At 38.1% G+C, this 64,550-nt stretch overlaps 2 protein-coding genes and 2 long non-coding RNA genes across 9 annotated transcripts; 2 read left to right on the top strand and 2 right to left on the bottom strand.

Moving 5' to 3' along the window:
- Positions 1–4,008: 4,008 nt before the first annotated feature.
- LOC113355827 lies at positions 4,009–4,970 on the bottom strand. Its single transcript, XM_026598782.1, has 3 exons — positions 4,726–4,970; positions 4,402–4,624; positions 4,009–4,230 (listed from the first exon to the last, which is right to left on the bottom strand). The coding sequence occupies exons 1-3, from the start codon at positions 4,968–4,970 to the stop codon at positions 4,009–4,011; spliced, it is 690 nt and encodes a 229-aa protein (XP_026454567.1).
- Positions 4,971–25,738: 20,768 nt separating this feature from the next.
- On the top strand, positions 25,739–29,350 carry LOC113334559. 2 transcript variants are annotated; one of them, XM_026580790.1, is made up of 4 exons: positions 25,739–26,153; positions 26,264–26,347; positions 27,031–27,175; positions 28,747–29,350. In XM_026580790.1, exons 3-4 carry the CDS (start codon positions 27,115–27,117, stop codon positions 29,007–29,009), a joined length of 324 nt encoding a protein of 107 aa, XP_026436575.1. In that variant the 5' UTR covers positions 25,739–26,153; positions 26,264–26,347; positions 27,031–27,114; the 3' UTR covers positions 29,010–29,350. The 2 variants fall into 2 exon arrangements, 1 of the variants encoding a protein (XP_026436575.1); XR_003352868.1 differs by having other exon boundaries at positions 26,264–27,175; positions 27,270–29,350.
- A 100-nt stretch (positions 29,351–29,450) lies between these two features.
- Positions 29,451–31,597, bottom strand: LOC113334551. 2 transcript variants are annotated; one of them, XR_003352866.1, is made up of 4 exons: positions 31,344–31,597; positions 31,190–31,257; positions 30,615–30,951; positions 29,451–30,518 (listed from the first exon to the last, which is right to left on the bottom strand). It is a non-coding gene; the product is annotated as an uncharacterized LOC113334551 (long non-coding RNA). The 2 variants fall into 2 exon arrangements; XR_003352867.1 differs by having other exon boundaries at positions 31,190–31,238.
- A 24,880-nt stretch (positions 31,598–56,477) lies between these two features.
- Positions 56,478–60,571, top strand: LOC113310032. Of its 4 annotated transcripts, XR_003340884.1 has the most exons (11): positions 56,478–56,697; positions 56,776–56,905; positions 56,991–57,084; positions 57,200–57,423; positions 57,519–57,595; positions 57,886–58,002; positions 58,289–58,856; positions 58,973–59,029; positions 59,580–59,685; positions 59,792–59,872; positions 60,082–60,571. It is a non-coding gene; the product is annotated as an uncharacterized LOC113310032 (long non-coding RNA). The 4 variants fall into 4 exon arrangements; XR_003340882.1 differs by lacking the exon at positions 57,519–57,595; XR_003340881.1 differs by lacking the exons at positions 57,200–57,423; positions 57,519–57,595 and having other exon boundaries at positions 56,478–56,672.
- Positions 60,572–64,550: the final 3,979 nt, after the last annotated feature.

Below are 64,550 nucleotides of genomic sequence, written 5' to 3'. Positions count from 1 at the left end.
CAAGAACTTCCGACAGTTCGCGGACTGAGTTCGCAAACTGGGTTCGCGGACTTGGCAAAGCCAATTCCTCCGGTTTCTCTCAATGAACAAAGTTCGGAAACTTCGGATTAAGGAATACATGGTTATGTAATCTAAACTCTCATTCCAATCATTGAGACATTCTCAGAGGACGTTATATAGCCGTTATTCACAGACCGTTTCACGTCAGAGCAATTCTCAAAGTAATTGAAACTTTTCATGACTTCCGTCACTAGGTGAAGATAAACTTGATCAAAGCAAAACGCTTTACCAACACACGATTTCGAGAAAAAGATAAGTAGTGAATACTCAGCTCGAAATGTCAAATGTTTATGATCCAGTCTATATAGCATACGACTTTTTGTCTCATAAGAAGTAGGAGATAGAATAGATAGACTTTTGAGTGATAGATAAGTTCAAGTCTCCACATACCTTTTTGTTGATGAAGTTCCAAGGTTCCTTGAGTATATCCTCGTCGTTGTATGATGAATCGCCATGAAGTCCTTGAGCTCAACTACACTTTTGTATCCTAGTCCGAGACTTAGCTATAATAGTCTAGAAATCAAGATTCATAATTTTGATCGCTAACATTGACAAACATGCTTTATATAGCAACGCATGCGAGGTCGACCGAGCTATGCTCTAACAAGCAGCAACAGATTATTTCCTCCTGATTTTCTTGTCAACAGCATCAACAATTTCTCAATCCCCAATTTCTTCCGATTCTATGTATACAACCATGAATGAACAACAGTACAACTCAACTTCATACAACACTAACCCATTTCTTCTCAACAAACCCATTTACATATTCCACCAGTTCACTTTAGCTGCAATTCTGCATTTCATGTTCTCAACTGCATACAACTCAACTTAAACAACAGCTGCAACATCATTCACTTAATTCTTGGCTCAACACAGCAGCCACTTCTATCCCAGGTACTCAAATGCGGCTGCAATACATTGAGCATCACTGCCTATTCCCTATAAAACTCATTGCCGCATCACCTGCAATTTCTCAATTCCAGCACAAAAAACCCATTTTTATCTCTGCATTACATTCAACATTTCTTCTCTACCATTAGCAGCATTGTAGGATCAGAATCTCGCAGCAATAATGCCTCAGCGAAATTATTAACAACACAACACAACAGTGTCACAGAATAACTTCAGAAACGAAATAATAAACGACGTCAGCTAAATCATGAGAAAAATGTGATGGTCCTGCGAAAATTAGAGAATTTACGAGATTAACATTTGTAAGGATGCGAGAATGTCGCAAGTCATATCCGAAAATAAAGGACAGATTAGCTGTCATCCACTATGTAATTCCCTATAAATAGCTGCTCAATTGTAAAGGAAAAGGAGAGATCTTTTCTGATTGAGAAGCAAGTAAATAGGAGAGAGAAAATCTAGAGCAGTGGTTATTCTTGATTCCTTTATCTTTTCTTGTAAGATTGTTCAAAGATTCATCAATAAAATTAAGACTGTTAATCTAAAATGAGTTGAATGTTAATGAAATCTTGTGAGGGGTGTAGTGTAGGATTTCCTGCAACTACATAATAACGCTAGAAACAGGGAACATTGAAGATTATTCTAGAAAAAATTGAAGATTAATATTGAGATTTGTGAAGATTTGGAGTAATTGGTTAAGAATTTTACATAATCTCTTGTAATTCGTTAACATTGAAGAAATGGCTAGAAGAAGAAATACATCAGAACAACCAACTACTGTTAGAAGAAGCAAGAGAATTGCTGGAAGGGAAAGAAGTGAAATGGGAGAATCTACTAGAATGAGAAATAATGGAGAAAATCAAATTCAACCACCAGTTCAACAAACACTAATACAAGGAAGGAATACAGATTATGATAAGTTGAGTATACACACTTGGCAATCAAATTCAGCAGAAGAAGTAGAAGAAGAGCAGCAAACCGGAAACCATAGACAGGAAGAGAGAAATCAAGAAGCAGATGAAGGAACAATTCATGGAGATGAGGAAATTGGAGCGTTAGAAACGTTGAGACGAAGAATACATGAAGAAAGAAGAGATGAGGCAGAAGAGCGTGCAAATCTAACAAGGCAAAATCACGAATTGAGGATGGAAAATATGAGACTACAGAGTAGAAGATCGAGAAGTATTACAAAATCATATTCAAGATCGACTAGAAGAGAGATGAAGCGAAAATCACCCACAATTAATGCCGGAAATAATATTCAAAAAGAAATATCAAATCCTAATGAAGAACATCGGGAAAATAGAGAAATGACTGATGATCCTACCACTTTCCTTGGGAGTCAACCTATTAGCTGCTAGATATGTGCGTGTATCTCCGTCCAAAAAATTAAGTGCCTCGATATTAATCTCATTAACATCATCATTGCGTGCCGTGAGAATCATTCCGTTAGTTAGTTCCTCCTCCGAAACTTGTTCGTAACGCTCCTCATCCCCTCTCCAGATTTGTGTTTTTGTGAGGCAGGGATAAATCTTTGTTTTTAGCTCTCTTCTGTTTTACATACGTTCACAGCTGATGGCAGATCAACTTTGTCGACTAGTTCGGAACCGACCTGCAGAACATAAAATAAGATAAGAAGTTTAATCAGTTGTGTTAATATAAGCTCCAACTATAATCTATCATGGTTACCTGAGGTACTATCACCAATTAACCGAATCTAAGATGTACGGAGAGACAACAAAGATAATTACCTTGAGTAGGAAATCCGCGTACGCTCGATTTTCCGGTTCTTGCATATCTAGCCGCATATTCTTGGTGAGTGTCAAAACCTTTATGTTATCCCATAAATAAGATCTCCGGGTGCACACCCCCACTATTTCTGCCTGGCCTCCATTCGGCATCACTGGGAAAGTCTGCCTGAAGTCTCCTCCCATAACGAAAGTCACACCTCCGAAGTCATCTTTCTTATTTTCATGAATATCCTGGAGCAACTTGTTTACCGCCTCAATACAATTCCTATGTTGCATCGACTCCTCATCCCATATAATCAAAGTCGCATGTTTTATAAATTTAGCTTCTTCCTTTTGTTTAGCTATTGAACAAACGTTGGTGCTTGTTATATCTATAGGAATTCTGAATGTTGAATGCGCAGTACAGCCTCCCTCCAAAAGCAAGGAAGCTATTCCTGGTATATGTAAATAAATGCAATTTAATAATCAAAATTAGATCAATATAATAAATGATTTATAAACATAGAATATTAAGCAATGGGATATATTTACCGGACGATGCAACAGTCAAAACAATATCTCCCTTCAAACAGCAGCTCGCAGCAATGGCGTTGTAGACAAATGTCTTTCTTGTCCCTGCACTACCATTCAGAAAGAATTTAGACCCGTCTCTTCGCTCCACGGATTCTGTGACTGCTTTGAAAGCCACAAGCTGCTCCTCATTCAATTTATCTATATTCTGCTTAAGTTGATCCGCGTCTATTTTTGCCTTCATTTGCATATGCAAGCGTATGTAACGGTTTTCATAAAGATTATCCAAATCAATCTCAGACTTAGGCATCGAGCATAAATGTGCCATCTCCTTCCCTCCCTCACGCAACAATTTATCAATCAGGTAAAGTCCGTAGTCTTCAATCTGGTCATCTGTTGGTTCTAGGATGCCATACTTTCTTTTAATAACATGATGTAAATCATCGCAGATATGCATCTTGAATTCTCTCCATAAAAATTCTGGTTCAACTGGATTGCCATCCGACAGAATCATCTTAAAGAGGTTTCTCATCTGGCTTCCTGTCTGAACAGTTTCCCTCAGGAAATTTAAAAATTCACCGTCACTCTCTAATAAACCAAGCTCAACGTAGGCTTTTTTATAGGTTGGATGTAGCACGCCATTCACAGTCCTCAGATGCTCGAACGACCTAGCGCCCGCCACAACAGTCAATAGCAATCTCAAGTAGAACAATTCACCAGCATTCAGAGAGACAAAGTACATCCTAGCTATCACAAACTGTTTTTTCCTGACTTCTCATTTAGATATATCTTTTTTCCACACCATATGCTGCAGAAAATCTTGATACGTGTATGCAGGGGCATCAGGATTCTCATCATAGTACTCAAAGTATGCCATCAGTTTAGATTTATAATTCTCAGCTATCTGTGTCACTCCTTCGGTCGATGCTTCGGATTCATATACAATTCTCTGCATACCTTTAAGGTGTATTGCCAACCTTTCCATGTGGGGAATTTCCTTGTGCATACGGTACCCAAACAGATGTCAAACAGCTTCTGGGGGACCTATGTACCTTGCGTCAATGTATATTTGTATCTCATCAGCCGATCCAACTACAAATGTTATTTTGTCATACCCCTTGTATATATACTTGTTGATGTACATGACCGCCCTTATCCCAGCTCATACCTCGACGTTTATATGGCAATTAAACATCCGCAGCAAATGCGGGTTGTAAGGTACAATGTCAATGTTGGTTGCCTTATGCCCACCGTGAACATCCACCTCCACGCCATTATTCCTTCGACGATAAACCGAATACCCACCTCCGTCCAAGCAAGTTGTATCGTTATAGCTCTTTGGATAATGTTTGGTGCAGTTTTCTTTTTTCATGCAAGGAGAATCTTTATTCCTGTCACCACAGGGTCCGTGGACCATGCATTTTCTAACCGTATCAAACAGGACCGGGTCACTCTGCTCGTCGGGAAATTCGGCTGACACGTATCTATCTACCTGGTCAACTGTATCTGCGACTTCTCAAGATATATAAGTGCATGCATATGAGGCGATCCACGCTTCTGAAACTCAATGGTATACACGTACCCGACCACATCCCCAAACACCTTCTTTTCAACTATCTCATCCATCAACGCTTTTCTTTTCATCTCAAATACTCGCGCAACTAAATCTGGACGGTCAGTTGCAGTTTGATGAGGATAAAGTGCTTCTTGTACCTCTGTCCAGTTTGGATTCTCCATCATGGTAAGAAAGATATCCGGATGATGATTATAGCACGTTATTACCATGGAGTCCTGATAGATTTCATGCATCTGCCTTGGTCCTCCGGCATGCGTAGACGGAAAAACACACGGTGTACCCCCCTGATCCGGTGATATCCCATTCTCCTTCATCTTGATTATCGAACTGTAATTATCCGTACGCAGCTTATCCTGATTGAACCTTATCCATCCTAAACGGTTCTGTTCGGTCGAAGCCCAAGCATCCACCACGAATTCCTGGAAAAGTTTACACCCCCTAAGAATAGTTGAGTATTCCAGCACACGAGGAAATATATAATAAATATAAAAATCCATCACGGTTAGACTACTATTTCCAAAATCTTTAATGCTTTCCTCCCAGAGTCTTAATTCGCAGCTCCAACCCATCTCACCATAAGGAAATGAAAGAATTAGTATAATTACATATCATCATCGTTTTCTTGGGAGTCCTTCTTTTTTGAACCCACGTGTATATTCACAGCTTCATCTTCCATACCCAACTGCATAAGAAATTAATCGTCGGAACAAATAATGTAGGATCAGATTCTCGCAACAATTGTGTCTCAGCGAAATTATCAATGGAATTGCACAATAGCGTCGCAGAACAGTTTCAGAAAACAACGTCAGCAAATATCATGGGAAAGATGTGATAGTCTTGCGAAAATAAGAAAGCTTGCGAAGTCAACATTTGTAAGGTTGCGAGAATGTCGCAAACCATATCCGAAAATAAAGGATAGATTAGCTGTCATCCATTATGTATTTTCCTTATAAATAGTCATTCGAATTGTAAAGGAGAGAGATATCTTTTTTTGAGTGAGAGATAAGTAAATAGGAGAGAGAAAGTTGAGAGCAGAGATCATTCTTGGTTTCTTTATTTTCCTTGTAAGCGTATTCAGAAATTAATCAATAAAATTAATATTGTAAACCTAAAAATAGGCTGATCAACGATAAAATCATACGAGGGGTGTATTGTAGGATTTCCTGCAACTACATAATGGCGCTAGAAACAGGGACGATTGAAGATTGAAGATTGAAGACTATTCTAGAAAAAATCGAAGATTAACATTGAGATTTGTGAGAATTTAAAGCAGTTGATTAAGAATTTTTCATAATTTCTTGAAACACTGTTAGCATTGAAGAAATGGCTAGAATAAGAAATACATCCGAACAACCAACTACTATTAGAAGAAGCAAAAGAATTGCTGGAAGAGAAAGAAGTGAAGTGGGAGAATCTACTAGAAGGATAAATAATAGAGAAAATATAATTCAATCACCAATTCAACAAACACTAGTTCAAGAGAGGAACACAGATTATGACAGAGTGAGCGTACACACTTGGCGATCAAATTCAGCAGAAGAAATAAAAGAAGAGCAAAAAAATAGAAATTACAGACAGGAAGAGAGAAATCAAGAAGCAGATGAAATAATAATTCATGGAGGTGAAAAAATTGGAGCGTTAGAAACATTTAGACGAAGAATACATGAGGAAAGAAGAGCTGAGGCGGAAGAGCGTGCAAATTTAACAAGACAAATTCACGAATTAAGAATGGAGAATATCAGATTGCAGAATAGAAGGTCGAGAAGTATTACAAAATCATATTCCAGATCAACTAGAAGAGAAATGAGGCAAAATTCACCTACAATCGATGTTGGAAACAATATTCAGGAAGAAATGTCAAATCCTAATGAAGAATATCGCGAAAATAGAGAAAGAATTGATGATCGTTACATTCCACAAAATGAAACTTTTAATGATAGGCAAATTAGAGGAAATCAAGAGAACAGGCAAATTCAGAGGCAAAGTAACCAAGATGGCGAAGGAAATCAAGAGGAGGGAAGAAGAATTTTACACGTGAGAGAAAATCAAAGAAATCAACAGACAATTGAAGAAGAAATTGAAAGACATAATGCTGAACAAACACGTTTAATCTGCGAACGTGAAAAGTTGAGAGCGGAAATGGAAAAGCAAGAGCTTCAGGAGACAATTCGCCAAAACAATCATGACAACCGAGAAACAAGGCGTATACAAAACTAGAATAATGATAATCTCAATGAGGAGTATGATAGAGTGAAGAGAATGGCTGAAAGGCAGCGAATTGAGTTGATAAGAAATGAACAAAATTATGGAGGGGAAAATGAACGACATCATCACTTGCGAATTCAAGATAGGGATGAGGAAGAGAATCGCAGAAGAAGACGAGATGAGGATAATGAAGAAGAGATACAAAATTTCGCAAGAGAAGATAAACGTGAACGCAGAAGAAGAGAAGCAAAATTAAAGAGACCAATGGGTCAAGATTCAGGAGTAAATCAACAAATCTTGAAAGAATTAGAAGAAATGAGAGGAATGCTAAATAACATAGGAGAAGTAGGTAGAAGACAATTGGATGAAGCAATAGAAGAAGCTGCGAAAAATCCATTTACCAGAGAAGTACAATTAGGAGGAATACCACCGAAATGCAATTTGCCCGCAATAACCAGCATTTTCGATGGAACAACTTGTGCAATTCAACACATTAAAGCTTATGTGAGGTGCATGTTACAATGGGAAAATCATGATGCGGTATTGTGCAAATATTTCGCTTCCAGCTTAACAGGAGAGGCGTTAAAATGGTTTGAAGGTATACCAAAGAACACAATAACCTCCTTCAATCATTTGCAGACCACATTCTTGGGAGCATATATAAGTAATAATTCCTCACGACCTGGTATACAAGATGTGTTTGGATTAAAACAAAGGATTGGTGAAAGCTTGAAACACTTGACTAAAAGATGGAGAACCATGTGTAGCGAAATGGCTGGCCGTGTAGATGAGAGATATCTCATATTATCATTTATCAATGCTATGTTTGCAACAAACCTGTTGTATGTCCAAATTTTCAGAGTCAAGAATACAATTACAATGACTGAATTGCGAGAACTTCAAGAAGAATACATTGCTTTGGAGGAAAGACAAAATGAAATGGAATTATATCCAGTTGCGAATACCATCTCACAAGAAGCGAATGCAAGCTTATTACCCAAGCTAATAAATACAGTGGCGAATACTTCGCAAGTACAACAAGAAAAGGTGACAGGTAACAATCAGCAGAAGTTGGTAGCTATGGGAAGTCGAGATAAAGAAGAGATGAAAGAGAAAGAAATTTCTACATTCATGGAGGAAATAACAAGATTCAAAGACTCGATCAACTGCAAGAAACTTATGGAGGTCAAAGACCAAACTTTAATAGAGGACAAGGAGGTCATAAGGTAGTATGGGAAGAAATCAAGATGCCACCTCTAAATGCAAGTGTGGAGAAGATATGGGAAGATATAATCTTGATGGAAAATATACCAACACCGTTGAACATGGGAACGAAAGCACCTCCAAATCACATAAGTCATGAATTTTGTTCTTATCATCATTTTCATGGGCATACCACAAACGATTGCAGAAATATAAAGAGGATTATTTTGAGAATGATAGATCAAGGGAAATTAAACGACTTTCTGGTAGGGCATCCACAACCTCAACCATTACCACCACCACCAGAACATCACAAAGTGAATACAATGAAAAAGAAAGAAACATTCTTCATAGAAGTGGGTGCAAAAGCAAAAAATCTATTCTGACACTCTATTGTACATTCATACAAGATAATTGAAGACTTTCATGATAATGTTTTAAGTCGAGTGTTCGCAAGAGATAATAATGGAAAAGAAATTATGAATATTGCGAAAATTTCGCAACTAGAGGAATGGCAGAAACAGATAATTTCCTTTACCGCAGAAGAAGTTCCCGAAGGAGAAGAGATGCATGACAATCCATTGGTAATAAAATTAGAGATTAATTCAAAACCAAAAGAAGATGAGGATGATGAAACTGAAGATTCATGGGCAATCAATAGAATCCTAGTCGATACAGGAAGCTCTGTGAACATCTTATTTTATCATACTTATAAAACCATGGGTGGAAGAGATGATGATCTTATACCATCAACATATAAGATATATGGTTTTAATGGTACTGCAAAAAAGCCTAATGGGGAGGTTAATATGCAAATTCCATTGAAGGGAATATCTTCAGAAATCTCATTATGTGTTGTTGATGTAAAATCACCATATAATGCATTAATTGGTCGACCTTGGCTACATGGGATTCTGGGTGTAGCTTCAACTTTCCATCAATGCATCAAATTCCCTCACCCCAATGGTGTAGGAATCATAAAGGGAGATTGGGTTGAAGGAAAGAAATGTTACGAAACTGAGATAGAATCTTGTGAAGGAAGAGCAAATAAGAAGCAAAACTGGCAACATAAAGTCAAGGATGTACAAAAAAGTGAGAAGTTGATGGTGGATACAATCGAAAAGAAAGGAGAAGAAATGTTACAAAATCAATGCTAGCTCAGGGTAAAAAGGATGAACATACCATCACCAAGGAAGCAGTAGCAGAAAATCATAAAGAAGCAGAGGAGGGCAAAAGTAATAAAAGCAAGAAATGTATGAATGATTAAGTTGTTGCGATAATCTCGCAATAAGTAAAATTCTCAAAAATACATTTGATTGAACAACAAAATTGAGATTGCGAAATTCAGATACAATGTTATGAATTGCGAGACTCTCGCAGAGATAATGAATTTTACAGAAAATAATCAAAAAAGAATGACAAAAGAGAAAGAGGCGAACCTTTATGGCGTACACCCTAGTTCGCGAATAAAATTTCGCAAGAGGAAAATGTAAGACCTAAAGTACGTCATATTAGGGGGTACCTGTTGCATGACTCATGGAAAGGCTACACCGCCACCGGGACCTGAGTCATGGAGATTTGGGGTCAATAAAGCCCATCCGGGAGAGGCACCTTGGATTCTCAACTTAAGCATATGACTTAGGTTGGGCGACTAAGGTAATAAGAACTCTCCGAAGGAGTGCAGATCTGATCAAGGCGCTGAGGTACACGGTTGAGTCAAGAGTTCCGAGGGCATTTGAAGCGTCTTTGCCATTCTTGACAAGTCTTGGCTTATAATGCACTCGGCCCGAAGAAAACCCCACTTAGGGTGCAGTCTCGTAACCATAAGCCCTATAGGTAAAAGGGATAAGAGGCTGCGAAAATAACTGGTTGTTGTTAAGACTGGATGGGAGGAGCTAACCTTGTATGGTAGAAGTACGCCTCCTTGAAGGGGAAACCAGGGGGAAGATAAGGGCGGCACCCTCCATTACGGAGTTGATAAGTGTCTTAAGACGCAAATGTCATGAGGATTATTATTTGCAAGGATAATTAAGGCTTGTCATATTTGTGCAACATTCCTGAAGAGGCAATAATACAAAAGAAAAAGTTAATATGAGATCAATGGGTTTTCGCATGAAAGTGCGAAGACGTCCTGCGATTTCATCGCAAGACGGCAATGTCATGGGGCTTTATTTTCGCAAGAATATTTAGGCATGTCATATTGTCGCAATATTCCTGAAGAGGCCATAATACAGAAGAAAAAGTTAAGGCAAGATCAATGGGTTATTGCATGAAAGTGCAAGGACGTCCTGCGATTTTGTCGCAATGACAAGAGGTGGCATAATAAGACCTTTAATTAAGAAGGCAAAATAAGACCACACAGGAATGAGATTTTGAAAATAAACAAAATTCACTTCGCAAGAACTTGCGAAATTGTACAATAAGAAAAAGTTTATGAATTCTCATTTGGATTCAAATAACAGAGGCAAGTATGGGAATGTATGAAATTAGAAAATGTTATTTGTCTCCATATAAGAGATTTACTCAAAAAATTCAAGAATTAATGATTATATTGATTAACTGTATTGCAAAGAAGAATTGTTTTAATTTACGCAGGCCAAAATGAAAGAAACACAAATATACAGAAAGAAGAAATAAATATACAAGTGCTACAAAGAATCAAAGAAGAAATAAAGACTATTTCTTGGTTAATCCTTCATTATCTTCATCAGACTTATTTCCTTCGTCATCTGCGTCAGAATCCTCATCACCATCAGAACTTCCATCACTATCAGATTCTTCATCGTCAGCATCACTATCAGAGATAATCAAATTGGGAGTATTCTGTGGGATTTCCTCTAAAAGACAAGGGTAATCAGAATGTGGGATATTATGATCATCACAAACCATCTGGATGGTTTGATTGCGAAAATGCTTAGCATCATTCTTAAAATTTTCAATGGTGATTTTGATTTGATCCTTCAATCTAGAATACTTGTCGTTGCGAGAAGAAAGATTCTTTGCGAGTTCCTCCTTTTCATCTTCAAGTTCTTCAATCTTTTCACGATATTGATAGACACATTTTTGTGTCTAATTTGTCCTCAATGTCCGTATTGTTGGCACTCGATTTTGTACTAATTTTGTTATTTTATGTATTTGTAGGTATTTTTTGGAAATAAATATTTTAAGAAAATTCGGCTCGAAAAGTTGATTTTGGCACCCGGAGGACAAGTGTTATTCGGACTCTCGCTTTTGGATAAGGGGCGACCACTGGATAAGGGGCGACCTTCTTTCAAAATTCAAAATTTGTTTTGACGGGAAAATTCTTTCCTTTACTGGCAGATTTTCAATTCGACATTTGAAGGTGTTTTAACGAGATTAAAGAGCTGAGACTTAATGGGTATATGTGATATGAGTATATGAAGATATTATGGTGGTTGGGATCGATCAAATTTGTCCAGAAAATCAATTCCCAATCAAAACAGAGAAAAGAATATCGTCTCATTTTTGGAAAGAAAATCACGTAAAAGATGTTGCATGTTTGTGTAGTTAAGCCCAGATATTCTCCTAGGATGCGTATCAATCAGTTTATGAATATTTCCAAGAAAATTAACGTACACAGAGGAAGAAATAAGAAATTATTCTCAAAAATATTTTTCTTCATTGTGAAGATTTTTGAGGAGTTATGGAGAGATTCAATGAGGCTTAGGTGTATAAATAGGTTGCTACTATCACAGGGAAGGGCTGTCGAGAGTTGGGAGTCGAAAGGAGGGCCAGAGGAGCAGAAATCAGAGTTTTCAGAACTCTGTTGCTGCTGCTGCTGCTGCCCGTGAAGAACAAGGAATCGGCCACGGTTCCTTCATCCATTTGCAACTGTTTCTTCAACTGCTCTGCAACGTTTATCTTCATCGCAACAGTTTCTTCATCATATTTTGCAACAGAGAAGTAAACCACAGCATTTAATTTTCCGTCACCATTTGTTTCTCTGTAACAGTCCAACATCGTCTTCGCAACAGGAACTGCTGTTGCGATTTCTCTGTTGCATTGTTTACTCAATTGTAATCAACTTTGGAGCAATAATAAAACATTTTGAGATTATGATTAATATGAGGAGCTAAACCCAACATTGGGACGACGGAGGGAGTCTATTTTCGTCATTGTGGTAAATTTAATTTATTCTTTTGATGACTTTTGCACTGATTAAAAATTGAAAAATGATTTTAATTAATTAGTTATCATTTTATTTGATGCGGCATGCTTGCTTAAATGTTTGATGTCCCATGCTTACGATTTATAACTAATATTCTGAGAATCTATTTTGGCAAAATAAGAGTTCATATATTTGTTTTGAGCAGTAATTGTTAAGAATAAATAAAATATACCACATGCATGAAGAATTGGCCAAGTCCTTAGTCCCAATACCTCTCGAACATCTTGTGACAAATTTGTACATATATTTCGTTTTAAAATCTATTCAAGTCCGAGCAACGAACTTTTACTTACCTCTTGAAAAATACTATAACAAAATGGCGCCGCCGACGGGGACTTGTATATAGATTGATTTATTTTTTTTAGGTTTATTATTATTTTTTTTTAGATTGTTTGTTCCCTTTTACGTTTCTTTTTGTCTTTATTTTGCAGGTTCAAAGTGAAAACTAAGGACTTGGAGAGGAAAAATCTAAAGCGAAAAGCGAAAAGAGAAAAAAAAAAGACAATTTTAGGATTTAATTTTTAATTTTTTTTTTTAGAGTGTGTGAGGAAAACTGTAATTTTTTTTCTTTATTTATTATTTGGACTTTGGACTGGACTCTTGGACTTTGTTATTATTTTTTTTTAACCCTACGGAAGGGTATTATTATTAAAAAAAAAAAATTATATAAACTGTGTGCAGGGAAGGACGACGATTACTATATCGTCTCGCCCCTCGGGTTCGTACACGGCATAGGAGTCGTGGCCCGAGTCGACGACAACGGTTCATCGCCCGTCTGGTACGGGAGGTAAGTCCAATCGAAACACCCGCGAATCTTCTGCAAGCGGGTTACTGTCTGCCTTAAGGTGATAATGTTTGAGGACGAACCGGACTGTCTTTATTTTCCTAGTAAAGGGCAAGGCCTGGCCTAAACAAGATAAGGGTTCGGATTTCATCACCGTTCCCTTCTTGCCCGCCTTAGGAAAACGAAACCTAACGCGAACCCAAGCTTAAAATTTGGAATAGAACGAGACCGATAGGGTAACGAGCTTAATAGGAAACTCGTTCGAAAATATTGGTTGCTCTTTAAGCACACTCCAAAGTTCATGATGGTTTCTGTGGGTTGAATGCGTGACTGCGCCGCCTTGTGATAGCGGTGAGGCCTTGGGTATCAAAGCTCCACTGAGCTTCCCTCGCCTCAATTCAACTTACTTTGACTCGGATTGATTCCAGAGGGGTTTGCTCAAATTGCAACGAATTCCCTTTCGAAAGATAGAAGCTGGTCTAGAAACAATCTAAGTGGAGCCATCATGATTTTTGTTTGCTAGAAATCTTTAGGTTTGCTTTGGTGGAGTCGAGTCGGCCTTGTTTGTGATTGTATAGAATCCCTGTAGTTTATATTTCTTCGGTGATGAATCCTTTGAGGAGACGCCACCTGCGATGACGTTGCGAGAATATATGTCTAGAAATTCTCGTTATCAAGAGACGTCTTCGGAAATGACTCTTGGTGAATAATGCGTGGGCAGCGATATATGGATACTCCAACTTTTATGGAGGAATCACCTCTAACGATCTATGAGAAATATTATAAACATAGACCATGTAGTTTGGAACAAAGATTGAGAATTCTTGAATTTCAAAAATTGTATCATGATGATGAGGATAGTGATGATGAAGAATCTGAAATATGTGGGAATAGTGATCAGGAATTTGTTACCCCAGTTGAGCCTTATAATGATTATATTATTTCTGATTCAGATCCTAATAATTTTAAAAATTATTCACCTATTCAAAAGGACGAGGATTTGACTAGAGATACCCCCGTTTCAGACGATGTAGTATGTCCTGTTTACGAAACCGATGATGGTTTAGAGGAACAGTTTTATCTTGAGATCGAGTCAAACGATTTAGAAACAATAGTCTTAGATGAATCGTAGAGATTAGCGAGGATGAACCTGACTTAGAAAAATCAATTGCCGACCTAGAAATTAGGGAGGTTATGACTAGTCTATCTAGAGACGCCGAAACTCTAAGTTTGGGGGTGAGTATCATTCTCCATGTGCTTTAACTCTTAGTAAGGTCCCTCACTTGGGACTTGACATCAATGCCTCACCATCTTACAAGATTATCTTCAATCGTTTTCCAGAACCTAATGATATCCAACAACGAGTCTCAAATGTTAGAAACCCATCCTCTGATTGATGTGGTTAACCCATGCAATAATACCAAGATTGATTTTGTTTTCCCACCAAATAGTTTTCTTCCAATTGTGGGAACGTATAGATTTCAAATGTGTCACTTATTAAGTTCTGAGACTAAGCCTAAGTACTTTAGGTTAATGGAATCGACACATTTTCCTAAGAATGACCACTACTCTCACTGTGGTCAACTATGTAAGTCATATCTGATTGACTTAGAGGATCCGCAATTATTTAGGTTATTACTTCGTGATTCTAAGTTCGTATTTGAGTTTTTACAGACTCTAAGACCTAGTGATTCGGATCCCATCTATGAAGAAACGCAGCCAATGAAAATATTCTATCAAGATCCTTTCATAGAACCTGAACCTGAACCACAATGGGACATAGGTATCTTCATCAGGAAACTAGATAAGGGTATGCAGTACATGTTCACTTTCTTGGGTTATTGTAGTTTCCTTTGGTCAGCTCTATTTAGTTTTGAAGACCCACAGTTATTTCGACTGTTACTTTATGGTTCGAGTTGACTAATCCTTTCCTAAGTCTGGCTGAAGACTTTAAACTTAGCACTTCTTGGGAGGTAACCCAATCTCACGCAACACGGTAATATCCTTCCTTAACTCTTTTACTTCAAATAGTAACCGTTTCTCCTTGTTCATGTTTTTAATTTTATCTTTAGAACATTGAGGACAATGTTAGATTTAAGTTTGGGGGTATTGGGAGAAACTTTTTAGTTGCGCAATAAATAAACTCCAGAGCCTAGAAATTTATGCGTATTTAGGATAGCACTAACCAATCTAAGTGGATGGAAACATTTTTGTTTTAGGAGTTGAGGAACCAATCTGACTAGATGGAAACATCTATAGAGTCTATTCATAAAAGCACAGAGCTCAGGTGTTAGAAATAACATGATAGTTTCGCCATATCTTGTCGAGTCCTTTTCACTTTCTATTTTTAGTTTTCTTTTATTTCAAGTGATTTGGTGGGGCACACGATTCAAGTTGTTACCTTTGCTAGGGTGAAATAGAGTGACTGAGTTACCTTTTCAAAAAAAAAAAAAAAAAAAAAAAGACCGGACCAGTTAGACCAATCGGAATAAGTATTAACACTTGGATAGCAATATGCGTGTGTTCTCCCTGTTTCCGTCGCCTAAGCAAGCGTGGAATGCAGGACCCGTGGGAACTATCGTGTAATCTGCTGACAAGAAGCATGCGCTTGGATCCAAAAGATCTATTCATGCCGTTAAGTTAAAAAAAAAATGATTATTGTTATGTGTAGTCAACTGCTGGTTCCCTTGTATTTGCCAGTTTGTTGATCTAGATTTAAGTTATTGACCACTGGTTCCCTTGTATATGCCAGTGTGTTAATATTAGTCAGACCGGTATCTCAGTCATTTAGGTTAGGTTCATCTTGGCAGAGGCCTTCAGACAGATATGGGAAACACCGTTCGCTTTTCAACCATCTACATTTTTCTTTTTCCATCTTCTTAATCTTTTCATGTGATTAGTCTGACTCCGAGTGTGATGTCCATCGTGAAACTATCTTAGTAGAGCTCTGTCACTTATATGAATTTTAGTATGCTTGAGTGCAAACTCGTATACAGCAATTGGAATTTCGCGTCAGGGTACTTCCTCCTGTAATTAATAAGTATGCCAACCAAGGAGGTTCTTTAGTGCTTTCCAAATTTTTCGTAGATAGCTAGGGTCTGGAGTATTGGTTTTTGTGGGTACACCTCTGATAAACCCACCCGAGATTAACTCGGTCACTTTTCAAGAATAAATTTTGCTCGAGGACTAGCAAATAATAAGTTTGGGGGTATTTGATAGACACATTTTTGTGTCTAATTTGTCCTCAATGTCCGTATTGTTGGCACTCGATTTTGTACTAATTTTGTTATTTTATGTATTTGTAGGTATTTTTTGGAAATAAATATTTTAAGAAAATTCGGCTCGAAAAGTTGATTTTGGCACCCGGAGGACAAGTGTTATTCGGACTCTCGCTTTTGGATAAGGGGCGACCACTGGATAAGGGGCGACCTTCTTTCAAAATTCAAAATTTGTTTTGGCGGGAAAATTCTTTCCTTTACTGGCAGATTTTCAATTCGACATTTGAAGGTGTTTTAACGAGATTAAAGAGCTGAGACTTAATGGGTATATGTGATATGAGTATATGAAGATATTATGGTGGTTGGGATCGATCAAATTTGTCCAGAAAATCAATTCCCAATCAAAACAGAGAAAAGAATATCGTCTCATTTTTGGAAAGAAAATCACGTAAAAGATGTTGCATGTTTGTGTAGTTAAGCCCAGATATTCTCCTAGGATGCGTATCAATCAGTTTATGAAGATTTCCAAGACAATTAACGTACACAGAGGAAGAAATAAGAAATTATTCTCAAAAATATTTTTCTTCATTGTGAAGATTTTTGAGGAGTTATGGCGAGATTCAATGAGGCTTAGGTGTATAAATAGGTTGCTACTATCACAGGGAAGGGCTGTCGAGAGTTGGGAGTCGAAAGGAGGGCCAGAGGAGCAGAAATCAGAGTTTTCAGAACTCTGTTGCTGCTGCTGCTGCTGCCCGTGAAGAACAAGGAATCGGCCACGGTTCCTTCATCCATTTGCAACTGTTTCTTCAACTGCTCTGCAACGTTTATCTTCATCGCAACAGTTTCTTCATCATATTTTGCAACAGAGAAGTAAACCACAGCATTTAATTTTCCGTCACCATTTGTTTCTCTGTAACAGTCCAACATCGTCTTCGCAACAGGAACTGCTGTTGCGATTTCTCTGTTGCATTGTTTACTCAATTGTAATCAACTTTGGAGCAATAATAAAACATTTTGAGATTATGATTAATATGAGGAGCTAAACCCAACATTGGGACGACGGAGGGAGTCTATTTTCGTCATTGTGGTAAATTTAATTTATTCTTTTTATGACTTTTGCACTGATTAAAAATTGAAAAATGATTTTAATTAATTAGTTATCATTTTATTTGATGCGGCATGCTTGCTTAAATGTTTGATGTCCCATGCTTACGATTTATAACTAATATTCTGAGAATCTATTTTGGCAAAATAAGAGTTCATATATTTATGTTTTGAGCAGTAATTGTTAAGAATAAATAAAATATACCACATGCATGAAGAATTGGCCAAGTCCTTAGTCCCAATACCTCTCGAACATCTTGTGACAAATTTGTACATATATTTTCGTTTTAAAATCTATTCAAGTCCGAGCAACGAACTTTTACTTACCTCTTGAAAAATACTATAACAGATATCTATTTTCAGAATCTACGAACAAAAGACAACCAATTATTAACTTGATGAAAATCTATAAGAAGCAAAAGATTAGTAAAGAAGAGCAATTAGCAACCTTCTCTATCAGAAATCATGTCTCTAATCAAGGTTGTATGTTCAACTTGGAGACTAACATTACGCCTAAATCTTTTCTAGCATCATCTAAAATTTTCGCAGCCTAGACAAATTCTTCCTCACTACTTATGAGAAGACGAGAACGAATTTGATTTTCCCTTTCGCAGAGTTCAATATTCTTGCGGTTAGATTCATCTCGCTCAAGTTGAACTTCAAGGAGAGCCTCTTGGAATTTCGCCAGAGCCTTGGCACCTTGATCAGAGATACGATCTTTATCATCTATGAGACCGCTAATCTTGGTTCTCAACTCATTGGTTTTTTCTTTGGAATCAATAAGGAGACGTTTAAATCTGTTAGCTAAGCCTAAACTGGATCTATGATCAATTTTTAAGAGGCGAAATTGTGATCTAAGTTCATTTAGAGAAAGAGATGAAATTCTATCATTAGAAAAGCTATTTAAGGAATTGTTAAGACGTTCAAGAAGGGTGTCATTATCCAAGGAATTAGGAAATGAACGAAGAAGGGTAGCTTCATCAGAAAGACCATAAATGTCTGCAAAAAGGATCATTTAAATAAGATAAAACAACAAGATGAATGAATAAAGAGAAAAGAGAAAAGTAATATACCGTAAAGCTGATTATTAGCTTGTTGAATACTAGAAATTTTGTTCTTATAAGAGGAAGAATCAATTTCTAATTGTCTATTCTTCTCGCGAAGACCTTTAACTTCAACTTCCAATTCTTCATTCCTTTTGCGAAATTGAAGATTCTTCTTTTCAAGAATTTCGCGTCTTCTCTCTAGATCTGAGGCAACCGCAAAAGAAGCTTTTCCATCCTGCGAAAAGAAATGAAAAATATTAATATTGAAAGAGATTTTGAGTTATAACAATGAAGAAGTAAAAAGATGAAAGTATACCAAACTATTGAGAGAATGCAAGAAGTCGGGAGTCACTGATCTAGAAACTCCGCGAAGAGAGCTATCACCATCTAGTAAAGGGACATCACAGAGGGTAGCAAGAGCTTTGCAGGTATTTGCGAACTGGCTATCTCCCATTCCTTGTAGAGAATCAGAAAAGAGGCCAGAAAGCTTAGCCATAGAAGATTCGGGAGGAGAATTTTCAGTTCCAGCGAGATCATCAATCATCCTTGTCACTTTCAGAATTCTCGTTAGGAAGAACATTTGACGGAGAAGAAGAACGCACTTTTCTTTTCTTTGGAGGAGGACCAGTTGATTTTTCTCTGCGAAGAGCACCTTTACCTTTATCGCCAATCTTCGCAGCATCAGCAGATTCTTCTACTTCAGCAATAATCTTCGCATATAGATAGAAGTAATAAATGGGAGCATGGGAATGACAGTACTATTTAAATTCATAAGAGAAAATTTCTTACCTCATCTGTATATGAGCGAAGAGCCAACAGAGTACTAGATTTCCCAGTCCTGTTATAACTATCTTTTAGTTTTTGGATCTGCGGAATATCGCAAGAGTTAGCGAACATAATAGTAAAAATAAATGAAGAAGTATCAAATGAGTTAAAGGGGAGAAATATACCTCCTTCTCCTTTTCGGGCCAGGAGAAAACCCAAGGTTGATATGCTGCGAGATTCGCAGGAAGGACGTTTGATCCAGCAATGTAAGGACCCTTTAGCATTAAAGGAAACACGCACCATTTGTCATCTTTGGATTGGAGAGGAGTTGTTTTTTTACCAGAATGCCAGTCAATATCTTGCATAAGAATTTTAGATTCATCAATATTATCTTTTCTTCTTAATCGAATACCCCAGCGAGTATTCTCTTTCTTCATGGAGATAAGTTCGTAATTTTCAAAGAAATTCGCCACTGTATACTTCTCAGCAACTATTTCTAGGTTTGCGAATTTTGGATCCCTAAGTTCACTGGAGTAAAGAGATCCTCTACCAGCACCACGATTAGCAAACTCTAGCATTAGACGGATACAATCCCCACTTAGTTGGAAAATGGCTCGCGAAAATCCCGGATGAGCGAGAATTTCATAAAATAAAGGGATGTCTGGGTTATAAAAAGGAAGAGGGAGACCTGCGAGAATTTGACCTAGCGAAATTATGATTGATTGATCATCACAATTTTGACTGGAGAAAATCTTGACATAAAGAATTGATTTGGCATTCACATCAGGAATGGGGGAGAGTGTAAGGCCTTTATTAGCAAGATCTTTTTGGACATCTTGAAGATTCTTCTCATATATATGACCACTTGAAGCCATGATTGAATAAAGGATATGGGAATGTATGGAAAGTAAAAGAATTGAAGGAAGAAAAAATTACAGCAGCAGAATTTGCAGAAGAATGACAAAGTTGCAGAGATAAGAGAATAAAAATAGAAGAGAAAGTAAAAATAAAAATGGAAAGAGGGATGGAGAAGAGTATATAAAGAAAATTTACTTCTCAAAGAAATAAACACCACTAAAACGAAGAGACGTGAGTGGTTGAAAAGTAGCGGTTACAGAAGACGTGTCAAGAAATAAGTGGAAGAGAGAGAGTACATGTGATAAATGTGGAATATGAAAAGATAAGGATTGAGACATTTCTCAAATCATTCTCTACTTTGCAGAGAAGATTTGAGAAGAGGCAAGATGTAGGATCAGATTCTCGCAACAATTGTGTCTCAACGAAATTATCAATGGAATTGCACAATAGCGTCGCAGAACAGTTTCAGAAAACAACGTCAGCAAATATCATGGGAATGATGTGATAGTCTTGCGAAAATAAGAAAGCTTGCGAAGTCAACATTTGTAAGGTTGCGAGAATGTCGCAAACCATATCCGAAAATAAAGGATAGATTAGCTGTCATCCATTATGTATTTCCCTTATAAATAGTCATTCGAATTGTAAAGGAGAGAGAGATCTTTTTTTGAGTGAGAGATAAGTAAAAAGGAGAGAGAAAGTTGAGAGCAGAGATCATTCTTGGTTTCTTTATTTTCCTTGTAAGAATATTCAGAAATTAATCAATGAAATTAAGATTGTAAACCTAAAAATAGGCTGATCAACGATAAAATCATACGAGGGGTGTATTGTAGGATTTTTTGCAACTACAAATAACTACGATTAAAATTGCACACAAAAAAAAGTATAAACTAAGCTAAAGCAGAACATCAAAGTATTGTCTTAGATAACAAAAGTTCAGCTATTTCATTTAGTTACCTGGTCACCACACGCAGCATCACTACCCATATATCGTGCACGACATGTCGCTTCATCACCCTCATATTGACCACCGAATGGATCCTCCACAACTTTTCTCATCCTAGTTTTATTACGAAGCTGTTACAACAATAATCCACATTAATGTTATTGTACTTTGACTTTTAGTTGATATGGGATGATAAACATGTAACAGAATGGATACAGACACTCGGGATTCATAAAGAAACCTTACCATTTTATTCTGTTTCGGTGTATTTCCACCAGCAGAAACTCCATCTTGTCGTCCCATCACAACTTGTTCCTTGATTTTTCCACGTCTAAAAAGTATATTATACTTTTCTTCCTTAGTCAGAGAAGCATACTGCAATTTTGATTTTTTTTTTAAACTGATCAAACAGAACAACCGATGTAAAAAAAAACAATTAAAAACTCACCAAAGTTTCTGGATGCACACGCACGTGTGCCTTGGGAACCAAATCCAATTTCTGAACTGTGACAGCATCACTGCTAGCAGTTATTCTTTCCATATCTGCCTTCTTCTCTCTCGCCCACAGTGCTTTCTGGGCTGCAAACCGTGTCTGAAAGTTCAAAAGGAAAAAATACACAATGAATCAGATAGCGTGGGTGCATAAAACATTATACATTTTAATCAACACATATAAGATTCTTACCGAGGATACTTGTTTAGTGCTTTTATCTTTATGCACTGGTTCCTTTTTGGATGCTTTCTCGGCCTTTTTCCGTTCATTATACGCCTTTTTTTTTCCTAGCCTGAATATCAGAAAAATAAATAAATTAAAAGACGAATTTTAAAAAAGTAAATCCACACAAACAAAAATATCAATCCATACCTTAGATTCTCCGAGTATGTATTGTGTGCAAGGTTGTTCACTAAAAAGCTGGAAAACGAAGAAATATATTTACTTAAGCATATACGCATACACATAAAATTCTGATACAATAACTAACCACATAAACTGGAACTACATTGACAAATTCACTTTTCACCTGAGTTTGTCTTTGCTTCTCCTTTAGTACACATAGTCTATATTCTTTATCGTCTAATACAATATTATCACTTTGCGTTTGCTGAGGTTCTCCTCCCAAATTAACTTCTCCACCACAGACAGATGATGCCTGAAATATAGAAAAATACAATATATATAACACATCCATTGCTCACAATTTAACCATTAAACGTTGCTATCGACAGTGTAACCATTCTCATAATCTTTATAGTAAATAGATAACATACGAACCTGAGCAACTAATGGACTATTGATATGGTCACCCTCCTGTCGTTCTATTGCTTTCCCAGACCCTTCACTGCGAATATTTAGTAATGATTTACGTTCTTTTTCACGCTCTTGTTCATTTTCGTTCAAACGACGCCGGCGCTGACCCTCCACTTTCCGAGCCTTAGAACCGCAGCCAAGATATATCATACTTTTATACACAAACCATATATTCATCGATACACACACGTTAATTAAAAGAATGAAACCTCACCTTTGTCCTTTCTGCTATGAACTGATTTTCAGGTCGTGCATTAAACTGTAAAAACAAAACAATGTATTATAGATAATCAAACACCTTTGTCCTTTCAGAATTTTTTTTTTATGATATTTCTCATCACCTGCTCTTGCGCTAACTGTTCTTTTAAAAGACGCTCGTTGTATTCTCGTTGTTCTCTTTCTCGCCTAGTATCCTCCTTCGCTTTAGCCTGTAATGAGTAAGTTTATAAACAATTAGAATTAATCTCAATACAAATCAAATCTCCTTTGAATATTAATGCCAACCATTGTATATTTATAAAGTACCCGTCGTTCAATTTCAAGTTGTTGTTCAAACTTCAACTTTGCTTCACGCTCCACCTGCTCCTGTTTTTCCTTGTTACGCTGTCTCTTCTTATCCTGCCTTAACCTGGCATCCTCAGACTTCCTCTGCATTACACATAAGATGCAAATTAATCAAGTTCATTTTCATGACAAAAAACACATTAATGTATAGCTGGAATTTTTTTTGGGATTTTTAACAAACTGCCACACTTCCAATTTCATGTTTAAGAAACTGCCACCGTTTTTTTCAAAGTTTATTAAATGCCACAACTGTTAGTGTTTCCGTATGGACCCACCTAATTGGTCAAAAGTTTGCTGACCAGGTCAAGATTCTTACACCTGTCTATATATCGACGGCTCAAGATTAGCTTCATGAGATTACTACACGTGTAGTGTTTTAATTTACTATCCTATCCTTCACGGAAATGAAACCACACCAAGTTTTTTACTTTCTCATTTTTCATTTCGTTCTCTCCGTGTCTCTCTTTTCCAGCAGAGAAACTTAGGTTAGAGAAAACTAGGGTTCTACAAAGGGATTTGGTTTAGGTTGTGAATCTGAGTAAAGGGTTTCAGCAAAGTTCAAGATGAAGAAGAAGAAGAACGGGAAGAACAACCAGTTGTATGTTTTACTAAAACCCTAACTTCGTTATTCTCGATTTCTGAAGAAACCCATCTCTTTCTTCATCTTCTTTTTGTCTTCTTTTCATTTTGTTACTTAAATCGATGTTGTTGCATCTTAGGGTTTTGAATCGAAGCATGAGTTGATGTTTGGTTTGATTGTTTTCTGATTTTTCATTAGGGTTTGATTGTTTCAGTAAAGTTCATAGTGATTCGAAGCATGAGTTCAATTTCTGAAGTTTATTTTTAATTAGGGTTTGATTGTTTGATATGTAATGTAAGTAGGGCTTAAATTTTGGAATTTCTATAATTAGGGTTTAAATTGTTGGATTTCAGTGCTTAGAAATTTGTGGGTTTACTGAAGTTTATTTGTTTACTTATGGTCAGTTAGTCATGGGTTTGTTATTTAAGAGAAGGGAAGAATCTGCTAAGTGGAATGAAAATGGTTTGGTCCCTGCTGTTGTTAAATTGATAAATAAGATGCTTGACTTGGTTGGAAAGTTTGATACAGAAGGCAGTGTGGTTGGACAAGTTTATTTGGTAACTAATGTGATCACCAAGAAAATATTCACAGTGAATATTATAGACAAACAATGCACTTGTTTGCAATGGCAGCTAAGGGGATTCCCTTGTCAACATGTTGTATGTGCATTGAAACTGCTGAGGCCAAACTGGAAAGAGTAAGTGGTTTGTATTATTCAATTACTTTTTTGTATTATTCATTTACTTTTGTTTTTGTAAGTGGTTTGTATTATTTATTGTTCCTTGTACACTGACACACCTTTGTTTTATTGATTGAACAGTTATTGTGCTCCTTACTATTCTGTGGAGTATTATAGGACCACATGCAAATGCTGTCACACCCTTAGAAGACATAATTGAATGGTTATGGGAAGATAAGGTAGATTTATAAACTTTATTGAATGTGGTGCATTTACTTTTCAAGATATTAGTTATTTATTTTTCTCTTTTCCCTATTTAAGAATCAAACCCTTTAGGGTTTCATTACTTTAACTTTCTCATTTGTTTTCTCTTCTTCTGGCAGACAACCATGAACGTCAACGTAAACCCTCCTCCTTATCAGAGAAAAACTGGAAGACCAGCAAAGAAGAGGAAGAGAAGTTATGATGAACCTGAAACTGTGGTGAAGAAAAGAAAGTGTGGAAAATGTGGATCTATTGCTGGCCACAACAAGAGAACCTGTGCTGGTGGTGATGTTGGCAAAAATCAAACTGGATTCAAGCCAAGCACTGAGTATGATGCTGCAAACTGCACCTTCACACAGAGAGATCAGCCTGAAAGTAGCACTGCAAGGGGTAAAGCCAAGGTGAACAGATCCAGAGGTACATCATTTTTTGTTGGTGAGTCATCTGCAGGACCTAGCACTCAAGGAAGACCAGTAGCAGGACCTAACACTCATGGATCTACACAAGATAATCAAAATTTCAGTTAGAATTTTGCTGGTATTGGATCTGTCAGTCAACATCTTTCTGTCACAAAGGGAAAGCAAACCAAGGCTAAGAAGACTAGGAAGTAGAAGTGTGTGTGCTTTATTGTTTGTTTTAGATATGTTGTGGACAAGTATCTAATTGATGGTTAGTTTTTTTGGTTGCTTTAGACACTGATTCTGGTATGGACATGTATATGTACCAGAAATCAGTTTTATTTTGATGGGATAATCTTGCTTTATGAATGAAAATGATATTAGTTAGAACTAATTTTCAGATTACATGTTAATTGTCTTTTCAAGTTAATTTTTACATATTCTCAGATGCATTTCTGATTTGCATTGTTCTTTGTAGCATTCTTTTTTATGCAGTGGCTAACTCGTTCCAGGTTAACTCGTTTTCTTCACTGCACCGAGTCGCGAGTTAACTCTCTGCTCAATCACTGGCTAACTCGTTCCAGTTACTGATTCAGGGGCTTTAATGTCATTTTACGCTGCTGATTTAATGCCACATATGCATTAACGGATACTAACGCCAGTTAACTGTTTTCTCAAAAAAAAACGTGACGGAAAAAATCAAGAGTGTGGCATTTAATAAACTTTGAAAAAAACGGTGGCATTTTCTTAAACATGAAATAAGAAGTGTGGCAATTTATTAAAATTCCCATTTTTTTTAAGCAACTAAAATAATCTTGCTTCTCACTTGCTCTCGCATCATATCTTCCTCCTTTCTAGACTGCAATAAGAGACAACCACAGATTAGTTGTATAAAAAATTAACAGTAATCTTAATACATAGCAAATCTCCCTTGAACATTAATGTCCACCATTCTGTTCTAAAAAAGTACCTGTGGCTCAATTTCAAGCTGTTGTTCAAACTGCAACCTTGCTGCACGCTCCACCTGCTCCTTTTTTTCCCTGTCATCCTGTCTTTTCTTCTCCCACCTCAACCTTGCAGCCACAGACTTCGCCTGTAATACATATTTTGAAACATACATTAATGTTTTTTTTTCTCTTGTGTCATACTAATTCTTTAAGCTTCTTGATTCTTAATTAAGCTCTCAAGAAGCTAGGGAGTTAAAGAGTACGGATAGACCGTAGAATACAACTGAGGTTAGAGCAGAGTGTTAAGCTGAAAAACATATACAATAGATAATTGTTTTGTTTATAATTATCACCTCTGATACGATCTTTTTTTGTGGTTCTCTTTTGCTTGCCTGTAGTTTTGAATATTTGGGTTGAACGTTTGCAAAGGATGAATTTGAAGATTGTCCAAATTCAACTTGTTGTCGCAGAATTAGATCAGAGTATGATTTTGAAGTTGTTCCAAATACAACTTGTTGTTGCTGAGTTCGAGAATCTAAAACTATATGTTGTGCTTGGGTTGTTTGTTGTCCATCCTCGCCAGCCTGCCTTGATGTTTTCTTCTGCCTCTTTGAAGAACTGATACATAAATCTATTCATTAAGCATACTGATCAATAAAAACGTTAGAATTCAATGCTACATAATCAAAGACTAACCTCATGGTGTTTCAAATCAGTTCGACAACGTCTGCAAACGTTTACTATCCCAAATACTATGAATTGATATTCCTTCACACAGATAGTTTTGGAGAATGAAGCTATTCTCCGTTTGTGATGCTGTACGAATTTCACTTATAGACTGTTAAGCACTCTTATATAAGACGTAAATCAACTTATATTAAGAAACCTAGTTGTGTCTATACTTTGGAATTTCCCAAGTTTAGGAAACTGAATTCTATTAAAGTTCTTTTTCTTAAGATTCCCTATTGTTTTTGTCTACAAAGTATAAGAAACCGAATTCTATTTGATTTGTTTCAATGGGTATTTCAGGTTTAGGAAACAATTCGTCCGATCAGTACACTTGTATTCCTCTTAATATTTCGTGTGCAAGACAATTTGTCCTTTAGGTTGCTTTTTCTTGAAGCTGACTTGTCATTACCTTTTGTGCTGATTTCTTTACGTTCAGATTTCAGAATCCTTGCTTCAAAATACACTCAATTGCTTGGTAGATGTGGTTCATTCTGAAACTGCATCTTTGGCTTCCTTCGCAATGCAAGCACTGGGTCATATTGGATTGCGTGGTCCAATGCCTGTTCGGCACTCTGGTTCAGGTAATCGTTATGTATGCTATGGAGTTATTGGGATGCTTGATATTTGCATGTATAGTTGCATCAATGTGATCAATGACGTATCTTGCTACTGCAGGTGAAATTTTGGTGGTTTTGCAAGAGTTGGCTAAATTAGTCGCTGGAGAGGATATCAAAGCAATCCAGAGAACTGTGGTCTCTCTTGATTTAATATTTAGTCTATGACAATCTAGCTGCCCATGTTATCATAACATAAAAAAGTTGTGTTAAACACTATCAGCTAAGAGTTCAAGTTAGTGCTAGTGCAGGGTAGTCAACATATCAAATTAGTCACACATGACCGTTCAACAGCTCCTAGAACAGATGTATCATTCTTAGATTTGATGCAAGGCGTACTTCCATAGTTATAGCTTCGATAGATTTTTTACTAATTGCAGAAGGTATCCAAATTCGCTTCGCCAATTACTACTAATTCGACTGCTGAGTCAAGTTGCTCTTCTTCAAAAGGCTTTGATACATAACCATCCATTCCGCATTCCATGCATTTCTCATATGTTGCCTGGAATACATCATCTGTCATTGCTAGTGAGGACAATTCAAAATCCTACCACTATGAAGAGGCAGTTGCTGTGAATAATTATACGAAGCTGTGTATAATGTACCTAGTTTTTTAGTTTTGTACGAAGCTGGAATTGTATCCATTTTTGGAAATGGTCTTAGGTCTGTGTATAAAGCTCATGCCCCTATTTAGGAAACTGAATTCTATTAGAGTTCTTTTTCTTAAGACTCCCTATTGCTTTATGATTGATACTACAGTGGAAGAGAGCATTAGATAATTAACTTGTTAAGTACCTTCTAGAACAGGAGTATCATTCGTAGATTGATTTTTTACTAATTGACAGAAGGTATCAAAATTCGCTAGGCCAATTACTATTAATTTGAATCTGTAAGATGCAGAACTTAGTCTGTAAAATGAATTAGTCTCGCACATCGGCACATGATCACTGACTTCTGACTTTATCATCAATATGTACGTTTAAAATTTACAGCTGCTAAAGTTAAACTGTAGTGTAGAGCTATCCATTATTGCAGTTGCCATAACAAAACGATTTTGTTGTAGGCATGTATCCGAAAACAGTAGAAAAGCCTGACAAACTTGTGACAGGAAGATGCAGAGAATGGGAGAAAAACTTGCAAGATGGACGCAGCGTAAACTTGAAAAGGATTCATTAGTTTCTCATGCATCTTCAATTTCTGAGGCAAATATAAGACCTATAAATCTTGCCGACCAGTTTTGTTTCTTTGGTTTATGAGGTTAAGGTATTAATCATGGGGTTGGCAGACACCAACCTTAGAAAACACATGACGAAGTCCATAGTTCATATAAGGAATACTCCAATACATCTCCTACTAATAATAGTCTGCATTGGACCCTCGAAATAGTGAATTCTGCCTACGGTTTCACTTGAGTTGTGTATAGTGTACCCAATAATAGTCTCCTATCAATAATGTAGACTTCAGTGTGTCCTTCATGTTTCCCAAATGCCATGAATTCATTTTTTGATTATTAATTTGATTTTTTGTTGTTGTTGCAGAGCGCTCCTCCAACAATATTGGAGAGTCACCAGCTGTTGTGTTGAAGTCCTTGACACCCGTATATGGTGATGCCAGTGCTGGCAGCTCCTTTTTGGATGTCGGTGATGTTGAGTGTGCCGACATGCTTCGACTCCAGAGCGGCAATGAGGTTGTTGTTAAGGGAAGAACTGAGTGGAGGCCCAAGCCGGTGAAAAATTTTGGTGTTCCAGGCCAGTCCGGTACAAAGCTTGTCGGTAGCATCAGTGGTAAATCTACTTGCTAGCTCTCCGAAGCTTTCATCTGCAGCTGCAAACATCTTATTGCTATATCTCGAAATTGCTTATCTTATTGCTATATCTCGAAATTGCTTATCTTATTGCTATATCTCGAAATTGCTTGGGTAGAAATCTTATTGCTATATCTCGAAATTGCTTGGGTAGAAATCCTGTATGCCTCGGATATGTCTTTTTTTTTTTTCTTTTGTTCCTTTTCTTTTCTATATGTTTTTACAGTTCCTCTCTTGTTTTCTTTCTTTTTTGTTCCCCTACAAAAAATTGGAAGTCTGTGTAATTAGCGTCTCCTGTTTTGTACGAAGCTGGAATTGTATCCATTTTTGGCAATGGACTTGGGTCTGTGTATTATTATGTTTGTTAAATGATTTGTAACATTTAAGCAGTATGAATGCAACTTAGTGCATAATTACAGTTGTTATATTGGTGCAGGAATGTAAGTCATTTTCAAAAAAAAATTGATACTGTTTACAAAAGAAAGCAAAGTAGATTATCAAATGAAGCTGTAAAAACTATCCAATAAAATCCCAAGTAAAATAAAACTGATGGCTACTACGCCATTCTCCTATCTTTATCTTCTGCATCCTTTTTTTTTCCTTCTCTCCTTCTCTTTCTTGTTTTATCTCTAGCTTTGGCATCCTCCCAAAGTATCTCTTCTTTTATAGGTTCAGGTAACATCCGTGATGCAGGGGCAAAGATTTGCATCAAACCGCTTCATGGGAGCAGACTTTCCTGTTTCGCCGTTGGTAATAGCTTCATCAACAATAAGCCTATTGCATATAAAGTACATACATAATAGGTACCGTATAAAGTATTAGACAACCCAATCCGATAAGTATGACCCAGGCTACAATAGGTACGGTATAAAGTATTAGACAACCCAATCCGTGATAAGTATGACCCAGACTACAAAAGAGAGCAATGCTTAATTTTAGATGGTCATACCCTGCATACAAACCTTCCCTGCAAACTCTATGAAGAACAGATATAAGCCCTTACTGCAACAACAAAAAAATAGTAAAATTCCAAGCAATGATAAAGACATGCGATAATTACCACAGAATATAGTATACCTGTTGAGAATCCGTAGTAAACATTAGTACCTCGAAGCCCTTAACACGACACAGGATAGATTCAACATAAGTCTTAACTGAAAGAATACAATCACAATCCTACACAATGTACATGATGACAGATTCAATGCTCCCAATAGAACAGCTTAATAGCATGAGGAACAGTCCACGGAGGAGTAAAACATATGGCAATTTATACATTCTGAGGAAGCTTGCTGGTAACTTCATTACATGACATGAAATCCATACACCCACAGTTTGCTGATATGCCTGTCAGTTTCAGCTTGGCAGCCACAGACTTTAGGTCCTTGCATAAAGTAATAGGATTTACCTCTGATAGACATGTTTCGAAACTAAATAGGATTCTCCACAAAGTTGCAGCACTTCGTAGAGCTTCAAAGGTTTAAAGGTTTTCTATACTCTTGCACCCTGCAAAAGTAAGATGAATTACTAACTCCAGATTGCTAATCGAAGCATCAAATTTACGAACAGATACGACCTTAAATAAATTTGTAATGATCTTACCATCATAGAGTGTGAACCCGTTCACAGAAGAGCAGAAAAATCTTCAATAGAGTAGGACAGACCTTTCTCTTGAGAAGGCTAGAGGCTAAGAAGATCAGAACTTTAACCCCCCAATGTTTTGATAGCTCCAATGCTGACCCTCTCACAGTTTCAAAGGTTTTCTATACTTTTGAACGCTGCAAAACTAATATGAATTTCTAATTACATAACCAACAAAAATCATCCAAATTGCTAATCCAAGCATCAAATTTATGAACAGATACGACCTTAAATAAGAACATGATCGACAAGCCAAGATGATTATGTTTTGCTTTTCCATCCGTAAGTGTATCAGCAACTGCACATAAAACAACGAAATAATCAAATAGAAAAGAAATCTCTATGAAAAGGAGGAGTAAAATATCAACTGAAACAAAACTAAAAATCGGGTATATACCAACCTACCCATTCTATAACCCTCTCTTTTATTCAACTTCATCTTCGATGGGAAATTAACTATAAACCAAGCACATGCCATTTACATCCGACAACAGAACAATCAAAAATAGGTACCAGTGTTTATTTAGAAAATTTACCTGAGATGAGATAGATGCTAGCTCTTTCTCACTATGTCTCATTGTCTCTCTACACAACAATAGAAATCCTGAGATTAAACCCAAATCAAATCATCAAAATCTTGAGCTACAATTTATCGAAAGAAAAGAGGATATAAAACAATCAAATTCATACCTGGTTAAGAGTTCTCGTTTGTGTACCTGTTGAGATCGAAAGAGAACAGGGAAAGGGAAAACTGAATTCAATTTACAGTCAGAACCATAGAATCGACGGTCTAATTCGTTATATCAATTAAAACCCTTTCAATCAAAACCCCTAAAATTCAATTTACAGCCAAAACCCTAGATTTCGACATCAATTTACATTCAACATTGTAAATACGTGATTTTCACCGGAACCCGAAGACAGCAATGAGGGCTCCGGATACGAGTGGAAGCCGCCGTTGGTAGTGCCGGCGTTGCCACAGACGGTTTTGTAACACAAGCAAGCTGCCTCAGGAGTAGGTTGCCTCGAGAATAATGACCATGGGGTGCCTAAATAATCATAATTGTAATAGTACATGTGTATGGTTGAGAATAGAAGACTTACTAGAAAAGGTATTAGAGTACATGTGTACGGTACTGACATGTAAGGTTTTACCTATAAAAGGAGAGAATCCTCCCAAAAAAAGATAAGGTTCTCCAGATAATTGTATTGTGTGTTGGCATTAGTCTCCATTACCCTATAATAATATTTGGGTGTTTACATTTGGCGACTTCACTGGGGACTAGTCATCGACACCAATATAATTTTGACGGAGTCCCCGTCTACAAATAATTTGAACGATATAAACCCGGAACCTCTCGCTATAGAAACGGGAGGACCGGCAATAATATCGGGTACACATGGAACGTCGAGAATAAATCCTGAATTCGGAATGCCGCTGGCGGGAGAGTCAGGGGGTCAAGATCAAGGTCTCTTAATACGGGGGAGCCAAACAAACGTACCCGGGACCGTATCTAGGCGTGTTGAAGAAATCCAACAAGTGCCAACCGGGGCAGACAAACCAAATACACCAGCTCACGAACAACCACCACTCGACCCGCGTCAGCTTGAGATACAACAGATGCGTCAAGAGTTGGCCACCTCAGACAAGACAAGGTTGGTCTTGATGGAAAAATTATCCGCTCTACAACCTGGGGGAGACGACGAAGATTTTGACCCTTTCGAGGTTCCTCAGCACCCACTCCTACTGCAAAGCAGAATTCAACAGAATCCTCTTAGGAGACGACTTTCATCTGTGAGGCTGAACCCTCAGCGGAGCGAGACGCCGGGGTCTGTCCAAATGCCGAAAGAGGGCTCCCGAAACTTAGTAGGACAACCCAGCAGGGAAACGGATCAAGTCGCTATGACGGAAGAACATATTTCCAAATATATCGAGGAGCACTATGGACTGACCCAACCCACGGCAAATTTCAATATGCAATCCCCTTTTACCCGAGGATTATTGGACAAGTCGATGCCAGTAGCGTACAAACAAACTAAATTTCAACTATTTGATGGTTCGGGGAATGCAACGGAACATGTATTTCGCTTCCTTATGAGTCTGAACGAGCATGCCACAAATGATTTTATTTGTCTCAGAGAGTTTGGAAAATCACTCACCGGGGCAGCCTTCTCCTGGTTCGTGGGACTCGAAGAAAACAGTATCTCGTCATGGGATGAAATGCGAGTTCAATTCATGAAAAAGTTACTCTCGACAAAAACAGCTTACTATCTCAGATATTTGTAACCATAAGTTTAAGCCGGGAGCAAAATATTTAGATTTTGCTAAGAGTTTATGGGGGGAGTGTCTGCGTAGCAACGTGAAAATTCCTAAGAGAGAACTCGTCAAGATAGGCATCAGTCGACTACCAGCAGAACTCAGCTTTATCTTGTCAGCTGTTAGATTAGAAACTTTTGCTGACTTCGAAGATGCATGTTCCCGGGCAGATGATGCAGCAGAATTCAAAGAGTCTGAAGTCAAGCAATGGGGGCACTCAGTGGCATACGCGAAGGACGAAAGAGCTAATGGTCAGGGGAAGAGGCCAGCTAATTTCAGAGACGGGAAAGGTTATAGGAGGAACAACGACTCGGGTGAGACAGTCGAACCTCCAGACTTCCCATGCCCTTTAGAGGTCGCGATCGAACTTTTGGAGGAATGGCGTAAAGATGGGGATAAAACCTTCCATCCCCGGAAAAAGAACCAACATAACAAGATAGACGTCACCCAAGGTACTGCCATTTTCACCAAAAGGTAGAGCACGCAACCAAAAATTGCAGAACTTTCAAGTGGAAGATCCACAACAGAAAAAGAAGTGGGGAACTCGACTTCGGCCCGGAAACTCACATCCAAAAGGATCCATTACCACAAAAAGCTTTCATGATCACGCATGAAGAACCTGTAACAACATCAGAGGAAGTATGTGTTGTGTCTGAAGCGGACAATTATGAATACATTGCGGCCGCGGTCGCCAAGAAACTGTTGTTTGCAACATTCTTTGACACTTTAAATTTCACCACTGAGCAACGACAAATCGCATCAATTATATTAACTAAGATAGCCGCGAATGAAGAAATACACCAATACCTAGATCGCTGATACCCAATTCCCACTGACATCATCACCTTTTCAGAAAAAGACCGAACAGCGGATTGTGATCATACTAGGCCTTTATATGTTACGGTGGGAATCCGGAAGCATAAATTCAAAAGAGCTTTCATCGACACGGGAGCGTCACTCAACCTAATCCCTTTACATATTGCTGAGAGTATTGGAGTCCAGGAAGAAGATATCAACAAATTCGCCACTAACATTCAAGGTTTTGGAGGACTCACACAACAAACAATAGGGACTATCAAATTGAGCATCCAAGTAGGGCCTATCCAAGCTAGTGAACCCTTTTATGTCATGGATGTGCACCCAGCTTACCATCTACTCCTGGGGAGGCCGTGGTTGCACAAACACGGGGTTGTGCCGTCTATCTATCATCAGTGCATTAAGTTCATTCTGAAAGGGAAGCAGAAGCGAGTCCCAGCTTCGGTCAACCCATTTACGACTGAGGAGGCACGCTTAGCAGAGGCGGCCTTTTACAACGGATTAAGTGAACCAAGCGAGGTAGTTACACACATATACTCAACCCTGATCCCGGATTGGGAAACTACCTACGCCAACCCGGTCGCGGATACTTCTGTCAAACACACACAAGTTCATAAGGATGAAAGGAGGCAGTTTCGAAAAACAACCAACCCAGACGGCGGACATGTCTACAAACGTTAAGGAAACTGAACGTACATTAACAAAGCTTTCAATAAGACTCCCTACGAGAAACACCTAAAAGCAAAGGGGGGAATATGCATGGGGCTCACGGAAAATGAATGATTCTAATCCTTGTAAGCAACAATGCCACTTAATAAAAGGCTTCATCCACTTATTCTACAGTCTTTCTCTATTCTTTACCTCTTTTAGAAGGGTGACTAGAATCACCAAAAGAGAGTAATGCAACCACCTTATGGATAATTTCATCTTGCACGACTAAATCCGAGAAAGGATCCAAAATCTAATCACAATATCTTTGTGTAAACACATGAATTTGACAGCATGAGTATGCCCGTAGCAAAGAGATGTTGTTGTATAGTAAAGCTCATATTGTAAGGAGGTTGTCCTCTTGAGGTCAACACTAAGCCAACTTTTCCTATAAAAGGAGGTTTCCCAAGAGGAGAGAAGGTAGAGCTCATAGAATATCTTAGAAGAGAGAGAAAGAGTTCTCTAGGAAATGGTATTGTGTATTGGGATTAGTCTCCTCATAACCCTATAATAATATTTGGGTATTTACGTTTGGCGACTTCACTGGGGACTAATCTTCAATACCAATATCGGACCCATCCCAACCCCGGAAAAATACCAACCTCAGCTCCTACCATATGTCGGAAAATACGTCTGACACTCCTATTTCATCTTTTTTCCCTACCTAAACACCCGGGGTCAGCTAAAGTAACTCAAACTTGTTTCTTACCCCCATCTTCACTTATCCAACATTACTAATATAGAACCTTCGATCAGGACACCCTGAAAACATGAAAACATCACAGATTCACAAAACTCTCAATCCAAATAGCACCATCGTCACCATTTCTTTTTCTCCCCGATAACGTCATGTATGCTTTCCCAACTTTTCGCCAACACCATTTTCTTATCTGAAGCCTCCATCTTTCACAGCTCCGCCAACACAAGTTGACCACAAAACAACCTTACCTGCTTCTCTCCCATACCCGGATCCTCAATTTAATGTCGGGGTCATCAATTAAAATGCTTAACCCTTACCCAGAGACATCATTTTTCACGACCCTATCACCTATAACGGGAATCATCGGCAATTCCCACATGTAGTGAACTCCAAAGTAACCAGCGTTGTAACGAAGAAAAGGAAAAAATTGATGTGAGCCACTGCCAGCAAAATCTCTCTACAAATTCCTTCCACATGAAAAATCATAAAGATAAGTTTGACTCCCTAATATCTTAATTAAACTGTAACTATTGATTCTGTAATTATTTTTGATTGTTTCAAAATCAAACTTTGGAACAAAATATGTTAGGTTTCTTATACTATATCGCTTTTTATTCCGATTTGAAGTCATTTCTCTTGTAATCATCAAATCATTCTACTGGATTTAACCCCTTTTTTGATTCATGATTTAGCAGAGAAAAGCCGGAACAGTAAAGAATTGTTGCTTGCACGCCAGGTGTTTGTAAAAATTCTACAGAGAGGGGTTCTCAATGTGCAACCACCAGAGCTACCCAGGATCACTAAGGAATCTTGACGTGAATGAAGATGCCATGCTCCTGCTGCAACAAAGCATCCCCGGGTGACAAAATATCGAGAATATCATAGAACCTCTTCAACTACATAGCATCAACGTTACCCATTATGAGTTCCGCCACTCATACATCTAACAAATGATAACTACCAACACCAAAATCCTCACCCGCCATCCAAACCATCAATCTGTTGTCACCCGCAGACACCACTACCTTATACCATCAACTGTCTATACCATCACCCCACCGTCAGCCAAAAGCACTACTACTTTCCGCTGTCAGCTGTTGTAGTCAATAACATCATCATCAACATTAAACCCGGAAGGCCTAAATGTCACCACCAATGAGGAGAATTAATGAATACCATCTAACACCTCCGCTCCGAGATGCAACATCGGGTCTCCTACCTCCCGCAATGACAGTGTTCATCCGCGTTCATCATTCATGGCATCGACTAAACCCGGAGATGCATCAAAAAATCAGCTAAGTATATGGCACTAATATATTAATTCTTCCCTGGTTGTACGTGAAACTCAACTTGCCACTTATAAAACAACAAAACTTTAATGAGTAAAGCAATGGATTCCTCGGGTTTTGTTCTACTTCAATCTCGCCGAATATCTTCCGGCCAATGTCAGCAACTCTACTGTGTATCCGCTTTTGGTTATAGTTACCAAAATGATCAGAGAGATAAGTTTTCCCCCTCCCTCATAATTCAATTCTGTATTTTATGAATGACAAGTTGTTGGTGGAATAAACTGCAAACCAAATGATAAAGAAATGTTTTTTTAACAAATTATTTTGGAATCAAAATTAGGATGTGTAATATCTGTCCACTCCTACCTCGACTCCCATCTTCATCCCATTAATACCGGGGGTCATCAAATGAATAGAAACAATCACCACCACCGAAAATCCATTCCATTGTCATACCATCACTCTACTGTCAACCGCGGACACTACTATTTCAATTTGATAACATCCCCTGGGTGAGAAAACACCGAAAGCATCACATAGCACCATTGTCATCCGAAGTCTCCATCAAAACCATCATCCTGCCATCATCCGAGGACGCTACTGTCTTCGTTTATTAAACGCCAGAGTCAATAAGAGGCATCATCGAAATTAAATCTGAAGATTCAATCATCAACGGGGATGAGATTCATTTAACTTTCACCCCAGATATATTCATTTAATTTTCACCCCGAGTCTCCATTATTAGCTATGTTATTCCCATATCCAACAGTAATCACCACCAAAACCTCATCTTCAAGTCGGCAACCATTGGGAACTCCCACATGCAGAAATGGATTCCGAAGACATAGCCTGCGTAAAGTCAAACAAAAAGTTAATGGAACCATTACCAGCAATATCATCTTGCCTAATATCTTCAATGCGATGGCAAACTCGAGTTGATAGCAACCTCGGGTGACAACATATCTAAGACACCACAAAACTGGCTCCAACTGGATAACATCATCGTCATCCGAAGCCACTATCACTCTCGACCATCAACAGCCGAAGTCATCAATACTAAACCCGAAGATGCCCATTGTTTTCGGCGCACTAACTACTGAGCTTCTTTGGATGCTTGTACTCAGATCCGCTTTCTGCAACATTTGGAGTTGTAAATGAAAGTTTAAGTCTGCTGCCAGAAGGTAACTGTTTACAAGAAGTTTATGTAAGAGAGCCTCTCAACTGTCTCCCACCTTTACTTAGTTGCACCAACATTGAAGCTTGGAACGGAAAGAAGAGGATGGAAATGATGAACAGGGAATCCGTGAAAGACAAGACCGATGACACCAATATGAATGGCAGTAGTAGCTTACTCGGGTTCTCCATCTTTTCTTACAGCTCCAACTCGTTATCACTGCCAACATCGGCACCAACAACATCACGACAGGACAATACTTGACTTTCACTATTAATCAATTTACGGTGATGATAAAACACCACAGACTCTCACCATCTTCTCGAGAACAACCCATGCTCCTACTTTTCTCGATTGCACCATCGACACATCATCATGATCATCTCGATCACGGATAACAGCAGCAACCGATTCAAAAAAAAACTTCAACTCGAAATAACCACTACCATTAGAATCTGCGCCCATCATCAAACTATCATCCCGCTGTCATCTGCGGGTACTACCACTGTTTTTCATCAGCCACCTAACCTTGCTCTACTCGCCTCCGACCTCAACACCCAAAGCAATTAAACATTGAAAGAAACTTCATAGATGTTTCGAGATTAGCTTCTTCGAAGCCATGAGAACTATGAATGAGCAAACCCGAAGCCAATGACGGACGGATGACTAAAGGTCCAAAGGCAAAGAGAAAAAATCAACCCGTGAAGACCTAACACTAGGGGTTTCAGAAAACTTAAAATCGAAAGCCTTATGTGTCCAATGGATCAAAGTTAAACTCGAAATAATGTTTACAACACTCTACAATATTCTTTGTTTTCTGAAAAAAACAATGCTACTCCCGATGACACGAGTCATTCTTATTCCTTGTTTTATGAATAAAACGTTACTAATTCCGATGACACAAGTCATTCTTATTCCTTGTTTTATGAATAAAACGTTGCTACTTCCGATGACACGAGTCATTCTTATTCCTTGTTTTATGAATAAAACAATGCTACTTCCGATGAAACGTGTCATTCTTAACTTCGGTTCATACTGAAACAACCATCATTTGATGCGAATATGTGTTCGGAATCAGCTCTTCACAAAAGGCAAACGAAACTCCAAACTCAATGGGATTTGGCTGAAAAAGTTTTATGCTTAGACGAATCTTAGCTACGACAAAAGTTCAACAAAGAACTACACCCACTGTTTTTTCCCCTTTGTTTTTGAATAAAACAATGGTGCTTCTGCTAATCCAAGTCTTTACTCGACTTTCTTGCTTTCCATCACTAAACTGATGCAACCACGTATTCAGGACAAGATTCTACACAAAAGGCACTGGGAGCAGCCCCAAGTATGCCGGATGAGAGCTTTTGTCTATAATGCCTAAATGAACTTTATCTACAATGTCCGACATATGGGCAACACCTATTGCCCCTCCCTTTGTTTTGAATAAAGCATTGCGTCTTCTACTACTCTACTTCAGCATACCCCGACCCATCAACTTAGATTTATGTAACCACATACTCGGTACAAACTTTACACCAAAGGCACTGGGATTGAATCTCAGACATGATAGATGAGGGCTTGCCCCACATAATCTAAAACTCACAAAAGGGAACTTATTTTCTTTCACACTCTACATACCTATATAAAATCGTTTTGGACAACATACAACCTTCCGGAACTTAATCAGAATGGGGGGACCCTCCCCCGGCGATGTTTAAAAAAAAGGGGGGGACCCTACCCAACACATCATTGTTAGAATCACCTACACATTCTCGAGCATGGATAAACTCGACAACCACACATCACCCCATCTCGGAAACCCCCGCCATTACATAGAGTTAACTTTCCAGAGTCAAGGGAAAAACGGGGGAGGAAACTCATGAAACATAGCAAGAAACATGAAATCAAATAATTAACATTCACAATGTCGACGAATAAAATTACGCACGAAACGATAAAGGAACAAGTCGCAGTCTTACATCTGAAACAAGGAAACAAAACCAAACTATCAAAGAAGCAAGCGAAGCTCCTCCTGCTCCCGTGACAGAGGAGGCAACAAGAGAACTTGATCCCGAACTTCGTCCATCAAACGTTCCGAGTTTGCTATAAGAGTATCTCAATGAGCATGGCGAGAGATGAGCTGATTAAAAACAATAGGAGGGACCCGGGAAAGGTGTTCAAGACGAGCTATTTCTAAAACCAGGCGGAAACGAGACATTTCAAAAGAAAATGGATTAATATCTAGAAGATAATTGAATTCTCTTTTTATAGATAGGCTGCACGATGACGGATAATGGATTGATCCAACTCTACCAAGAAAAGGCGAGCCTCATACAATGAACGACGCGCTGCTACACACTCAACATCCATGTCCACAAGAAGTTGATAAGTGCGTCCTAAGACTTCCGGGGAAGCCTTCGACTAGAGAGCCATTTCATGTGTCTTCGACTGTTCCACCCACTCAGCCCAAAGACGAGCATGAACATCCCGACGATGGGTCACTAGGCATTCTACCTCTTCCCGGACTAACAATAAACGACGGGTCTCCTTTGCAGAACTTCCCCTAATCACTAGACCCGGGGACGATCCTAAGAACACTGAATGCCCATCCCGGGAGTCTTCCATTACAACCACGAGATTAACGAGGAAGGAATAAAAAAGGGAAAATCAAAGACAAAGCAAAGGGAAATGATGATCGAAGCAGACAAACAAATGAGTATTTATACTCGAGTAAAGAGAATCTTCAGAGCAAATAAGAAGAGCTCCAAAGAAGGAGACACGTGGGGAATAGAGAACCTGGCGATGCAGATTCTCAAAGAAGGAGAGGCGAAAGGTGAAAGGGCAAAAGAATATTATGTTAATGGATTCATCCGCCGAAACTTCAGCCAACCGATGCAAATGCAAAGTCCGGGGTCACGATCGACAGGGGGCTTCGGCTGATGTATACCCGAACCTACTAACAAAGAAATCAGGAAAACGACACTCCAAGAAAAGAAGATCCACAGTCATGACCAACATGGGGCTCCGAGGAAGGAAAGAGGAGAGACCCAGAGTCATGACTAACAGGGGGCTCCAAGGAGGAAGGGACAACCAGAAGACGCATTCCGAATACAAGCTATGACTGATTGCCAAGTATGTAAGCCTCGATAAAACAGTCAGGGGGCTAATGTAAACACATGAATTTGACAGCATGGGTATGCCCGTAGCAAAGAGATGTTGTTGTATAGTAAAGCTCATATTATAAGGAGGTTGCCCTCTTGAGGTCAACACTAAGCCAACTTTAGAAGAGAGAGAAAGAGTTCTATAAGAAATGGTATTGTGTATTGGTGGCTCTCTAAAAGAGTCACAGAAATGATACCTGCAAGTGCACAGGGTCTGTTGTAGTGAGTGTGCAAGGCAGGGTCGAACCACAGAGACTAGGGTGTGTACTTGAAGTTTTTAAGCTAGTTATCTAAATTAACAAGGCAGTAACTAAAGCAATGAGGTAACAGTGACAGAGAACAAAGAAAGTGAAATTCAGTGGCAGTGAATAAGAAACATTGAAACAAAGATAAACAAACCAAGGCTGTGAGCCAAGGGCAGTGATAAAGAAACAAAGGCAGGTCCTCCAGCTATGTTCTTGTCCCTTGTTAGTTATCAGTCATCTTCTAGGCTTTCTGAATAACTAGATGACAGTTGCGGTTCAAAGCCGGCTGTTCATCTAAGGGTTGGTCTAGAAATGAGGCTAAAGGCACTAAGATGAATTCTAAACCTTGTGATAGTTGGGGCTCTCACACTGCAACTACCCGGAGAAGCTTGCTTAGTGTTTTAACAACCTATAAGGATATTCAATCCTAGACAATTCAAGCACAACAAGATCAAAGCATGGATAGGATAAAAACAATTGAAATGCACAACATCATTTAAAATAAAAATTAACCCTTGAGGCACTGGCTATTCCAGTCCTCTTGGGTGAAGCACTGGCTAGTCCAGGCATGCCCTAAACAACATCCAAAGACCCATATTTATACATACAGTTGAAACCCCAAAATTCCCCCAAATCAGCAAAATTAGGGTTTGCTAAAAAGTTCAATTAAACTCACAATTCCCTCACCTAACACACTGATAACCACCCTAATTCGTGACCCATGCTTCCAATTGGACGTACAACCAATTTCCCCAATTTATCCCCAAATTATGAAATTAGGGTTTTACAAAAAATCCTTACCTAATCTCTGAAAACGATTGATAGCTCTCACCCATGCTTCCTTCTCGTCTGCTGATGCTACCCATGCCTTCGATTTATCCTCTAACCTCACCTATTTCATCAACTCCTAACCTAGGGTTCCTGTGAGATGAAACGATTAGGAGATGATAATATAAGTGGCTAGAAAGGTAGGTCTTGGTTGTTAGAAGTGATGATGGCTCGAGTGGTGGCGGTATGGAAGGTGCAGACGGAGTTGGTGGTGGTGGCAGAGGCAGAGCAGGTGGTGGAAATGGGTTCTGCATCGGGGGTGAGGGAGAAGAGATGGAGAAGAAGGAAACTCGATGGGAATTAGGTTGGGGCGCGTTTGGTTCTGTTTTGGGTAGGGTTAGGTATTGTGGTGTTGAGCGGGTGCAGCAAATTTTGATGAACAACGAAGATGAGCGTTGGATTGTCACTTCTGAAATGGATCTAACGGCAAGATGGAAGCAGGTCTTGAGCGACCGTTGGATGCCTGATACAACGAAACTGACGGCTCAAGATGGAGTTAGGTGCTGTAGTGTTAGACAGGAGCTTCAGACTTTGATGTACTGACAATGCTGCGACCGTAGGATGCTGAGATGATCCAATCTGACGGCTAGAAAGGGAAACGGGTATGGATATAGGAAATGGACTTGGGTGAGGGTTTTGGGCCTTGGGTATGCCAAGCCCATATCTTCTTTAAGAACAATTCTTCCTCTTCAAGCCCAGTTCTATCCTCCTGGTCTTGCGCACAACATTCTTCGCGGCTTCCTTGTGTGATTCCTCTTGGCTTCCATCACTTTTCTGCTCTTTTCCGCTCCGCAATTCATCCAAACTTTATTTGGTACCTAAAAATGCAAAATTAATTAATAAAAATATTTATTCTTGAAAACAATGAAAATACAGAATATGGGTTAAAATGGAGAATTAATGCACAAAAGATGAGTTAAATGCCAAGAAAAATATATAGAAATATGCACTTTTTATCACTCATCAAATACCCCCAAACCTGAATTTTACTTGTCCTCAAGTAAAACAAAACTAAGGAAATCCTATCTATACCACTGTCGCTGGTCTCTCGAATGCATTTAGCGTATGCACTAAGCCTTTTAAACCACTAAGTGTCCCTAGTGGACGAGTGAAGTCTCGTGAAGGTTTGATTAGAACGTACCTACAAAGTTCTAGGCCAAAATATAAGCTCAGATTCCATGAAATGTGACATGTGCAAGACAGTAGAAGCTCACAGCAAAATGGAGATGTCAATCTAGCTATCAAAGGCACAATCCTAGCACTGATAACAACTAAAGACACGTGATAAGAGTGTAAAGTGTATCTACACATGTTTCTAGAATGACCTGAAGTTATGACTACTAATCACCAAGAGATAGTTTTTAGGCTAAGAACCGAATTCTAAGCCAAGCTAGCTGTCCGGCTTTACGAGAATTATGAATGTTCACCCAATGAGTTGGTGATATTTCAGTTTACCCGCGTTATACATCGATGGTTGCACCCTCCTTGCTTATTACAAGACTATTTATAACAAAAAGATGACTCTTTACATGACTCTTATTTACATTGATTACTCTCTTTTATTTTTGGAACAAGAGAGAACTATTGTCTTTAACATGACAAAACATGGAATAAATACTTGATTTTTTTTTTTTTTTGAATTTTTATTTTATTTTTTTTTATTTTTTTCCTGAATATACATCATTTTTTTTTTTGTAAGAAATAACTTTGATCTTTACAACATAGTGACACTTTTGGTACATGAACAAAAAGAAAAACATAATTACATGACTCTTAGCAAGAGGTGGCCTTATCGAATGCATCCGGTCAAATTCTATGGTTGCTTTTCTTAACGTATCCTCCAACTTCTATCCCAGCCAACCAAAGAACAAGCTAGTCAAGTCTCATTCAGTATTCTAAAGTGATTGGCAATCAAACTTCCTATCAAACACCTTGAAGATCGAGGCTATACATGTATTGGTAGATCGTGCGCGTGCAAGTTTCTTATCACATGTGAATTGTGCTAGAATCAGGGTGCCTAAATATCTAGACTAAGACTCCTAAAATTTACATATTTGCACAAGAGTCAACATTTCAAGGTAAATGAGCTCCATTTTTATGTTTTTATCATTTTTTATTTTTTAATTTCAATTTTTCAATTTTTTCAAAAAGAAGGAGTTCTTGTTTTCAATTATAACATGTTATCAAAGTATCTACTTTTCACCCCCAAACTTAAACTAAACATTGTCCTCAATGTTTCAAAATATGAACAAAATTATAATACAACATGTGAAGAGGATCATGTTGAGTAGAGAAAAAGGAAAGAGAATACCCGATTTCGGCGAAAGCAAGATTAGAACTCCGTTATTCAAGGCAAGAATCCAACATATGTCAGCCGGGATCATATTGGATTAGCAAAATATATACAAAAAGAACAAAAGGATTTTTAAAATTTTTATCTACTGGATTATATACAAGAAAATTTGGTTTTTAATGGGATTGGACTTTTTGGGAAAAATTTGGTTTTGTCGGGAGACATTTGGTTTTTAATGGGTTTTGAAAAGAAAAATTTGGTTTTGAAATCGGGAGCAAGGCCTTTTGGTTTTAATGGGTTGCTGGAATAAAATTTGGTTTTTTAGGGAAAAAGAAAAATTTTGGTTTTTAATGGGATAAGGAGACCAAGCCCGCTGTTGGGTTTTGCGAAGCCCAGCTACGTTTTTGAAAAAAAAAACAGGCCCACTGCTGGTGAGTAAAGCTCAATGTTGGTTTTTGGAATTTTGGCCCACTCGAAGTTTGGTTCAGGCCCACAGTTCAGAAACAAGCCCAAGTAACAATTTGAAATTTTGGCTCTTAAATAGCCAAAGGTCGAGGCCCAACTGGGCTTTGAAAACGTTTTCTGTTTTTGGGTCAAGCCCACAGTGCAAATGTTTAGTTTTCAAATGGATGTTAAGCCCACAGTCCCAGAAATTCAGTTGGGCTTTGGCTATCTACTAACTAAAATATGAGGCCCAACTTCAAAAGTTCAATTTTTTTTTAATTAAAACAACAGGCCCAAATCAATCTAAAACCACAAGCCCACAAGAAATTAAACAAACAAGCCCACAAGAAATTAATTACAAACCCAACAGAAAATATAAGCCCAAATGTTGGGTTTAATATTACAAGCCCACAAGAAAAATGGAAGCCCACAGTTTGGGTTCTCTTAATGGGTTTAAGCTTACCTGTGAAGCACAGCCCAGCTGTTCAGTTTGGTTGCAAAAGCCCAGTTGGGATTTGGATCATCCTAAGCTTTGGCTTCAACACTCAAGGCCCAGTTGGGCTTGGTTCAATTTCCTCTCCTTCTGCAGCTTCAGCTCAGTTGGGCTTGGTTCAAATCAGTTTACTTCATAAGCCCAGTTGGGCTTTATCTTACACCAGCTGCAGCAGCTTCAGTAGCAGCAGGAGCACCAGTTCAGGTTCAAAATGGTGAAGCCCAAATATGACAAAGCAAGCAAGCAAGGGCTTTGCAACAGCAGGTAGCAGCTTCACCAGCAATCAAGGCTCAGCAGCTTCACCAGTTCAGGGCTTTGCACCAGCAGCAGGGGCTTTAAGGCAGCACCAGGGGCAGATTCAGCTAGTTAGCTAGCTAGCAAGCAAGGGCTAGCCAGCAGCTACAATTCAGTGCAAGAGCCTGGTTCAAAGCAACAATTGCACAGCAGCAGCAAGCGCAGCAGGGACTCAGCAGCAGCAGCAGTACAGTTCAACAACAGCAACAGGCAGCAACAGGGGTAGTTCAGCAGCAACAGGCTGCAACAGCAGCCACAGCAGCTCAGCAGCAGTCTTGGCCTGGCACAAGCAGGAGCACCACAGCAGCACAAGCACATCAGCTCAGCAGAGGCAGTGAACAGGGAAGAAAGCAAAGAATGCAGGATGATGCAAGAAATGAAAAAATGCTTAAACTAAGATGCTTATGATTACATTAATATGCAGATGCAGATGCTCTAAGTTACAGTTAGACTAAGTTACAGCTAAAGATACAAAATTACAGCTACACTAAAACAGCAACATTAAAGCTATACTAAGTTACACTACAGGTGGAAAACAGAAAGGCAAGAGCAAATTTTTTTTTCTTTCAACTACACAGCACCACTCCCCGGCAACGGCGCCAAAAACTTGGTGGCTCTCTAAAAGAGTCACAGAAATGATACCTGCAAGTGCACAGGGTCTGTTGTAGTGAGTGTGCAAGGCAGGGTCGAACCACAGAGACTAGGGTGTATAGTTGAAGTTTTTAAGCTAGTTATCTAAATTAACAAGGCAGTAACTAAAGCAATGAGGTAACAGTGACAGAGAACAAAGAAAGTGAAATTCAGTGGCAGTGAATAAGAAACATTGAAACAAAGATAAACAAACCAAGGCTGTGAGCCAAGGGCAGTGATAAAGAAACAAAGGCAGGTCCTCCAGCTATGTTCTTGTCCCTTGTTAGTTATCAGTCAGCTTCTAGGCTTTCTGAATAACTAGATGACAGTTGCGGTTCAAAGCCGGCTGTTCATCTAAGGGTTGGTCTAGAAAGGAGGCTAAAGGCACTAAGATGAATTCTAAACCTTGTGATAGTTGGGGCTCTCACACTGCAACTACCCGCAGAGAAGCTTGCTTAGTGTTTTAACAACCTATAAGGATATTCAATCCTAGACAATTCAAGCACAACAAGATCAAAGCATGGATAGGATAAAAACAATTGAAATGCACAACATCATTTAAAATAAAAATTAACCCTTGAGGCACTGGCTATTCCAGTCCTCTTGGGTGAAGCACTGGCTAGTCCAGGCATGCCCTAAACAACATCCAAAGACCCATATTTATACATACAGTTGAAACCCCAAAATTCCCCTAAATCAGCAAAATTAGGGTTTGCTAAAAAGTTCAATTAAACTCACAATTCCCTCACCTAACACACTGATAACCACCCTAATTCGTGACCCATGCTTCCAATTGGACGTACAACCAATTTCCCCAATTTATCCCCAAATTATGAAATTAGGGTTTTACAATAAATCCTTACCTAATCTCTGAAAACGATTGATAGCTCTCACCCATGCTTCCTTCTCGTCTGCTGATGCTACCCATGCCTTCGATTTATCCTCTAACCTCACCTATTTCATCAACTCCTAACCTAGGGTTCCTGTGAGATGAAACGATTAGGAGATGATAATATAAGTGGCTAGAAAGGTAGGTCTTGGTTGTTAGAAGTGATGATGGCTCGAGTGGTGGCGGTATGGAAGGTGCAGACGGAGTTGGTGGTGGTGGCAGAGGCAGAGCAGGTGGTGGAAATGGGTTCTGCATCGGGGGTGAGGGAGAAGTGATGGAGAAGAAGAAAACTCGATGGGAATTAGGTTGGGGCACGTTTGGTTCTGTTTTGGGTAGGGTTAGGTATTGTGGTGTTGAGCGGGTGCAGCAAATTTTGATGAACAACGAAGATGAGCGTTGGATTGTCACTTCTGAAATGGATCTAACGGCAGGATGGAAGCAGGTCTTGAGCGACCGTTGGATGCCTGATACAACGAAACTGACGACTCAAGATGGAGTTAGGTGTTGTAGTGTTAGACATGAGCTTCAGACTTTGATGTACTGACAATGCTGCGACCGTAGGATGCTGAGATGATCCAATCTGACGACTAGAAAGGGAAACGGGTATGGATATAGGAAATGGACTTGGGTGAGGGTTTTGGGCCTTGGATATGCCAAGCCCATATCTTCTTTTAGAACAATTCTTCCTCTTCAAGCCCAGTTCTATCCTCCTGGTCTTGCGCACAACATTCTTCGCGGCTTCCTTGTGTGATTCCTCTTGGCTTCCATCACTTTTCTGCTCTTTTCCGCTCCGCAATTCATCCAAACTTTATTTGGTACCTAAAAATGCAAAATTAATTAATAAAAATATTTATTCTTGAAAACAATGAAAATACAGAATATGAGTTAAAATGGAGAATTAATGCACAGAAGATGAGTTAAATGCCAAGAAAAATATATAGAAATATGCACTTTTTAACACTCATCATATTGGGATTAGTCTCCTCATAACCCTATAATAATATTTGGGTATTTACACCTCGTATAAAAGCAAATTTTAAAAAAATTAATCATAATGACTAAAGGGTTTAAACCATCCCGCCAACAAGCTTAGACTACCCATTTGGTTTATAACCATCCAGGCTCATAACCCCGGCTTACAATTCAAGGGTCAAAGTCGACCCCGACAACTTAAACTACTCTTTTGGTTCATAACCATCTGAACTCGTAAGTCTGACTTACCGCCTTAAAAAAATGCCCACAACACAAGGCATGAGTACGCATAAAAAAACAGAAAAGAGAGAAAATTACAAGTGTCAAATAAGACCAGCTAATTCACTACGAGCTTGAGACAAAGCAATCTTCGAATGACACAAGGCAACCTCCATATCCCGGACAAGGAAAGAGAACGCGACCCATTTTTCCTTCTGAGCAAGACGAGCATCATCTTTAACCATATCCACCAAAGATCTTGTACGCAATGACTTGGTTAGGCTGTGTTCCGCTGTTGCAATTGAATACCGATCCTTCGCTGACACACACCTGAAATGTCCATTGACTAAATCCAACACATTAACCAAACGAGTTAGCAAAGACACTTCTAGAACGAGTCCAATGCGATCTGACATTTCCAAACAATCACTACACCAAAACCAGGATTTTGTAACAGTGCAACCTGTCACAGTTTATTTTTCAGTCACAGATACACCTGTGATAAGTCATGCAACAGTTATAACTGTTATTAAATTTTGTATTCGTGATAATAATTAGGAATATTAAATTCTTTTATTAGTCACAATAATATTTGTTGACAATTTTACAGACAATCACAATTATAATTCAAAGTGATGATTCCACCCAAATATTTCACCACATCTAAAACAACCCCAAAATTATAACGAATTTTACTTGTCACTAATTTTTCCACATTTGTACAAACTAACAATTATATTTCATTTCTATAAATCAAAATACATTTTTTTTTTCTTTTTAATTTTCTTAATATTAGAAAACAGGATCACGACCAAGTCAACAAGTCATGACTTTATAGAAATTTGACTTTGACATATCTGCTTCTTCTGAAGACGGTGAAAATTACCAGACTACCCTTATCGGAATAAGTGCAATAAAAATTCCGAAAATTGTGAAAATGACCAGACTACCCTTATCGGAAATAAGTAAAGTAAATATTACAGACTGTTAAAATGACCATATTACCCTTAATGGAAAAAAGTGCAACAAAATATTATGCATGACTACCCTTATCAGAAATAAGTGAAGTAAACATTACAGATTGTGAAAATGACCATATTACCCTTAATGGAAATTAGTGCAATAAATATTATGGAAACTGTGAAAATGACCAGACTACCCTTATCGGAAATAAGTAAAGTAATTATTACAGACTGTGAAAATAACCATACAACCCATATAAGAAATAAGTAAAGAAAATATCACAGACTATGAAAACGACCATTTTACCCTTACTGGAAATAAGTGCAATAAACATTATGGAGACTATGAAAATGACCAGATTACCCTTATCGGAAATAAGTAAAGGAAATATTACACATTTTAAAAACGATCATATTACCCTTACTGTGAAAATAACCATATTACCCTTACTAGAAATAAGTGCAATAAATATCATGGAGACTATGAAAATGGCTATATTACCCTTACTAGAAATAAGTGCATTAAATATCGTGGAGACTATGAAAATGACCAAACTACCCTTATCATAAATAAGTAAAGTAAATATTACATACAATGAAAATGACTATTTTACCCTTACTGGAAATAAGTGTAATAAATATTCTGGAGACTATGAAAATGACCAGACTACCCTTATCCGAAATAAGTAAAGTAAATATTACAGACTGTAAAAATGGCCATATTACCCTTACTGGAAATAAATGCAATAAATATCACGGGGACTATGAAAATGACCAGACTACCCTTATCAAAAATAAGTAAAGTAAATATTACAGACTGAAAACGGCCATATTACTCTTACTTGAAATAAGTGCAAAAAATATCATGGAGACTATGAAAATTACCAAACTACCCTTATCAAAAATAAGTAAAGTAAATATTATGGACTATGAAAATGACCACTTTACCCTTATTGGAAACATATGCAATAAATATTATGGAGATTGTGAAAATGACAAGACTACCCTTATTGGAAATAAGTAAAGTAAATATTACAGACTGTGAAAATGACCATATTACCCTTACAGGAAATTAGTGCAATAAATATTATTGAGGGTGTGAAAATGACCAGACTACCCTTATTAAAAATAAGTAAAGTTAATATATCAAACTGTGAAAATGACCATATTACCCTTACTAGAAATTAATGCAATAAACATCATGGAGACAATAAAATGATCAAACTGCCCTTATCAAAAATAAGTCAAGTAAATATCATAGCCTGTGAAAATGACCATTTTACCCTTACTGGAAATAAGGTAATAAATGTTATGGAGACTGTGAAAATGACCAAACTACCCTTATCGGAAATAAGTAAAGTAAATATTACAAACTATGAAAATGACCATATTACCCTTAATGGAAATTAGTGCAATAAATATTATGGAGACGGGAAAATGACCAGACTATCCTTATCGAAAATAAGTAAAGTAAATATTGCAAACTGTGAAATGACCATATTACCCTTAACGGAAATTAGTGTAATACTATGAAAACGACCAGACTACCCTCATTAAAAATAAGTAAAGTTAATATTTCAGACTGTGAAAATGACCATATTACCCTTACTAGAAATTATTGCAACAAATATCATGGAGACTATAAAATGACTGAAATGCCCTTATCAAAAATAAGTAAAGTAAATATTATAGTCTGTGAAAATGACAATTTTACCTTAGTGGAAATATAAGTGCAATAAATGTTATGAAGACTGTGAAAATGACTAAACTACCCTTATCGGAAATAAGTAAAGTAAATATGACAAACAGTGAAAATGACCATATTACCCTTAATGAAAATTAGTGCAATAAATATTATGGAGACTATGAAAATGACTAGATTATCCATATCGTAAATAAGTAAAGTAAATATTACAGATTGTGAAAATGAGCATATTACCCTTATTGGAAATAAGTGCAGTAAATATTATGGAAACTGTGAAAATGACTATTTTACCCTTACGGCTGTAAGGATATAATGGTCATTTGCACAATCTATAATATTTACTTAACTTATTTCCGATAAGGGTAGTCTGGTCATTTTCTTTGTTACCGAGATATTTATTGCACTAATTTCTAGTAAGGGTAATTTGGTCATTTTCATTGTCAGTGATATTTACTTTACTTATTTCTGATAAGTGTAGTCTGGTCATTTTCACAGTCTCCGTAACATTAATTGCACTTATTTCCCTAAGGGTAAAATGGTCATTTTCACAGACTGTAATATTTACTTTAGTCATATCCGAAAAGGGTGGTATGTTCATTTTCAAAGTCTCCATAATATTTATTGCACTTATTTCCAGTATGGGTAGTAGGGTCATTTTCAGTGTCTATAATATTCACTTTACTTATTTCCGATAAGGATAGTCTGATCATTTTGACAGTCTCCATAATATTTATTGCACTAATTTCCATTAAGGGTAATATGGTCATTTTCACAATCTGTGGTATTTACTTTACTTATTTTTGATAAGGGTAGTCTGGTCATTTTCACAGCCTCCATAATATTTATTTCACTAATTTCCAATAAGAGCAGTATGGTCATTTTCACCGTCTGTTTGATATTTATTGCACTTATTTCCAATAAGGGTAGTTTGGTCATTTTGACAGTCGCCATAACATTTATTGCACTTATTTCCCGTAAGGGTAAAATGGTCATTTTAGCAGACTATGATATTTACTTTACTGATATCCGATAACGATGGTCTGGTCATTTTCACAGTCTCCATAATATTTATTGCACTTATTTCGAGTAACTGTCTGTAATATTCACTTTACTTATTTCCGATAAGGATAGTCCAGTCATTTTGACAGTCTCCATAATATTTATTACACTTATTTCTAGTAAGGGTAAAATAGTCATTTTCACAGTCTGTAATATTTACTTTACTTATTTTTGATAAGGGTAGTCTGGTCATTTTCACAGCCTCCATAATATTTATTTCACTAATTTCCAGTAAGGATAGTATAGTCATTTTCACCGTCTGTGTGATATTTATTGCACTTATTTCCAATAAGGGTAGTTTGGTCATTTTGACAGTCTCCATATTATTTATTGCATTTACTTCCAATAAGGGTAAAATAGTCATTTTCACAGTCTATAATATTTACTTTACTTATTTTTGATAAGGGTAGTTTGGTCATTTTCACTGTCTCTGTGATATTCATTGACTTATTTCTAGTAAGGGCAATAGGGTCATTTTCTCAATCTGTAATATTTATTTTACTTATTTCCGATAAGGGTAGTATGGTGATTTTAACTGTCTCCACGATATTTATTTCACTTATTTCCGATAAGGGTAGTATGGTCATTTTCACTATCTCCATGATATTTATTGCACTAGTTTCTAGTAAGGGTAATATGGTCATTTTCACTGTTCGTACTATTTACTTTACTTATTTCCGATAAAGGTACTATGGTCATTTCGTCTAATATATTTCGTCTTCAGTTCATCCGAACGAGAAACTCAGGTCTAACTCTAGCAATCTGATATATTTCGTCTTCAGTTCATCCAAACGGGAAACTCAAGTCTAACTCTAGTAATCTTTGAACCTGTGATGTTCGAATCTGATATATTTCGTCTTCAGTTCATCTGAACGATAAAACTCAGGTCTAACTCTAGTAATCTGATATATTTCGTCTTCAGTTCATCCGAACGAGAAACTCAGGTCTAACTTTAGCAATCTTTGAACCTGTGATGTTTGAATCTGATATATTTCGTCTTCATTTCATCCGAACAAGAAACTCAGGTCTAACTCTAACAATCTTTGAACCTGTGATGTTTGAATCTGATATATTCATCTTCAATTCATCCGAACGAGAAACTCAGGTCTAACTCTAGTAATCTTTGAACCTGTGATGTTCGAATCTGATATATTTCGTCTTCAGTTCATCCGAACGAGAAACTCAGGTCTAACTCTAGCAATCTTTGAACATGTGATGTTCGAATCTGATATATTTCGTCTCCAGTTCTTCCGAACGAGAAACTCGGGTCTAACTCTAGTAATCTTTGAACCTGTGATGTTTAATTCTGATATATTACGTCTCCAGTTCATCCGAACGAGAAACTTAGGTCTAACTCTAGTAATCTTTGAAACTGTGATGTTCAATTATGATATATTTCGTCTCCAGTTCATCCGAACGAGAAACTTAGGTCTAACTCTAGTAATCTTTGAACCTGTGATGTTCAATTCTGATATATTTCGTCTCCAATTCATCCGAACGAGAAACTCAGGTCTAACTCTAGTAATCTAATATATTTCATCTTCAGTTCATCCGAACGTGAGACTCAGGTCTAAGTCTAGTAATATTTGAACCTGAGATGTTGAAAACTGATATATTTCTGATCCAGTTCATCCTAACGAGAGACTCACGTCTAACTCTAGTAATCTTTGAACCTGGGATGTTGAAAACTGATATATTTCTGATCCAGTTCATCCGAACGAGAGACTCAGGTCCAACTCTAGTAATATTTGAACCTGGGATGTTGAAAACGGATATATTTCTGATCCAGTTCATCCGAACGAGAGACTCAGGTCTAACTCTAGTAATATTTGAACCTGGGATGTTGAAAACTGATATATTTCCGATCCAGTTCATCCAAACGAGAGACTCAGGTCTAACTCTAGTAATATTTGAACCCGAGATGTTGAAAACTGATATATTTCTGATCCAGTTCATCCTAAGGAGAGACTCAGGTCTAACTCTAGTAATACTTGAACCTGGGATGTTGAAAACTGATATATTTCCGATCCAGTTCATCCGAACGAGAGACTCAGGTCTAACTCTAGTAATATTTGAACCCGGGATGTTGTAAACTGATATATTTATGATCCAGTTCATCCTAATGCGAGACTTGGGTCTAACTCTAGTAATATTTGAACCTGGGATGTTGAAAACTGATATATTTCCGATCCAGTTCATCCGAACGAGAGACTCGGGTCTAACTCTAGTAATATTTGAACCCGAGATGTTTAAAACTGATATATTTCTGATCCAGTTCATCCGAACGAGAGACTCAGGTCTAACTCCAGTAATACTTGAACCTGAGATGTTGAAAACTGATATATTTCTGATCCAGTTCATCCGAACAAGAAACTCAGGTCAAACTCTAGCAATCTTTAAACCTGTGTTGTTCGAATCTGATATATTTCATCTTCAGTTCATCCGAACGAGAAACTCAGGTCAAACTATAGCAGTCTTTGAACATGTGTTGTTCGAATCTGATATATTTCATCTTCAGTTCATCCGAACGAGAAACTCATGTCTAACTCTAGCAATCTTTGAACCTGTGATGTTCGAATATGATATATTTCGTCTTCAGTTCATCCGAACGAGAAACTTAGGTCTAACTCTAGTAATCTTTGAACTTGTGATGTTCAATTCTGATATTTTTCGTCTTCAGTTCATCCGAACGAGAAACTCAGGTCTAACTCTAGTAATCTTTGAACCTGTGATGTTCGAATCTGATATATTTCGTCTTCAATTCATCTGAACAAGAAACTCAGGTCTAACTCTAGCAATCTCTGAACATGTGATGTTCAAATATGATATATTTCGTCTTCAGTTCATCTGAACGAGAAACTCAGGTCTAACTCTATCAATCTTTTAACCTGTGATGTTCGAATCTAATATATTTCGTCTCCAGTTCATCCCAATGAGAAACTCAGGTCTAAATCTAGTAATCTTTGAACCTATGATGTTCAATTCTGATATATTTCGTCTCTAGTTCATCCGAACGAGAAACTCAGGTCTAACTCTAGTAATCTTTGAACCTGTGATGTTCAATTCTAATATATTTCGTCTCCAGTTCATCCGAACGAGAAACTCAGGTCTAACTCTAGTAATCGTTGAACCTGTGATGTTCAATTCTGATATATTTTGTCTCCAGTTCATCCGAATGAGAAACTCAGGTCTATCTCTAGTAATTTTTGAACCTGCGATGTTCGATTCTGATATATTTCGTCTCCAGTTCATCAGAACGAGAAACTTAAGTCTAACTCTAGTAATCTTTGAACCTGTGATGTTCAATTCTGATATATTTTATCTTCAGTTCATCCGAACGAGAAACTCAGGTCTAACTCTATTAATCTTTGAACATGTGATGTTCAATTCTGATATATTTCGTCTCTGGTTAATCCGAACGATAAACTCAGGTCAATCTCTAGTAATCTTTGAACCTGTGATGTTCAATTCTGATATATTTCGTCTTCAATTCATCCGAACGAGAAACTCTGGTCATGTTTTTTTAAAACCCAAAATTTCAACTCAGGACATGTTTTCTTAAAACCCAATCTCTTTTTAAAAGCCCTGATTTGGCTCATTGATTTGATTTGATGTTATTAGTAATAATGAGTAGAGCTGGCAAACAAGCCAAATACCCATGAATTGACCCGGCCCGTAAAAACCCCGCCCGGCTTGGCTGGGACTAAACAAGACGGGCTAGGGTTGGAGAAATGCTGGTTTGTGGGAAACGGGTTAACCCGACCCGACCTGAAAACAGCGGGTACAACCCGTAACCCGCGCCCCGCTTGGCTGTTTTCTTCTTCCGATTACAGTCAGCTCCGAATTCAGTTCACCACTAGCAAATCGAGAACCCCATACATCCACAACAAATCGATTGAGAAGAGATACCTTGAGCATCACCAGTTCACAATCGAACTCAAGTCAATTGAATCACCACCCATGCCTTTGCACTCCCCAAATTTCAGTAGCTACAACTACCACCGCCTGCAACACAGATCCCATTCCTGTATTCTTGCCTCAAATCCCCTTCTTTGAAATTGATTAGCTCCACCAAAATTAGGTCAAGAACCCATTTCCATTTCCATTTCAGAACCTCACAGATCTGTCCTGTTGCTGCTCTGCTTCTCGAGAGAGAAATGAATGTTTCATTTCTTTGACAAAGACGAGAAGATGATGATAAGCAAATGTGGTGCATAAGCAGCCACGCCTTCTGTTCTTCTTAGACCCACTCGTGCGGCTCACATGCTTGACGGAACATAGACAGTTCTTTGTTTTGTGAGTTGATATCTCTGGCCATGAAATGATGGTGCAACCCATAAGTTCTTACTCCTTTGGAAATGCAAATCGCAAGTGCCAAATTAGCTCCTAAGCCATTTATTTTCCGGATGAACGGAATTTCTTGTATCTCCTGTAAAGACTCTAAAAAATAGTTATTAGCGAAATATCGAAACCTAGCTGGTATAAATGTGGGAATAAAAGTGACACTCATGTGCTTATTAGGTACATTATTAAGTCGTGCTTAATTACCACCGTCAGATTATATAGGATTAATCACATTCGTTCGTTTAGGCTATAAAATCAAAAAACCCACAGAAGATTTCATTTCGTCTCTTCGTCTCTTTCTTCTCCACTGTCTCTTCTTTTTCACTGCGCCTCCCCACCACCACCATCTTTATTTCACAGTGTGTTGCTAGTGCTCCCTAGAGGTTGAAGATAATTAGATCGAGTTTTTGAAGTTGATAGTTATTTAAAGTTTGATTTTGAAATCAGTTGAAGGTGGATCTGTGAGATAGAGATGCAATCGAGATGGTAATAAAGTGAATCTGAGAAGAAAGTAAGGTTCATTATTAGGGGTTTGAATTGTGGAATTACAGGGTTTTGATTACTAATTGAATTTCTGTTGAATCGGCAGAGAAGGGAAATGAAGGAGGGTTGTTGCTGCTACAGCCTACAGAATGACTTTCTATAGAGTCAAGACCTTAAATCTCTTCTTTAACCTCTTACTAATGTTCTCCCTAGAGGTCAAAAACTCATCTTCAAAGGTATCACCTTCTTTCCCCTCTCCTTTCCTCTGCAAGTTTAAATAACTGTATCTAATAATAAATCCATTCATGGGTTTTTGAACAGGGAAAGTTTTGGAGGACACCATGAAATTGAAATCACAAATCGATCTAAGCGATCTAAGCTTATGCATGGCTTCTCAGGGTTTTTACATCAAGGGGTAAGTAAATTTGAAAAAGATCGGATTTCTGTCAATATAATTGATTTTCAGAGAGACCCAATTTATAATTTTTGCTTTTTTTGGTTACTGGATGGACCAATTACGAAACAAGTAGGTAATGCTAAAGGATTAATGGATGGTAAGGTTGAGGCAGCAAGTTTTGTTGGAATAGGGTAATGGTTTGGCCGTTTGAAGGTTGTTGTGAAGGTTTTATAGGAATCTGAGGAAGAGGAGTATAGATTTGTTGAAGAATGGATAGTTGTGTCGTAGTAATTTGGTTTTTGGGTTGGATGAATCATTAAGATGAACCCATAAAATGTTGGACTCAAACAACTACAGGTCTTAACTCATAAATTTTGTGTTTTTTGATCTTTATTTATGTTTTAGTAACCAATTACAAATGATTTTGATTATTGCTTTTCTTAATTTTTCAGCCGACTAAGATCTGACAGTAACAACTATTATACATTGTTGCTCTTTTTTGACTAAAAGATCTCGCTGTTGTAGTTCGGTACGAATGCACAGCTATGAATAGAACATCTTGTTTGAGTAAATTATTGAGTTATGTGAAGCATACCAAGAATCCTTCTTTGTTTATGTTAGTTTCCTTCATGTATTGCCTAAAATATAGACAAATGCTTATTTTTTATTTCGTTCAATGGCTTTCTTGCTTTCCTGATCTCTTATGTTACTTTTTGAGACTGTCACCAGTTCTGGTTTGATGGATACAGCCCGTTCCAGATAGTATCACAACGTTTGTAGTTCTATTTATTTACATGTTACTTGTATTCTGTATACCAGATTTTAGCAGTTGGAGCAGGACCTTTACTCAGCTGGTTTGATTTGAATGAGATGACACACTCATAGATTCAGTGTGCCCCACAATCAGCATTTTCTATTTCCCTTCATCCATTGGGTGTATGTATTTGCTTCATCTTCTTTATTCCTTTTCTATATACGCATGATGGAATTTTTCTTTTGCTTATATGTTACAGTACTTATCATTATATTTTATATTAGTACATCTAGGGTACTTTTCATTATATCTTATATTAGTACATCTAGGTGTTTACATCTCACACATTTCCTGGTCCATATGCATTTGTGGATAGTGAGGAAGACACACATACATTCTAATTGCTTTTCAAAGGTATTCTCATTCGGTAGATATAATTTCCCTTATCCTCGTATCTTTTCCATTCAGGTAATGGCAGTCGGAGGCTTTGGAGATCTCGTGGATGTCATATCTCAGTTCAGAAGTCATTTGTGCACGTTTTGTTGTAGAGGTCACTGAACTCCTTGCTTTCGTATGCACTCACAGACTAGGGTGATCATTGTAAAAGTAGTGATTATGACGAGTTAGAGCAATTGATCTCTCCTACTTCCACCCACCGCGACGGCACAAAAAGATAAGTGCTTCACATCTTCTATTTTTCCTATTTGAAAGTTAATAATGTTGTTTAACACTCTGATCTTGTACACTGTATCAGGCGAGAGTTGGTATGGGCTGAACTGGGCTAGTTGCTCCTCTATAAAAATGATTAAACTAGTGTTTTGACCCCCTTACACTGCTGTTGTACATAATCTAGGGTAGTATTCTACGATTCTGCTTATGAATCTCTACAAGACGATAACCAAAGAAAGGCAAATGGCCTTGCTGTATGATTCACGGCACCTATGCATATGTTTCAGCTGCTCAAGATCCTAACATGTATTCTAACCAAGGCTATGGGGGTATTGGATATGGTAACTATCAATAGCACCAACATCAGGTAGATCTCTTTCTTTCCCTCATTTTCGGATTTTAAGTTTCATTATATCATGTAAATTATAGCCAGGTTAATATCTAACTTAATTTTGGTTTTGCTTCATACTGTGATTTGGTCAGATAGTCAGACTCAATGTGGTGGGCAGATGAAAGCTATATTTTTCAAGTAAAGAAGAGGTCAGGTCTCAGTAGTCTAAGACTCTAATGGTTTAGATGTATCCTAGTTAGATCTCCTATTTCCCATTTCCTGCTGCACGATGGATTGGACTGCTAACTTAGGGTAGTAAACATGAAGAGATTGTTATTTTCCATTGTTTTTTTTCCTTTCTGGTTTTATGTCTGTGTATGACTTTATCTTCTTGTGATGATGTGTATGAGCTTCGGGTGATGACAATACTACGCGACATCATGTGGCGAAGTCATTACTAAGAAATTCATTCTTACACCGTTGTATGCTTCTGTTGAATGCTCTCACTAGGCTTCTACATCTGATTATTCTGTACCTTATTTGTTTATATATGTTTGATGGAGCCTTGAAATCTTTTATTATTTTACCTCATAGTCATTTGTTTAGCGCAGTCGTGTCACTTGTGCCTGTACTTTCTTAACATGACGTCTGTTGGTGCATTAGTATAAGGTTACTCATTTCTACCCTAGGTAGCGAGTCTTTTGAACCTTCCATTATACATTTTTACTCATTCCTGACTTAAACATCTTGTTGTTGTAGGTTGGTGTGTGATAACATAAGTGGTAAAGGGAAGCTATTCCATTTCATGCCTCAAATCTAGTTGATGCTCATCCAATTTTAGTCTCATACAAGTTCAAAGTCTAATGTTTGTTCTTCATTGTCTTTATCTTGAATTGAAGCTATAGATTTTCTAATCAATTTATCTGTCTAAATTTTTGATAATCAATTTTCATGTTCTCATATTCTTGCAGCCTTTACATGCACATCAAACATCCACCCGTTGTGTCGTTGCTTCACAACCACCTGCCTTCCGCCTTAGAGTGAGAGGAAGAGTAAGACTAGATTTTATACTAAAATAAGCATATTCAATTAGTAAACTCTAATTTCTTTTTTTTTTCTATTTTAACACTCCTTTGTGAGCTGTATGACTTGTAGAATTGGCTGAGTGAAGTATACTCTAATAACTTATTTAAGTTATTTTGTTCTACTGTGTATTAAGAACTGAACGAAGTCATTGTACTGATGTTGATTTGCTTTGCAGGAACGACGTTCTTTGTCGTATGTGAACCAGAGACACAAAACATGGATGCTCTACTTGACAATTCACACACATAGATATCCACGTTGGGAAATCTGAGTTAGCTCTTTCAATATTAGCAGTGCAATTAAACATGTGAGTTAATTAAACCAAGTAGCTCGGCCAACCAATGAGCCGGGGCTTCCAATCGCCGGGAGAGGGGCTGGGTCAGGATATCTTGATCCAGACATCATCTGACCACCTTGCTGTTTCCTTTTCTTGGAACTATTTTGTTCCGCCGACTGCTCAGTACGACCCATGGCTGCACCCTGATAAACAAGATCGACGATGTAATGAATCATTCTCCAGTGGAACAATTCGAAGATGAAAACTGAAGTGTACAATATCTTACCTGAACACTTGAACTGGAAAAAGAATGTCGGGGACTCAACGCCTCACCAATCTGTAAACCTACAGCAAAAAAAAATAAATGAGAGAAGTTTTCAATGATAAACTAACAATCCTCTCTCTTTCAACATATTTATAAGACAATACGGATGACGTGGATAATACGTCGAGTGAATCTTAACAAACTTTATGACAATCACGTGGAGCCATAATACCTAAACAAGCTATGAAAAACCAGTCTTACCTCCTTGACCCTTGGAAGACGCCGTTGACTCTCCTCTTTTTCGAATTCTAATCCGGGGTCGCAATAAAGGCTTCAACAATAAACAACCACGTCTCAGTCTTTTAGAACAAACTAACACCTATGCATATTGAGAAGTGGAAAAGAGCTCGGATTTAAGAACTTAAAAACTCACCTGAGAAACAGTAGCAGTTGTATTCTTCCCTTTCTGAGCAGCCCCGCTACTTTTCCCTCTTGACCCGGACTTTATGCCGGCAGCAGCAGCAACCTCCGGATCAAGCTTGATACGCCCCCGGGCATTCAGTTCATGAGGGCTAACTGTTCCCACAGGATTGGCAACATCACACAAGAACTCAATCATCCGTGTCAGTTGATTATACCAGTTCGTACACCAAGTTTGTGTAAACTTCGGGGGGACCTTAGTCGAAGGTACTGACAAAATAAAGATACGATCGCGACAATACCGGGGGCCGTTAGGTTTGAAGACAAACCTCTGATAGCAATTCTTCACCAACTCAATGTCATCATCCGGGGGAAACATCGGATCATGTGTAGACGCCAAGCCTTGATCATAACCTAATTGCCTAGCAACCCTGTCAACATTATAACCTACATCACAAAATCTCCCCTCGAAATACCATGGGATGAAACCCGGGGTAGCCATCGCCACAAAATCTCATTCCTCATCATCAAGTTTTGAATCTTTTGAATCCAATGTGTCACCAAAAAAGAGGAACGAAGGACCAATGAATAAATCTGACCGAGGAACGTCATCATACAGACGTGCTCGGAATGATTGCAAGTTATCCACTATCCACATAAAATCACCATTTTTCTTCTTTATATGCTGCTTCTCATATAACGCAGTTCGGGGATGTCAAATCTGAGGGATAGGACGGGCTCGACCGGAAGTGCTGACAACTCCTTCACTCCTTATGGACAAAGTATTAACTCCAGACCTACTGGCGGGGAAACGTTCCCAAAACCACATCTTCAAGAAACTTGTGGGCACAAAGGTTTCAATCACATGCTGAGAATTGTTGGCGGGTTTTATGTCTGCTATAAGTGTATCCAAATGACATACGCGCCGCCCAGAAACATGGGGGCTAACGGATAAGTGACCCTGCGAACCATTTTGACAGCTAATCGAAAGACATCTTCTCGGATGATATACTTAGGAGAACACTCAAAGAAATCATGAATCAACCAATATGTTAAGAACGCAGCCAACTCGACATCGTCTTTACGACCATGTGAAGGAGGATCGTAGGATTTCACAAGGGAAGGGAAATCTTTCCTATTTGAAGGATCAGTCACGCGGGGTGCCCAATAACTCATCCAGCCCGAAGTAGAGGCACGTTTCTCTCCCCGGACAGACCCCTCAGCACCCCCGAGGCCGCCTTAGCGTCCTATGAGTTTACGGACTTCCACCAATTCATTAAATAAATCCACATCTTCCGTAGACAGGTTGTCGGGGTTGGCTTCGTCAAAATCATGAGAACTATGGATAGGCAACCCCGTCAGAGCAACGACATCTTCTAAAGCAGGAGAAGCTTCCCCCCACGCGAAAACTAAGATATGAACGCCAACAACCCAGCGAAGACAGGCGTAAGGAAGATCTTTATTAGATCGGAAAATACTATGATGGGCGAATATCTCCAAAGCCTGCTCAATACCAAGAGCCTTAATACACTTAACATGATACGGTTTTGACATCATATAATGCTTCCATGATGACCACTCATAACTAACAAGGGTTGTAGAAGCAAATTCCATAGTTGGATCTCGGTAGTCTCCGCGTTCAATGCAAAGCCGGGGTAAGCTCTCAAGGAGAAGATCATCAGGTAAGGGAGCCTCGGGGACCATTAGGGTTCTACTATTATCAATAGAATGAAACCCTGTGAGACTCAATTTAGAAATAAATCTATCTTCAAAGACAGACCCGGAATTGTCGGTTTTGTCAGCACCGGGGCCGAATAGCCGGTCTTTTCTCATTTCCGCGGAAGCCCCGGCTGATACAGATTTACCTGCACCGGATGTGGGTTTCTTCATTTTTTCACTCGGGGTAAACTATACTATCGCGAAAGGCACGTAGCAAGAGAGAAAGGAAAGGAGAGAGAAGGAAGAAAATGCTAAAAACTAAAAAATAAAGAAAAGGAAAGAGAGAGTGGTTTCTTATATACCCAGGGGGAAGTTGGAAGACGAAGAGCCGGGGCTCACACGTGGCACGTTTCCAGTGGACGATGAAACGTCAGGAGAAAGTTGAAGCGCCACGATCAAATGGAACCTATCTCCTATTGAGTTTCATTTTAATTCCTATGTTACGGTGAGGTATAAATCCGGGGTTGAAAAGAAAAATCTCAACCAGGCTAGGGAGTCCAAACCTAAGGTCATAACCGACCGGGGGCTTCAAGAATTTACGAAGAGGAAGCATCAAGAAGACATGACTGATTGCCAAAGCTATTAGCTTCGGAAATACAGTCAGGGGGCTAATGTAAATACGTGATTTTCACCAGAAGTCGAAGACATCAATGAGGGCTCCGGATACGAGTCGAAGCCGCCATTGGTAGAGTCGGGGTTGCCATGGACGGTTTTGTAACACAAGCAAGCTGCCTCAGGAGTAGGTTGCCTCGAGAATAATGACCATGGGGTGCCTAAATAATCATAACTGTAATAGTACATCTGTAGGGATGAGAATAGAAGACTCACTAGAAAAGGTATTAGGGTACACGTGTACGATACTGACATGTAAGGCTTTGCCTATAAAAGGAGAGAATCCTCCCAAAGAAAGATAAGGTTCTCCAGGTAATTGTATTGTGTGTTGGGATTAGTCTCCATTATCCTATAATAATATTTGGGTGTTTACAAACATAAAAAATTTGAAAAACTTATCGAAGCTTACCTTAGTCGTGAAAATTCTGATGGAGAACGAAGAAGAGATTCGAGAGTTTCTTTTCGGCCTCGTATTTAAAAACCAAGAATTTTGATTTTGTTTAAGGATCAACAAAACCCTTGATTTGGTTTCAGGATCAACTGCTATTAAAGAAATTATTCGAAATCAAAAGACAGAGAGGTTGAGGAAACCAAGATTTAAGTTTTCTTTTTTATAAGAGCGATGGTCGGTATTAAAAAACGGAATCGACGGCCCCGGTCTACTCCCTCGGATCCAGCGATCCCGACCACACGATCGCATCTGGACGGTCGCGATTCACCCTTATTTCCTCCCCCGCCCAACCTTTCCAGGCCACTCGATCCTACGAACACGAATGACAGGCACACAAGGACCATTTTTCGAAATTTGAAAAACTTATCAAAGTTTACCTTAGTCGTCAAAATTCTGATGGAGAACGAAGAAGAGGCACACAAGGACCATTTTTCAAAATTTGAAAAACTTATCGAAGTTTACCTTAGTCGTGAAAATTCTAATGGAGAACGAAGAAGAGATCCGAGAGTTTCTTTTCGGCCTCGTATTTAAAAACCAAGAATTTTGATTTTGTTTAAGGATCAACAAAACCCTTGATTTGGTTTCAGGATCAATTGCTATTAAAGAAATTATTCGAAATCAAAAGACAGAGAGGTTGAGGAAACCTAGATTTAAGTTTTCTTTTTTCTTTTTTATAAGAGCGATGGTCGGTAATAAAAAACGGAATCGACGACCCCGGTCTACTCCCTCAGATCCAAGGATCCCGACCACACGATCGCATCTGGACGGCCGCGATTCGCCCTTATTTCCTTCCCCCCAGCCTTTCCAGGCCACACGATCCTCGATCCTACGAACACGAATGACAGGCACACAAGAACCATTTTTCCTTAATGAAGAGAATATATATATATATATATATAT

Source organism: Papaver somniferum, chromosome 1, assembly GCF_003573695.1.
Source record: "Papaver somniferum cultivar HN1 chromosome 1, ASM357369v1, whole genome shotgun sequence".
In the NCBI taxonomy this organism is placed as follows: Eukaryota; Viridiplantae; Streptophyta; class Magnoliopsida; order Ranunculales; family Papaveraceae; genus Papaver; species Papaver somniferum.
This window is presented reverse-complemented; position numbering and strand designations above follow the sequence as displayed.

Bases quoted from the DNA above. Each gene is read 5' to 3' on its own strand.
- LOC113334559 (XM_026580790.1), top strand. From the start codon at position 27,115: ATGCAAGCACTGGGTCATATTGGATTGCGTGGTCCAATGCCTGTTCGG. The intron at 27,176-28,746 runs GTAATCGTTATG...TTGTTGTTGCAG, and splicing joins TGTTCGGCACTCTGGTTCAG to AGCGCTCCTCCAACAATATT.
- LOC113355827 (XM_026598782.1), bottom strand. From the start codon at position 4,970: ATGGAGAATCCAAACTGGACAGAGGTACAAGAAGCACTTTATCCTCAT. The intron at 4,625-4,725 runs GTAGATAGATAC...CTGTGGTGACAG, and splicing joins TCGCAGATACAGTTGACCAG to GAATAAAGATTCTCCTTGCA. The intron at 4,231-4,401 runs GTATGAGCTGGG...CGTATGCACAAG, and splicing joins ATTGCCATATAAACGTCGAG to GAAATTCCCCACATGGAAAG.